General features: G+C 35.2%; 2 protein-coding genes across 2 annotated transcripts; both read left to right on the forward strand.

Annotated features, from left to right (window-relative positions):
* The first annotated feature begins 5,433 nt into the window (after nt 1–5,433).
* Nucleotides 5,434–9,067, forward strand: LOC142637208 (coniferyl alcohol acyltransferase-like). Its single transcript, XM_075811494.1, has 2 exons — nt 5,434–5,932; nt 7,740–9,067. Exons 1-2 carry the CDS (start codon nt 5,504–5,506, stop codon nt 8,712–8,714), a joined length of 1,404 nt encoding a protein of 467 aa, XP_075667609.1. The 5' UTR covers nt 5,434–5,503; the 3' UTR covers nt 8,715–9,067.
* Nucleotides 9,068–56,258: 47,191 nt separating this feature from the next.
* LOC142633273 (coniferyl alcohol acyltransferase-like) lies at nt 56,259–60,345 on the forward strand. Its single transcript, XM_075807487.1, has 2 exons — nt 56,259–56,793; nt 59,127–60,345. Exons 1-2 carry the CDS (start codon nt 56,350–56,352, stop codon nt 60,099–60,101), a joined length of 1,419 nt encoding a protein of 472 aa, XP_075663602.1. The 5' UTR covers nt 56,259–56,349; the 3' UTR covers nt 60,102–60,345.
* The last annotated feature ends 11,744 nt before the right edge of the window (nt 60,346–72,089 follow it).

Raw genomic sequence — 72,089 nt, forward strand, 5'->3', positions numbered from 1 at the left:
GATCCTCGGACAACCAGAAACGCGGCGCCTTTCGACGTATCTTTTCTGCTTCAACCTTGGCTTCGGGAAGAATGTCATTTTTAAGAAAAGATATGATCGAATCCATCCAACTAGGACCAGGCCTTATTAGATGGATGCGAGGTGCGTTAGCAGTTACAAGAGAAGGTTCTACCAAATCCTGAACGAGGATAACCCTTGGTAAACCTTGAGCCGAGGATGTTGCCAACGTAGCCAAGGAATCTGCATGAGTGTTTCCACTCCTAGAAACGTGAGCTAAGGCAAAGGAGTCAAATTCAGCCTGCCGGCGTTTGACCTGGGCCAAATATTCCTGCATTCTGGGGTCTCTAGCCTCCATGGTTCCCATGACCTGGCCGACCACTAACTGAGAGTCCGAGAACACGTGGATTTCCTTGCCACCCATCTTATGTACCATTTGCATGCCTACCAAGACTGCTTCATACTCGGCCTCATTATTAGTAGCCGAGAAGGCCAATCTCAAAGATTTTTCGAAGACAATTCCTTCAGAGGATATTAGAACAAGTCCAACACCAGACCCTCTTTGATTAGCGGCCCCATCCACATAAACTCTCCAAGCCGAGGGTGATACGGCTGTAATCACACCAACCGATTTTTCACCCATGTGTGCTTCTTTTGAAGCTTCTTCTAGCAATGGTTCAGTAAACTCTGCCACCAAATCAGCGAGGACCTGTCCCTTCTCCGAAGTGCGAGGCTTGTATTTAACATCGAAGGCTCCCAAAATGGTTCCCCATTTTGCCACCCTGCCAGAATAATCAGCACTACGCAGCACAGCCTTAAAAGGCAACTGGGTCAAAACAACCACAGTATGAGATTGGAAATAATGGGGAAGCTTGCGCGTGGCGTGGACTACAGCCAGAAGTGCTTTTTCCAAGGGCAGATAGCACACCTCGGCCTCATTCAAGGACTTACTAACGTAGTAGATCGGTCTCTGTACTCCACTTTCATTCCTTATAAGGACTAAGCTCACCGCGTGAATAGCCACGGCCAGATAAGCGAATAAAACCTCGTCCACCTCAGGGCGAGATAAAATAGGTGGCCGAGAAAGATATTGCTTAAGCTGTTGGAAAGCTAAATCGCAGTCCTCAGTCCATTGAAACCCTTTCCACTTGTGCAACAACTGAAAGAAAGGACGGCAGCGGTCAGCTGACCGAGAAATAAATCTATTCAACGCAGCCACCATTCCAGTCAATTTCTGAATCTCTTTTGGGTTCCTGGGCGGCTGTAAATTCTGAATAGCCTTAACCTGCACCGGGTTTACCTCTATGCCCCTATGAGTAATCATATATCCCAAGAACTTTCCAGATCCCACGCCAAAAGAACACTTGGAGGCGTTAAGGCGCAACTTATACTTCCTTAGCATCTGGAAGGTGTCGGCCAGATCTGTCATGTGCGATGGTACTGCCTTACTCTTCACCACCATATCATCCACGTATACTTCGATGGTTTTCCCCAGTTGCTGTTCAAACATTCGGGTCATCATTCTTTGATAAGTAGCCCCAGCGTTTTTTAATCCAAACGGCATGACCTTATAATGATAGTTCCCGGTTGGAGTAATGAAAGCAGTCTTCTCCTGATCCTCCAACGCCAAGGGAATTTGGTGGTAACCCTGGAAGGCGTCCAAGAAACTCATCCGAGGATGTCCAACAGTGGCATCTACCAGTTGATCAATCCGTGGCATTGGGAACGAATCTTTAGGACAGGCCTTGTTCAGATCAGTAAAGTTCACACATACTCTCCAATTACCGCTCTTCTTCTTAACAACAACAGTATGAGCCAACCAGTCAGGGTAAAAAACTTCTTTGATAGCCCCCGCCCTTTTGAGTTTAAGAACCTCTTCCTTCACAGCCTCAGAATGTTCTCGAGAAGACCGCCGTGGTGGCTGCCTCCTCGGAACAATGGCAGGATTGGCATTTAAATGATGACAAATAAAGTTCGGATCTACGCCCGGAGCCTCATAGGGGTCCCACGCAAAGACATCTAAATTGTCCTTCAGAAATTTTAACAACTCCATCTTCTCTAAGTGTGGCAAAAGTACACCAACTTGGAAGAACCTCTCTGGATCATCTGCTATTACAAACTTCTCTAACTCCTCACAAACAGCCTCGTCTCCTGTCATCGCTCCAGGTGCCTCCGGAGCTGTTAATTGCTATGACTCCTGGAGGGGCAAAGTTGATGACTCAATTTCCGACTGACGTAGCACCGCAGCCGATATGCATTGCCTAGCCACTACCTGGTTGCCGAGGATTTCCTCAACATGTTCCCCCGAGGGGAATTTCACCTTAACATGTAAGGTAGAGGAGACAGCTCCCAAAGCGTGCAGCCATGGCCTGGCGAGGATGGCTGTATATGGAGAGTACGCATCAACCACAATGAAATCTACCTCAACCGTTTCCGTGCCGGATTGAACGGGTAAACGGATCTGTCCCTTCGGCACAACGGCCCTTCCTTCGAAGCTTATAAGTGGAGAGTCGTAAGGGGTTAGATCTTCCAACTCCAACTTTAGCCCTTTAAATAGATCAGGGTACATGATATCTGCACCGCTGCCCTGATCTATCATCACCCTTCTGACATCATAGTTCCCAATCCTGAGGGTAACCACAAGAGCATCGTCATGGGGCTGAATAGTCCCTACTTTATCCTCCTCGGAGAAACCTAAGACAGGTAAAGTGCCCTTTAATCTCTTCGGCCTGCTACCCACATCCTCGGCCTGCGGATGGGAAACTGCCATCACCCTAGTGGGACCTGAGCCGGTCCTACCAGGTGCAGCGAAGATAACATTAATTATTCCCAATGCTGGCCGAGATGAACTGTTCCTCTGGTTGTTTGACCCAACTTGACTGACCTGCCCCGTGGGCTGACACAAGTGCTGCTTTAACTTTCCCTCATTGACGAGCTGTTCTAGATGGTTCCACAGGGTCCGACAGTTCTCGGTAGTGTGGCCCACATCCTGATGGTACTGACAGAAAATGTTTTGATTTCTTCTCGCAGGGTCTCCTGCCATTTTGCCGGGCCATCTGAAGAAGGGCTCTTTACGAACTTTTTCTAATAACTGATGCACTGGTTCTCGGAACACAGTATTTACAGCCTGGGGTGCTGCCGAGCCGGATTGTCCGAAGTAATCCCTCCTCGGCTTGTTGTTGTGATACCTATCCGACCTGAAATCCCTTCTCTCCTGCGGGATAACCTTCTCCTTTCCTTTCCCCTACTGCTGGTCTTCCTCTACCCTTTTATATTCATCAATACGATCCATAAGACGGCGTACGCTGCGGACGGGCTTTTTCGTCAAAGACTTTCTCAGGTCGTGATCAGTAGGGAGGCCCACCTTAAAGGTATTAAGCGTCACCTCATCGAAGTCGCCGTCTATTTCATTAAACATCTCCCAGTATCTGTCGGAGTATGCTTTCAGTGTCTCCCCTTCCTTCATGACCATGGATAGCAACGAGTCCAATGGCCGAGGGACTCTGCTACACGTAATGAACCGCGAAGCAAATGCCCTAGTTAGCTCCCCAAATGACCCTACAGATCCCGATTTGAGACCGTTAAACCATCTCATAGCCACAGGTCCCAAGCTGGAGGGGAAGACTTTACACATCAAAGTCTCATTGTGGGAGTGCACTGCCATCCTTTGGTTGAAGTGACTTACATGCTCCACCAGATCAGTCCGGCCATTATAGATAGTAAAGGTGGGCTGGGTGAACCTCCTGGGAAGCCTCCCCCTCTCAATCCTCCGTGAAAACGGAGATTTAGAGAGTTGGTGCAACGCCCTACTCATGGTATCGTTGCCTAAGCCCCTAGAACGAAGCTTCTTACGTCTGCGGATTGGCTGGTCGTCCTCCTCACCAGAGGATGTTGCGCTGGTGGGGGAACATGACCTTGAACTGTAGCCAGGTCCCCTATCTTTCTCTGAGGAAGAACTAGACGAGGACGGGGAAACCTTACGTTTAGCGCGGCGTAAGCTCCTCTTCAAACGATCGATTTCCTTCTGCATGGATTTAGAACCCTCAGCACGGGTAGTGCTACCCCCTCCATAAGTATGGCTAGCCGCTGGGTATTCTGTATGGACGCTTCCCTCACGATCCCTACGATGTTCAAGACGTTCGAAATGATCTTCCGGCTGTGATCCTTGTGACTCTGCATGGTGAGAGCCTAAGCCTGCCATAATATCCCTACCTCTTCTAGACTAGGTTTCCCACAGACGACGCCAATTGTAAGCGCACAATTGCATCTGGCCCCAAGAACAGTTATGGGCCCAGGCCCAATGAGCCTTAAACAATATGAATTTGTAGAGTGTGGGCTTGAAACTCAGGTTAGAAGTATGGGGGAGTTAAATAACAAACTAAGGATTGTAAATAATTGGAAACAACAAGGAATATTGCAAATTGGCCTCCTCGGACGTAAGCCAAGGGCTGTTCTTATATTATATCTTTCTCCTTGTCTGTTTTCTTTTTTTAGATTACAAAAAGTCCTCCCATTTCTGTTCTAGGTTCCTCCTTAAATACTCCTCTTTTTAATACTTTGTACACGTGTTGCCCCAATTCCTCCCTTAGCCTAGATATTTCTTTTCTTAGTGCCTTTGAACAGTAACTAGAAGTTTCCCTTCCACTGTTCAAGTGTCACTTCCTCATTAATGCGGCCAGGGTGGTAGGTGCAGGGTCTTTAATGTGGAGGTAGCAGCCTTTATCTTTGACATTTCTTCAACACCGGTGCTTCGGGGGCGTTCTAGGGTTCCCCCCTTTTAACCATTGGCCTTAACTGTGCCATCCCCTAACCTTTACTATGAAATCCCGAGTTCTTCGGTGCTCATCCGAGGGTAAGTTCACCCTCGGCTGGATCCTCGGATCCTCGGCGTATGGGCCGACTCATAGTACTAACAACTTCTAAACCCAGGGTCAGGTCGGCCTTCCTTAACACGGCCCAAAAGGCCCACGTTCCCATCAGGATCTTTTTACTCCCCACAGTACTGTAACAACATTATATTATTTTAATGTGTAAATATATTATTTTAATGACTAGAATAAGAAAATGAAAATTAAGATGTTGGATATATTATAAAATAGTATAAAATAATTGATAAAGTAATTTTTTGATAAAGTAATTTTTTGATATAATAAAATAAAATTGTATGAAAATAACGGATTTGAATACTCTAACAAGACAGGATGTAAAAAAGTTTACCAAAAAAAGAAAAAAAAAAAAAAAAAAAAGATGCATGTGCAAATTGATTTTGGGTAGTTGGCCTTGTGGCTGCATAGCTTTTTCCTGGGCGTAAGACATTTCTATTCTACAATAGCCTACCTTGACTAAATGATTAATTAAGTAAAGTCTCACACACAGTCGCACACAGGGGCCTCTAATCCTCTATATATCCACTCCCCTATCAAACCCCATCAACCATATTTCAAAACTATTCTCTTATAGTCTCTTACTGCTCTCTCTCTCTCTTAATTTCTCTCTGTAAATTAACATGGGTTCAGAAGGAGGAGGAGGAGAGTTGATTGTGAAAGTGAGCAAGAGGGAGGTTGTGGCTGCAGCGCTGCCATTGCAAGAGCATTGGCTACCACTATCCAACCTAGACTTGCTTCTACCCCCAGTTGATGTGGGTGTGTTTTTCTGTTACAGCTTATTGGGAAAGGACCTCTCTAATAATTTTCCCTCCATGGTTGGGGTTCTTAAGAAGGCCTTGGCCCAAGCTCTCGTGACATACTATGCTTTTGCTGGTGAGGTGGTGTCAAATCCTATTGGTGAACCTGAGATTCTTTGCAATAACCGTGGTGTGGACTTTGTCGAAGCTTTTGCTGAGGCAGAGCTTAAAGACCTCGACTTCTATAACCCTGATGCCACCGTTGAAGGCAAACTTGTGCCCAAGAAGAAGCATGGTGTTCTCGCTGTCCAGGTTCGTCACGTGGTTCTTATTCCCAATATATTCACGTACACCCGACACGCACACGCACATAGCGGTAGTATCTTAGGTTCCTGTTAGATCGAAAATTATCTTAGCATATGAAACGTCCCTATAACATTATAGCATTATACATCTCAAACGAACCCTTTAAAGGGAGAAAATCCTGGAAACTTTTTTTTGGAAGATGCTATCTAGCCACATAATTTTACATGCAAACAATCCAATTTTGATAGCCAGCAGAGTATTTTTCGATGAACTTAAAATCTGAAATAATAAGAAATGAGAATAGTTTTTGAAATTACTTTGAAAGAAACATTATGCCTTTTTTTTAAAATTTTATTTATGATTATCTATTTATAAATAAATAGATCAAAACCAAGAATAGATTTTATCTTAATTAAAACTACTTTTATTGAAGTAAAGTAGTATTACTCTCACTCTCGCATGATTGCATGTATTTAATAGTAGAAGAATTTTCAAAAGAATTTATGTTTACATGAAACTTATATGAAAAAGTTTGACGTACCGTCCCCACACAAGAAACTTATATGAAAAAGATGCGTTTTACTTTTTGGCTTCTTCAAATGCCAAACTGCTGGTTTTGAAACTTTGATCGTACGGATATTCGTAGTTTCGGTCTGCCTCAGTTTTTAAACCATACCGGCTGCCGCACCTTAATTTGCCGCATCAATAATTTGATCGTACGGATATTCTTATGTGTTCTATTTTTTTTTCAGTTTTTTAATTAAAATTAATTTTTTTTTAGGGTGAAAATTAAATTATATGGTTCGTGATATTGAACAATAACTCATAAATTGTTTTATTTTCTAATGGTCCTGGCTTGTATGGAAAACTTAACATTCAATACCATCGTATTTTGTCCACTTGCTTTTCTCTTTCCATAATTCAAAATTATATCTAAATTTGATCCACCAAAAGGAAAGAAAGAAAAATCCCTAAATAATGGAGCCAAGCAATAATAGAAGAAAATAAGAGGTAAACTGTATTGATAAGAAAATATCATATATGTGGGATATATGTATCGTCCCTAGTAATGTGTAGGTTCCATGTGACTATAAAGTCTACATACTACCAAAAAAAAAAAAAAAAAAAATTCACATATTTAATATATGAGATAATTATTGTTATTGAACTATGTTAAAAATGAAATTTAATATTATTCATTTTTTAAAAAGTAATTAAATTTCACGGTTAATATTTTTTGTTTTTAGTCGCTTTAATTGAATATGTCAAAAGTAAGGCATTATTTTCACACACGTTGCTAGAGTTAATTATTATTAACTATTTATAAAAACAAGTTGTAGAAAGATGTTGTTAATATATTTTTTTTTTTAGTCGCTTTAATTGAATTTGTCAAAAGTAAGGCATTATTTTCACACACGTGATATTGCTAGAGTTTATTATTATTAACTACTTAGAAAAACAAGCTGTTAAAAAATGGATTTTTTTACTTTTTTGGTAATAAAAAAATGGAATCTGTTATACATGTAGGACTAACAAACTTCATAAATTAATCAAATTTCAGAGAAAAAAAGAATAAAATTAATTAAAAAAGAAAGGCTAGCTACTTTTGATATTAATTAATTTACACCGAATGTCATAGCGTACTAACCCAATAACTTTGTCAAAATTAAAACAGTAACCAGTCCAAATAAACGCAAGAAGTACATGAATTTGGTGAGGACGAATTAGTCAAATATTAAATGTTTGACAAGGCACGTAGTAAAAAAAATAATACTAATACTGATATTTTTGGTTTTGTATTTGGAATATGCAGGCAACCGAGCTAAAGTGTGGTGGGTTGGTTGTGGCGTGTACGTTTGACCACAGAATTGCAGACGCCTACTCTGCCAACCTATTTCTTGTGTCATGGGCTGAGATGGCTCAGTCTAAACCCATCTCTACAGTACCATGTTTTCGTCGTTCTTTACTCAATCCTAGACGCCCTGGTTCAATTCATCCATCTTTGAACGACATGTATGTTCCAGTGACCTCGTTGCCTCCACCCAAAGACCCACAACCTGGTGATGATTATCTTATTAGCCGCATATACTACATTAAGGCTGACCAACTCAACCTGCTCCAATCACTTGCTACCACAACCAATGGTTGCAGGAGGACTAAACTGGAGTCCTTTAGTGCCTTCTTGTGGAAGATGGTTGCTAAACATGCTATTCTTAACAATGTGGACAAAAAGGTAACCAAAATGGGCATTGTTGTGGATGGTAGGACAAGGTTTAGTGATGGAGATATAGACAAAGCTTCACTCATGGGGTCTTACTTTGGAAATGTGCTATCCATACCTTATGGAGGCAAGGATGTAAATGAGATTGATGAAAATCCATTGAGTTATGTGGCAAATGAAGTTCATGAATTCTTGGACGGTGCAGTGACCAAGGAACATTTCTTGGGGCTCATAGATTGGGTGGAGTCTCATCGTCCAGTGCCAGGGTTGGCTAAGATATATTGTAGTGGGAGTGAAGATGGACCAGCTTTTGTGGTATCATCAGGGCAAAGGTTCCCGGAGTCAAAGGTGGATTTTGGATGGGGCAAGCCATTATTTGGGTCATACCATTTTCCATGGGGAGGTGACTCAGGATATGTGATGCCAATGCCAAGTCCAAGCTGCAACGGTGACTGGGTTGTGTACATGCACCTCTTGAAAGGCCAAGTGGAGTTGATAGAGACTGAAGCTGCTCATCTCTTTAGACCCTTGACTTTTGATTATCTCCAACATCCCAACAAAGAATAATTTGCCTTATATATAATTAAATTAAATTTTCCTGTGCTACAAAAGATAAGGTGTGCTATTTAATTTCTTTGTCGTGCTTTGTTCAATTTGGATGGCTTCAAACGGTGGTGATGGAAGCTTGGAAGTCATATGCGTACTTATGTATATATGTAACTAAGTGTGCTCAATGCCTAGTGGGAGTGGACAATCGTTCGCTTCGATCGCAACCTTTATCTTTTACTTTGTTGGATTATATTATGATGGTGATCTTTATCTACTGTTTGTAATTACTTAAAAACAAAAAAATCAATGTACCAACCCACCATCTCTTTATCATTAATAATATTAATTGACTACTCTCTCAACTCTTTCAATTCTTCTTCTTTTTCTTTATTTACTAATTTTAAATTCATAAATGAAATTTCGATGCGCCTTCCATTGTCTACCGTCTATAACAAGCAAAAATGATAACAGCTGCTATGGTTATATGATAAAATGATAAGGTGCAATTTTTGTGCTATACACATATATTATGATATATAAAGAGCATTATGATTAATTAAAATAATAGGAATTTTTTTTAAAGATACAAAATAATAGGAATTAAGAATATTACAAATAAAGAGTGATGTTATTAAAACTACAAATTTTACTAAATAAACCTTATATATATATATATATATCATTGTATCATTAATTATAAAAATAGTTATTCAAACATTAATTCATTTATTATATATATGTTGTTTAAGTGACACCATTATATTTTTGTTATATCAATTTATAAGTATTATGTAGATAAAATTTATAATAATTTAAACTATTTTCCTAAATAATTATTAATGCCTGTTTTTCAAAGTCTAAATCTCGTGTTATATAGCCCATAAAATTAGAAAAAAAAAAAAAAAAAAATCTATCTCGTGTTATAGATAAGTCTTTTCCTATTATTTTTTTAAGAAAAAACTTATGTACTTTTCGATTCCTTTTCCATTGTCTATATACATGTAGTCTATAGGTTCTATAGTCTATGCCAGGCAAAAAGAAACGTCTAGTATGATTTATGAACAAATGACGCCATGCATTGTTTTCAAGATCTATAATTTGTTCGACCATTACAACCTGAAGTATAATTATAGGGAGAAAAAGCAATTGTTTTTCTTTTCACATACAAAGTTTCTACAAATATTTCTTAAAACAATATTTTTAGGGTATTGGTTAACTTTTTCTTTATTTGTTATATAAATTTTTTAATATCATAATGTATTTTTTCATTAAAATTCATTCTTCTTGCATGTTGAGATTCAAAACTGCTAATAATTATTATTCTATTATTCTATATATCTCTCTCTCTTTTAAAAGAAACTTTATATCCATGTGCATATTTTCTAGTAAAAATTTATATTTATGAAACAAATGTACAAATAAAGAAATCTTATCTTAAATATCAAACTATAATGATTAAAATAAAATCACGCTTAGAGTTTACAAAACCAAGAATAGTTTTATATTAAAAATCATATGTTATGTTCAGGCATAAAATTTAAATAAAAAAGGTGTACTTATTTAATATATCAATAAATTTAGATATTATAAAATATTAATTTAGAGATTGAAGGATAAAAACTTCTCGATAATCGTTCATTGGTTAAGAAAGTATGGGTATAATTAAGAAACAAACAAAGTGCTTAAGAAATTAGAAGTGAGGTAATTAATTAGTGAACATATTTTTGGAAAAGTGAGCTGATGATGTTGAGATCGTCAGTCAAAATGATCGTCCAGAATGAGAGCCATCCAAAACTGCCAAAAGTCTCACAAGAGTAAATGAAGAATGGAAGGAATATAGATCACCGGTGTGGTGCTTGCTACAAAACTTCCGATGGTAAAGTCAGATAGCTAGGAGAGAAAAGAAGGCTCAATACCAAAATATGAGGGTATATTAGTTAGAAAATCAGTACCTCCTCAAGTCCTGGGATGCTAGTATATATACACTTGCTTCCTCCTCCTAGCCGTTGGAGGTGTTTTAATAGTAGTTTCAATGTGGTACTGTAACGTCTCTGTGAAGTGTTAATGATAAGATCTTTGTTTCTCCAACGATACGAAGTCTCATTACTGTTATGTAACGCTTCGCCATTTATTATGAGTGAATGACCTTTTTTTCATCCGATGGATACTATATTGGACGAAGACTGATGTTACCCTTGTCTCCTATCTCCTCTTCTGGACGAGGATATTGCCTGGCCTATCACGAACAATTAGAGAGTGTTTGACAAATTAGTTTAAACATATTTCCACGTATTTTAAATAACAGTACACATTTTTTCACACATTTTTTCACCCACATGTATATCAAAAACATCAAACAACATAATTTAAACTACTCTCTCAAACACCTCCTTATTATATTTTTTTCAAGTTGTTTCACATGTTCTTTAAGGCAAGAAAGAGGGATAGGAAGAGGAAGACGAAGACCTTGTGAAAGAGTGCATTTTCATTTTTGTTTTCAACACGTAATAATAACTCGCCTCACCTACGACACGTGTTTAACCAAAATTGATATCACCGTACACAGGACAACAACCTCTTTGATTGGACAGGAAATGGATATATACTATATAGTGCGAATCACATTGATTCCATTTCGTTGGGTGAGAGACGAAAATGAGAGGGGCTAGCTATCTATCCCTCTTTTGGTGTGTTATTTTATATGTCCCAAATGATCCTGTAAAATTCTCTTCTCAAATATATGTAAAAAGATCTACAATGCTACAATACTCAATAAATAAATAATAAATTTTTGATTTTTTTTAGTATATAATTATTTTAATATTTTTAAAATTTAGTCTACAAAAATAAGAGTTGACTTTTCCAAATATTTAATTTAGTCCAATGATGCTCTTAAAAAATTGGTTTAATAGCTATAGAGACATAATATTATTTTTCAGAATTCTATTTTTTATTGTAACATGTGTTCTTATATCTGTTAAATATTTAATAAAGTTTGGCACCAAACATATTTAAATCTATATCTTTTTCAACCCATTATGTGGCAATTAATAAGTCATTGACTCATTAAAAATTATTGTCTCTAAAACTACACATGAAATATTTCTTTAGTTGTAACATAATGGGTTAGAGCAGGATAGTTTCAAATATGTTTGGAGCTTAACTTTTTCCTCCAAGTATTAGGTCTTTTATGTTTTTGAAAATTTTGTTAGTTCAATTGAAAGATTTTTTTACTTACTTTAATATAAAATTTATAATTTGTATAAAAAAAATGAAATTTTTTAAGAATTTCACTACAAAAATAGTAAAAATGAAATTTATTTTTTGAAAGATCGCCATCAAACATAATTGTAATTAAAAATACTAAGTTTTTTTTTTTTTGGTGTGTGTATATATATAACTTATCAAATAAAAAAGTGTGTGTATATAATAAAAAAACATGTGTATATATGTGTGGAGGGTTGTCTTGATAAATATATTAATATTGCAACTTGGGCCTTCCAAAAAAAAATTCCTAACTCCGCCTCTGCCTACACTTTGTTATTGTTGGGGTTTCATAGACGAGTTTGTTGTTCTAGTTCGGAGTCACTGTGATGGTAGTGGCTTGGAATTTTGTTTGGGAGAAGAGAGGGTTGCTAAGGTTTGGGCATGAAGAAAGAGAGAGGGGTGAAGGGAGAATTTTTTTTATATATCCTTCCATTTGGATTGTAAGAAAGTGAAAGAAATGGCTTATTTAAATTTTTTTTTTTTTTGGTATGAATTTGAGTTGTTTGGGTAGTGAGATTGTGCAAGAAAGTGAAGAGTTTTTATTTTTTATTTCTTTTTGGAGGATTGAGTTATGTGGTTGGTGAGAAAGTGGGGGAAAGTGATTAAAAACTTGTTCAGTAATTTTATGGTTTTTTTTTTTGTTTAAATATAAAATTTTGTTAAGTTATTTAAAAGGTTATTTGTGGAAATTCATTGTAAAATTATAATGATTATGATGGGATATAATTAATAAACCAAAAAATGTAATTGTATATTCCTATAACAATGTAATGTTACAAAAATCTTACATTACACCAACCAAATCTAATATTTTGAACTTTGTGGGGTTAATCCTCATGGTATTATTATTATTATAACTCATTGATTTTTAAATAAAACCAAAATGACTACCACTATTAACCAATTCCATCAGCATGTATATCTTTCCTCAGGTAATATTTGTCGTTACTATCACACCATTGAATCTTTCTTGCGCGGAGAACATGAGTCCACATTGTTTTGTAAGGTAATGATTGTCATTGTTTCATTCTATAAATTAACTCAACACGGTTCACATTGTTATCTTTCTTTTTTATTTTTTTAACAAAAGTAATAAATATTTTTTTTCCCTTTTAAAAATCAAAAGTAACAAAGAGTCAAATTAAGACTAACAACAATTGATTAACTTTGTTAATATGGTCTCACTTTTATAGCCGACCTAATATTCCTTACACACATATTTTCCCTGTAGCTAAACCAGATAAACTGAAAAGAATAATTTTACTCAATACCTATGTAGAGTCTTGGGAGTATATATGTCTTAGATACCAGTACCACCCACAATAACAATACCAAAAACAATGAAGTCTTAGTATCAAAAAGTATCATTCTCAAACCCCGTACATGTACATTTGAAACTAACATTTGCAATCATATAGCTCCTAAACTCTCTCTCTTGGCATGTAATGTAAACTACAATTTATTAAGTTCAAAGGGGAATTCCCCCAGGACTACAATTTATCTTGGTCTAAAGGACTAACCAAAGTAACAAGTAGTCCCAAATACAACTAAACGACTTTAATTAAATTAAGGAAATACAACAGAAAACAAGACCTGGTAATTAAATAAGAAAAAGATCTAATAAGTTATACTCCTATAAAAATTCTGGAAAGTAAGTAATAATCATGGGTTATCTGTCTGAAGAATTTATTAGATTTAATAGACCTAAAATGCACCACCAGAATCGGGTATATTAGTTCACCATACAGAGAATCTCAGTTATTTTATTTAAGCATTGAAGTCACCATACGATCGTGATGAGTGCTACCGAATAAGTGGAATCAGTTAGTTCAGTTTAAACGATTTATTTTCCTCTCTGGGCCAATCTTTTTTAATTTGATTATGGTAGCTATTACTCATTTTGGTATTAACAGTCACAGCATCTCTTCTAATTTCAATTCTCCACCTACCAAACCCACTATATATAGTGGGCTTCCCATTTTTTATCTTAAATAACTAGAGCGTGAACCAATCGGCAATCGATCGCAAACCAATGACAATGAGTGACACTTCCATATCTATGTACATATAGACTTATTTTTAGGTCGGTAGTGGGGTTCTGGATATGGTCAATTTGGTCACTCATTTAGTTGATCAGGGAGGCCAATAGCGAGGACTTTAGGGACCGGGTCAACCTATAAGAACAAAAATAGTAGCTAGCATCAATGGATAATAACGATAACAATGATGATGACACCCAAGGGCGAGTGTATTTGGCATTAGTGTTTTTGTTCAGTTTTATTATGTATAAGTTTGGATAGCATTTTGCACATCTAGCGGTTTTTGGTAGGTCCAGCGGATAGCTTCTTAAAATTTTATTTAAAAAATATATAAATATATTTTAACATACTTTTAACAAAAGTGTGTGGTCACTCTATAAGTATAAGTGATTGTGGGGTGTAGGGGGCAAGGGTCTGGGTTCAAGTCTCCAGGAGGGAGCTTCACACAGATATACACTTAGATTAGGCTATAATAAAAATTCTATCTTGTATATTAAAAAAAAAAAAAGTTTTGGATAAAGGCCGGAGTTCAAGTCTCCAGGAGGGAGCTTCACACACATATACACTTAGATTAGGCTATAATAGAAATTTTATCTTGTATATTAAAAAAAAAGTTTTGAATAAAAAAAATTAAATATATAAGTTAATACCAGACCCACTAAAAAGGCTCATACGTACATAACATATACTAGTATTATTGATACCGTACCGTATCGACTAGTGCACCGATACAGGTATACTCTTATTTCGTACCGAAAAAATACAGGCCATACCGGCCGCGTACCAGCCGTACGAGCGAATTTTGGCCATACCATCCGGTAAATGAATACCGTACCGCCCGTACAAAATGCTGTGTTTTTTTTTTTTTTTTGTGTGTAATTGTGGTAGTTTTTTAAGGGCAGGATGGTAATTTCAAGTCCTAATCTAACCCTAAACACTACCCAAGCCGCACCCTAAACACTTCTGATATTATTTGTTTTCATTGTATGCAATGAACAATTAAGTTTTTTTTTTTTTTTTAATTTTATTGTGTTTTTTTTTTCTTTATATGTAATGAAAAATTGAAGTAATGTTTTATGGTAAACAGAGATTTTTGAGGTAATGTTTTATGGTAAATAGAGATTTTGTGTGTGTGTGTGTGTGTGTGTGTGTGTGTGTATTAAATATATAAAATAGCAGTAAACCCGAAACGGTACACCGGTATTGACCGATATCCGAAATATATCGTATCGGTGGCCAAACCGGTACAGCCTCCAGTACGGTATTGACTTTCTTGATATATACTGTTTAGTGTACTTTGAATAAGGAATAAAAATCGCAATGGAGGATCCAATAATTATTCATATTTTGAACAAGATTGCTCCACAACCATATAGCTTCATGTGGTTGTAGTTCTTTTGCAAAACTCCTGTGGCTCAGTGGTTCTGCTTATAACATGTCTTTATGCATGCCATTTGCTAAACCTGGAATGGTGCGTACGTAGGGTAGCTTTAGAGTCATTGGCCACTACATAGGGCCAAAGAAAAAATGAAAAGTGAGCCTTGAGGTTTATTTTTAATTTTTAAATATTTTTAATAAAAACAGTTGGGGTTTAAATTTGTCTTTCCTTAATTACCAAATTATAAACAAATAAATAAAAGAAAAATAGTAGTGATATGTTGCGATCAAATCCATAGTGCATACGTGGGGGGGGGGTCAAAAGAAGGCACGTTGTTATGAACCAGCTTGTTGAAGTAAATTTGGACAGCAGCTCAGATCAGATTGTGCAGCACAGTTCAGATTATACAGCAGATCAAATTATGCAGCATAGTTGTTACTATCTCTTGGCTGCTCTAGATGACTGTTATCTATTGCACAAGATTGGTTCTATCTTGTTGAAGTTATCTGATTGTTTATGATTTGTTTAGGAGTTAATAATGGTTATCTTATTTATGTTTATAGAGTTGCTTTTCGAATAAGGACTCTGCTTGGGTGTGTCCAACAGAGATAGAAGTTGGAAATAAGATAGGACTTGATGTTATTTTATCTTTATCATTAGGAATGCATTGTATGCTCAGTTGGAGGCTATTTATAGTCTACGTTTATTAATAAGAAAACATCTGAATATTTCACTAAAACAATCAAGCTTTTGCTTGTTAAGGAGGTCCCGGTTATCCCTCTAAGCATAACCAGAAATTTATCCTTCTTCTTTTCTGTTAATTTCCAGAATTTCCTCAATCTAACCATAGCCCCACGTGGGAAAAGAGGTGCAACACGCGGCCGAGGCGGGGGTCATATTAGCTTCGTATCAGAGCCGGATATGGCTGAGGATCGTGTGGGTAGATTGGGAGGTGAGGTTAACAACCTGACTTCCATGGTTTCAAAACAACAGAAGGTGCTGAAGGAGATACAAGAGATGTTTCTGCAATGCATACTCGTTCTGAAAGGCATATGAGTACTCATAGCAGCGAAAGGGCAGAGAATTCTCATCAGCATGGTGAGGGAGAAAGATTTTCTAGAGTCAACTCAGGATAGTGGGGCTCAAATGGTTCGGTGTAGACACCCTATTTCGTTCCTCAATTATAATGCATATCTTTGCGCATGCGTCTCCCCAATGATGAACTAATTAAATAGTATGTATAACTCCTTATTCTCTCTCATATTTGGCACATCTTTATTTTATTTTTTTACCTTTTTTAACTCCTATATTTGTTTATTCTTAGTTTTAACTGTCAATTCTTTATTTTAAGTGCATTTGAACCAACCATTTTTTATTTTAATTCATGCATGCCTCTCTCTTTTTCCTTTTTTTTTTTCACAAAATCCATAATTTTTGAAAGTTATATAAAAATAAAATAAAAAAATCAAGTTTTGTGTCTTAATCTCCCTCTCTGTTAATTTAACGTTAAAAAAATTGCATTTTATTTCAAAATATATTGGTATAAACCCAGCTTTAGGGGGAAAAAGAAAAGGACAAAAAACACAACAAAATGGTGAGAGGGTACACAGGACAGACACCTCCCACATAGGTCCGGCATACCCTCCTCTGGAAATTTTTTGTCCTGGCTGTCATACCACTGTTCCAGTGAGAGCAGGTGGTGGATTTTGAAATTTTGAAAAAAAAAACAGAGAGGAGTAGATGATATAAGGCCAAAAAAAAGAAAAAAGGGGGGGAGGATCAGAGAGTAAAAAAATAGAGAGGAAAACAAGGAGACCTAGGTTTTCCACCGGATTCTAAAAAGAGGATAGACCCATTTTTTCCTCCGGATTTCAAAAAAAAAAAAAACTCATTTTCATCACACCTCTTTGATTCTATTCTTCAAAAAAAAAAAAAAAAGCTTTCAAAAAACACAAAAAACATTGAGAGATTGAGATTTCTTGAGGGAAAATTTGGTCGTGAGGGGGGACAAATCCCACTGTACACAATTTTTTTTTTTTTCAGCACCTCTCCGTCAACCGTCGCCGGTGGAGCGTCCCGTGGTAGAGGGACCATCCATCAGAGAACGCCGTTGTCGCCGCCATTCATCTCAATGAAGTCACCGTCAAACCCGTCCAAGGGTGTTGGGTATGTCTTCAACCTTCCCACTCTTTATTCTTGCATTTCAGTTGTTTGAAGCTTGTTTGCTTTGCTTTGCTTTGTTGGGTATTTTCTTTTCTGTCTGAATGTCAAAGTTTGAAGCTTGGTTGTAATAAAAGAAAGCTAAAGTGAAAGGGTGGGCATAAAGTTTGTTTGCTTTGCTGGTTTTTTTCCCTCTTCAGTCTGAAAGTTAAAATTTGAATCTTGGCTGCCTTGAACAAATAGTAGAGATGCGATGTAATAAAAGAAAGCTAAAGTGAAAGGGTGGGCTTAAAGCATGTGATTTCTTAGAAGGGACCATGCATTGATGGCTTGACATAGGTTCTTTTCTTTTTCTTTTTTCTCTCACCGTAGCTCCCCTAGTCACCTAGACCCATGTTCTTCCCAACAACTCCCACTGTTTTCTTTTTCTTTTTCTTTTTTTTTCTCTCACCGTAGCTCCCCTTTGCCTAGACCCATGCTCTTCCCAACAAACCCCACTATTTCGGTTTCTACAAACAAAATATAAGAAAATATACTTTTATTTTACTTCAAGTCAAAAAACAAATGTTTGATTCCGATTTTCACAAACAAAATAAATATATATATATATATATATTTTTTTTTTTTTACTTCAAATCAAAAACAACTCCATGTTCCGGATCCCACAAACAAAAAACAAAAATATGCATTTTTTTTTTTACCAAGACCATGGTTTCGGTTTTCACAAGAAAAAAATAAGAAAAAAACTTTTTTTTTTTTTGAAAAGCCAGGCCAAATTACAAGCCAATCTGATTAAGCCCTCACTTTTTTCTTTAAAAAGATTACAACCCTTTTAGTCTCTTAAAATGAAATGTTCTCATATTAGTCACATCATATCTTGGAAGAGTTTAAGCTTACACATGCTTTTTTTTTTTTTTAGTAGTTGTTATGTCAATTTCTTAACATGCTTGTTAATTTCTTGGTCGTCATTTTGTTTTGTTATTAATTTGCCGCTCTTTATTTTATTTATCGTTATCTTGTGTTATGATCTAGCTCTAGGCCACCATGCCATGAAATCAACTACTCGCTTGATTTGGTGTAATGAATTTGGTTAATAATATTGTACCCATTGAACAATTAATCAAACATCAAATAGTCCTTACTTATTTAGTAGAGGCCGGTAGACATATCGGGCATACGTGGGTGCCTCATACCTTCCCACGGCGTAATTTGACCCCCGAACTTGTCCTTGGTGGACGTAGACCGTTTTCCTTATCCATTGAGTCAACCAAATAAAAAAGAAAGGGTTTTTATTTCTTGTTTTGTTTTCCCTTGCAAAAAAAAATAATAAAACAAGTGGCGACTCCTCAACTTTTTTTTTAGACTCATGATTTTCTTAGTAGTAAAAAATACTCCAAAAATCAAACTTTTTCTTTTTCTTTAAAAAAAAAAAAAACCATTCCCGAGAAGCGTCACGTGGCCGTGTCCACAAACTGGTGACTCCGCTGGGGACTAGTTAAGAGGGTCAAACTCGAACATGAGTAGGGGCAATTTTGTTTATTTTTAATTAATTGTTTGATGGGCGCAACTCTCACGTGCAATCTTTAAACTGAAAATACTGTGATTTGCTTGAATTGTCTTGCTTTATCATATACATTTACATGTTGGCTACTTTTGTCTTCTTTAAATATGTGTTAATCTTATGATGGTTGTGCGCATGCACGTGAGAGTAATGGCATGGTGGATTTTCGCGCTTGTGTGATTGCATGTGTGGCTAGTTTGTATCATTGGCATTACGAATGGTAGCAACTTGGTCGACCCCTTCCATGTAACAAGATTCAATGTAATTCAATTTTCCTTGTAATGGTTGTCTCTTTTGTAATTCATTGATATCGGATTGGCCGGATCACGGTCTTTGCGTGTACTCATGTTTGCATTTCGACCAAGCTTACCATTTGAGATCCAGTGATACATTCTGGTAGTATGTTTATTTCTCCGCTCGTGTGATTTTTTTTTTTCTTTCTTGCATGCGTTTGTGGGCTCGTTCATATCCCCATGGTTCCAAACAACCAAGCTTGGTCGCATTATGTAATTCGATCCTTTGGGCTTTGATGTAACATTTCAATGTCTATGTATTACATATTCGGGTTGTAATTAAATTAAGTGGCCGGGTTGAGGCCTTGATTGTATAATTTGTTTGTTTCTCGGCAAGATGGTTGTTTGGAACCTTGTCATTAGCTTGGGCTATATAGTTGTACCATGGAGATTTGAAAGACGGACCTTTGATATAAAAGAAGTACATTTGTTACGCAATGTGGAGGTTCTTTTATCGTTTTTTGGAGAGCGCTTTCTTAAATCACCTTTTGAGAAGACCTATATAGCCCTTCCTATGACACGGATGTTTACGAGCCCTATTTCTTGGTTGCAGCCTTTTCTTTTATATATTATTATTTTTATGGTTTGACAGGATGGGGGAATGCACCTACCTCACACACTGAGCACCCTAGAACGATATGCTTGAATGTATGGGGAGTCATAAGGTGCGTTAAACCAGCAGGTAACCTGAAACATAAGAACTTCCTTGGGTTGGCCAGGTAGCATCTTGATCCCGGAAGTGGATCCGGACTTGTCGTGTGGACGCCACCCACACCTCCTTGGAGGTGCGCAGAAGGTGTGTAAACACTGTATGCGGGGACACCTTTTACCCACCTTTAGAGCCTACCTTATCCTTTAAGAATGGACTTAGAACCATGGTTAGGGTGCCTGCCGTCACGTGGGTGCATTGTTGCGCAGCAGAAAATGTGAAGCTCCAGAAGTTCATCAACATTCTCTGTTCTTCGGCACAGCTTGTCTTCTCAGAGTTTTACATTAAATGATTTCTCCACGGTTGTTTGGATCACATTTGGTATTCAGCACATGGTTTTACTTTTTCGGAATTTCGCTAAGATGGATGCTCTCAGTTTTATGGTGTACTCGATAAGTTTTTATCTTGGATGCATTCGGATCATCTTGGGGCTCCCCTGAACAAATGACTTCGATTTAAAAATCAAACGCCAAAGTGGGTGCAAGTAATTCAAGTTAAATTTGGATGAACCATGCTTCACGCCATGGTTAAGAGTTTGCCTTTTCAACGTTTTACTAAAATACACATATATATGGTTTGGTATTATTTTTGGATGAATGATAAGGCAAATCCTTAGCTAGACATTCCTTTTAAAAAAATATTTTTCAAAACCACTCATCATTTGGCCTAAATATCTTGCATCCACAACCAAGTCAAATGCGTTTGTCATTTCGGTCTTGGCCCTTTGATTGAACATTCCCACATGCATGGGTACGTCCATATTATACATGAATGATGTGGATGTATTTATGACCTTTGGAAATGCCTTCTTATGAGCCAAGACTTCCTTGTCGCTTTAAGACAAAAGTCCAAATTTAATTCGAGTCATTCTTTCAGGGGTCAATACTAAATCTTCAGTAAAGCTTGGAAATTTGGGATCAGTTGTTGGTGAATTAGTGAAGAGGTTTGGCAATAGTGGAAGCAAGGTTCTTTGTTCGGGTTGGTGGTCTTTTCGCATTTGTTAGATATGGCAGAAGAGGGTAATGCTTCAGTAACTCTGACGGATATTCAGAAGATGTTGGCAAATTTGCTGGTACGAGTTGAGAACATGGAGACAACAGTGAATGAAAATGACAGCTCCCTCCTAACGATCCACAACCTGCACCTCAACCCCCACCATATGTTCCTGTACCCCCACCTGAGCATGTGCAACAACCACCTCCTGATGCCATGCCTTTCGTTTTGGCCCCACAAGTGAATCAAGGAGTCCCCATTCAGCCCGTTGCTTTTGATCATATTGTTGCTATCCCGAGTCCTATGGCTTCGTCTCCTGTAGTTGACTCTAAGTTCACTGAACATGATGCGAGATTTGTGAAACTTGAAGGGTATTTGAAGAAGTTTAGAGGAATGGATGATTTCTTATTTGACGTGGAAGACTCTGGGTCAGAGATTGCAACTAAGTTGCCGCCTAAGTTTAAGATGCCTGACATGGAGAAATATAATGGGATAGGTTCTCCAAAGATTCATTTAAGGCTATACCGAAGTTTGATGAGTTCCAAACAGTTGGATGAACAGTTGCTTGTTAAGCTTTTTCCTCTTTCTTTGACTGGGGCTGCCCAACGGTGGTATTATTCTATTAGTCCATCTAGGTTGAGAACGTGGGATGATTTGATGCATGAGTTTCTCTCACAGTACTCTTTTAACAATGATGTTGACTTGTCACGAAGAGAATTGGAGACCACAAAACAAGAGGATGGGGAAACTGTTAGTGCCTATATTAGCCGGTGGAGAGCTAAGGTAGCTCAGATGGTTGATAGACCTAAAGAGCAAGAACAGATTCAGATGATTTTACGGAACTTGAGACCCCAGTTTGCCAGGCAAATGGTTGGGAATAGCTATCCTGATTTTCGGGCTTTAGTCCAAGCTGGTATTGATGTTGAGGAGGGATTTTCTAGGGGACTATGGTCAGAGTCTACTTTGAATGATCAGAAAGGGAAAAGACAGGCAAGTGGTTTTGCTAGGCAACCCGAGGTTAATGTTGTTGAGACTCAGCAGTGGGGGCCTACTAGCCCAGCCTACTCACACCCAAAGGGGCACCGGTCTGCTCATTATAGGCCTAATCAATCTGCCTATCACCCGCCTACACCTACCCAATATAGTCATGTTCATCCTCAATACCCCCAACCTGCCTTTTGGTGTCCTTGAACCTCCCAACCACATGTCCATGCCATTCAGACTCCAGTACCTTTTAATTCACGACCTCCACAGGATAGAGCACCACGTGTATTTACAAACTTAGGGATGTCTCTCACTTGTGCTTTTGAAAAGCTTTTGGCTTCCAGAAAAATCACACCGCTTCCTCCTAAACAGTTGCCAAATCCTCTGCCTCCAAACTTTAGGCTCAACCAATATTGTTCTTACCACCAATCCGCTGGGCATCTTACTGATGATTGCTTTACTCTTCGCAATGCAATTGAAGATTTGTTGAGGAAGAGAGTCATTGTCCTTGAGCCGCCCCCTAATGTGACCACCAACCCTTTACCTTCACATATAGCTACACCACCTCCAGCCAACCTTAACCTCATCGACCTAGATGACCCACTTGAATCCTCCATCCAAATGATGTTATGGGACACACAGAAACCTAGACCTATAACCCTCATACCAAACACATAGTCATCCCAACCTCCCCAACTACCCATTGACCATGTCATGCATAGCTCCCTTGATGTTGAGCCTTATTTCCTCTCTCCTGAGTATACACAAGGTACACCTTTTGTCCTCACCCCTAGCCCTACTAAGTCAGGTCCTTTCCTCTTATCTTCAGGTGTGAACAACTTTTTGCATGTTGACCAGTATGGATCTATGGAAAGCACAAACTTTTGGAACGTTGGCTTGGTAACTCGTAGTGGTCGGGTAGTGCATCTATCAAATTTGTCGAATGATAAAGAAAAGACTCATGCAGAGATTATAGAGGAGGATAATGAGGTTATTAAGCAGTTGAAGAGGACGCAATCTAATGTGTCAGTATGGGGACTTTTAGCTTCATCTACTGCCCATCGGGATGCTTTGGTAAAAGCTTTGACTCAGATTCCTGTGCCTACATCTGCCTCTCCTGATGAGGTTGTTCACTTGCTTACAGCTGACCGGTCCACAGTTTTATCATTCTCAGATGTTGACCTTACTCCTGAAGGCCTGAACCATAATCGGCCTTTGATGATTGTTGTTAGTTGTGCATCTAGGCGGATCCCCTCAGTGCTTGTTGATAATGGTCAGCTTTGAACGTCTGTCCACTAGTTACTGTAGTTGCCCTTGGATTTGGGAAAGCTGATTTCGGTGAATCTTCCCAAGTGGTCAGAGCTTATGATAACACAAGCAGAAAAGTCGTTGGGACTCTTGAGTTAGGAATACAGCTGGGACCTGTCACATTCCCAACTCTTTTCCAAATTTTGGAGGTCCAGCCTTCCTTTAACCTTCTTTTAGGGCGACCATTCATTCATGCATGGAATGTTCTTCCGTCATCCCTCCACCAAAAGTTGAGATATAGGCATGGGAAGGATATCATCACTATAGATGCTGTTCCAGATCCCTTCCCACTTGATGAGCCAATATTGGAGATTAAGCATAGTGACTCCGATCCTATGTTGAGTGGCTTCCATTTCGAGCAAGTGCAAACTATTGAGCTATCTAATCATATGAGGGACTACTTGCCTTTGCCGTTCAATTCGCATAGTAATTTGGTCATATCAGAGATTATGCGGGATATGCGATTTATGCCTGGTTTTGGATTGGGTAGACGTCAACAGGGAGTGTCAAAGTTTGTTGAGGATATTGAGCCAAATCCTGTTTTTGGCCTAGGTTATGTTCCAAAAGAGGAAGATTGGGCTAGGGTGAGTGCCATACATCGAGGTCGAATCCTTGCAAGGCATTTGGGCATACCTTTTGATTATCCGATGGCTCTAATTTGAGGCTCTCTCATGGACTATTTTACTAAGTCAAAAACCCATCTAGCACACTCTCCGCCATCTCAAGTTTGGGTTGATGAGATCATTGGAGAGATTGTACCTGGTTTTGAGACTTTGTTTGGAGAGCTACATGTATCTGATGTTGGAGGTAGTGATACATTGGCTTCTGAGCTTGGTTCCACTAACCACATTGGAAGTTCTTCACGAGTTCTCGTTGCTCAGAAGTCCTCAGTCACTACTCATATATCTCGGTGCTCTAGTAGTAGCAGTATTTTATCTTTGCACTTCCCTGATTTTGTTACTGATGAATCTGAGTTTATGAATGGGGCCTTTGCTATTGATGACTACCAATGTGAGGTGGATGACATGACTCTAGGGCCTTTGGTTTCAGAAAAAGAGAAGGACATCACTTTGGATTTGATGATGATTTCTTCAGGGGAGTTTGAGGCCTGTGATTTTGGTCATGATTTGGTGCATGAAGCTCAAGGTGTCGTAGCTGAGGAGAATGCCTTGGAGTCCTTTGAACCTTTCCCTGTTTTGATGTCTAATGATTCTGTACTTGTCACCAATGTTGGTAGAGATGCTTTTGCTACATGTGTTAAGTCTGTTGTGGCTTCTGAGCCTATCTCGAATACTGAGTCTGTTGCTTTTGATGTATCTGTTTCTCAAGTTAATGAAATGAATGTTTCAGAGTACTCGTTTGTGTGTTGTGATAATGTGCTTTTAAATCCTAACACGTGTATGGACCCACCGGGTATTTTTGTTTGCAACTAGGATGAGTCAGATTCTTTAGATTCAGATGATGAGTCGATGTTAGACCAACCACCTCATGAACTTACTCGTACTATAGAATCCCATGAAAATCGAGCACAACCCATCATGGAGGACACTGAGACAATTGACTTAGGGACAAAAGAGCAATCTAAAGAAATCCAAATAGGGACTTCCTTGTCCCAAAGTGAAAGATCTGAATTAATTGAGTTGTTGGAATCTTACTTGGATGTTTTTGCTTGGTCCTATGAGGACATGCCTGGACTAGATCCAAATATTGTTCAGCATCACCTCCCCTTACTCCCTAATGCCAAACCAATCAAACAAAAGCTAAGGAGAATGAATTCAAAATGGAGTGTGCAAGTAAAAGAGGAAATTGAGAAGCAAGTAAAAGCGGGCTTTCTAAGAGTAATAGAATACTCAAATTGGTTGGCCAACATCGTACCGGTTGCTAAGAAGGATGGAAGGGTTCGAATGTGTGTTGATTATCGAGACTTAAATAAGGCTAGTCCAAAAGATGACTTCCCTTTGCCACATATAGACATGTTGGTCGATGCTACAGCTGGGCATGCCTTATTCTCATTCATGGACGGTTTTTCAGGATATAATCAAATTTTGATGGCACCAGAAGATATGGAGAAAACAACATTTATTACTGAATGGGGTGTTTATTGTTATCAGGTCATGCCTTTTGGTTTGAGGAATGCGGGTGCTACTTATCAAAGGGCAGCTACCACAATTCTCCATGATATGATGCATAAGGAGGTTGAGGTTTACGTTGATGATATGATTGTGAAGTCTAAGGAGAGAAGTGAACATTGTTCTAATTTGAGGAAGTTTTTTGAAAGGATTCGCAAATACAAATTGAGACTAAATCCGAAGAAATGTGCTTTTGGTGTGACTTCTGGCCGCCTATTGGGTTTCGTTGTTAGCCAAAAAGGTATAGAAGTAGATCCTACAAAAGCCAAGGCTATCTTGGACATGTCCCCTCCACGCACTGAGAAGGAGGTTAGGGGTTTCTTAGGCCGTTTGCAATATATCAGCCGTTTTATTTGTCAATTGACTGATGTTTGTGAACCCATCTTCAAGCTTTTAAGGAAGAGCCAACCAAAAGTTTGGAATGAACCATGCCAAGCTGCCTTTGAGAAGATAAAGGAATATTTGCAATCACCTCCGGTTTTAACTCCTCCTATTCCTGGACGCCCATTGTTGCTATACTTGTCAGTATTTGATGTTGCTTTAGGCTCTATGTTGGCCCAGTACGATGACCATGGTAAAGAAAGAGCGATCTACTATTTGAGTAAGAAAATGCTTGATTATGAATTGAAGTACACTGCTATCGAAAAGACTTGCCTAGCATTGGTTTGGGTTACTGAGAAGCTTAAGCATTATGTGTCAATTTACTCAGTTTGGCTAATTTCCCGCATGGATCCAATCAAATACTTGTTCGAAAAACCAGCATTGGTGGGGAAGATGTCACGATGGTCATTCTTGATAGCACCTTATGACATTAAATTTGTGGTCCAAAAGTCAGTTAAAGGTCAAGTTATTGCAGACCACCTCTCTGCTCATCCAATATTAGACAAGCAAGTTGTTGCTGATGAATTTTCGGATGAGGACATCGTCATGGTAGAAGAAGGGTCTTCAACGTGGAAGATGTATTTTGATGGTGCCTCAAATAGTTCAGGACACGGGATCGGTACTTTGTTGATCTCCCCAGATGGTGATGTCATCCCGAGGGCCATTAGACTTGTCTTTCCAACCAATTGGCCAGTGACTAATAATGTTTCAGAGTATGAGGCATGCATTATGGGGTTGGAGACTGCAATAGAGTTGGGGATAAAGAGACTTGCGGTCTTTGGTGATTCTAACTTGGTGTTACAACAAATCCAAGGTAAATGGAAAACTAGAGATCCAAAGTTGAGGCCATATCATGCTTACTTAGAGCTTTTAGTTGGAAAGTTTGAAAATATCACTTATCGTCATCTTCCTTGGGATGAGAACCATCTAGTTGATTCTTTGGCTTCTCTTGCTTCCATGTTGCATATTCCTAAAGGTGCAGTTATCCGCCCTTTTCTAGTTGAAAAAAGGACAGAACCCGCATACTTGCGCATCATGGAAATAATGGAACTATCCTCAGATGATAAACCATGGTACACTGACATTTATCAATTTTTGAGAAACAGTGAATATCCTGAGTGTGCTACAGAAAAGGATAAACGTACTTTGCGTCAGCTGGCCTCTAGATTTGTAATATGAGGGGACACTTTGTACAGGAAATCAACTGAGGGCATTTTGCTGTTGTGCTTAGATGAATTGTCTGCAAAAAAGGTGATAAATGAGGTGCATGGCGGGCAGTGTGGACCTCATATGAGTGGACATATGTTGGCAAGAAAGATAATGAGACTTGGCTATTTCTGGTTGACAATGGAAACAGATTGCTGTAAACATGTTAGAGGGTGTCATGAGTGCCAAATCCATGGGAATCTCAATCACATACCACCTTCTGAACTTCATTACCTGACTACACCTTGGCCTTTCTCAGTGTGGGGCATTGACATAATTGGGAAAATCACCCCTAAAGCATCAAATGGCCATGAATACATTCTAGTGGCAATTGATTACTTCACGAAATGGGTTGAAGACGCATCTTACGCCAAGTTGACATCCGTAGAAGTTTCCAAGTTTATCAAGTTGAACATTATTTGTAGGTATGGGGTGCCACATGAGTTGATATCTGATTGAGGCTCTCATTTCAAGAAAGAGGTTTTGACCCTCTTGACAAAATACAACATCCAACATCACAGGTCATCACCTTACAGACCCCAAACCAATGGAGCCGTGGAAGCAGCAAACAAGAACATGGTGAAGATATTAGAGAAGATGATTGAGTCACATCGTGATTGGTCAGAAAAATTACAATTCGCATTGTGGGCTTATCGAACATCTTTTAGGACAGCAACTGGAGCCACACCTTTCTCTCTAGTATATGGTATGGAGGCGGTATTGCCAGTTGAGATTGAAGTTCCTTCATTAAGAGTGTCATTAGAGCACCATGTATCAGAGGAAGATTGGATTAGATCCAGATTTGATGAACTGAATCTAATGGATGAGAAAAGGCTTCAAGCCGTAAATCACATGCAAGCTTATCAAAGGAAAATGGCTAGAGCATTCAGCAAAAGGGTGAAATCTCGTGGACTAAAAAAAGGGGATATGGTTGTAAAGATGATTAAATTCTTAGTGAAAGACCCAAGAGGCAAGTTTAGGCCTAATTGGAGTGGTCCGTTTATCATTAGAGAGCTATCCCCCGAAGGTGCGGCTTGGCTAATGGACTTAGATGGGAATCAATTCTTTGAGCCAACTAATCTTGACCAGCTTAAAAGATATCATGTTTGAAGTAATGACCAAATGATGGATGGTCTTCATTACTTAAGCCTATTCTTACATACCTAGCCTCATTGATCCTATGCTATTAACTTTGTTGTTACGATACCCACTTCCCCCTTGTTCACCTTGGGTAGGGCCTTCAAAGTGCGACATCTCTTGGAATTACTTTTTGGAGTCTATGGTAGACAATTCATCCCAAAAAAAAAAAAAAAAAAAGAAAAAGGAAAGAAAAAGAAAGTCATTTATTCCCCTGGAACTACGTCAGACCTGATTCCACTGGATACGTAGGAAACCTATTTAAAAGTAGGTTCGGTCTCATTTGTCATTAATCCCCAACTTTGCTCACGTGTTCATTTTCTCATATCACCATCCCTTTCCCCACTTGCTTATCATCAAACCTCGCCGTTGGTTCATGATTATCTTGCCATCAACCAATTGTTGTCATTTTGTCACACTTGACCTTGTCCTATTCCTTGAGATGCCCACACTAGGGGCATGGGTGTGTTATTGGATTTAGTTTCCTTTGTTTCTTTCACATTTTTCTGCATATGGCACCGCAACCCACAGGTCCACCCTAAGGTCATGGTCATTATTTCAAACTTTTTATCTTCTAGCAACATATTGGCTTAGAATTGATAACTTTGGAGTTTGGTGCCTCAAATCTCGCATTCAGTTTTGAATTAGTGTTATGGAGATCCATCATTCAAGTGACTTTCCAAAGTTTGAACACTTGGGGCTAAGACGTTCTCTTGGTTTGCGGTAATCGATTTGAGTTTCTTGCGACAAAAGCCTTTCATCCTAGGGGCATGGAAACCCCTTTATTTTGGATTTAATCAAGCTTAAGAAATGGCTGGAGGAGGGCACTAATGAGTTTTGGTGGTAAGGTTTGACCCCATTGGTGAATATTTTGAACTAGAGGCATGGACATTTATCAATATCCATCTATGGTCTAAGGCGAGATGACATACAAATTTGGCTTGGCTTTTCAAAAAAAAAAACTCAAGATGATCTAATGTGCTCCAAAAACTTTTTTTTTTTTTTTTCTTCTTGCCTTCACTTACCTTGCTTCTAAATATATACATGCACACATACACATACACTATCACTATTACTGTCACTATCACTATCACTATCACTTTTATTTTTTCTGTCAAGCCCGACATCTTTCCACCCGGCACATGGGCATCTTTCCACCCCTTGTTTTACTTTTTCTGTCAAGCCCGGCATCTTTCCACCCGGCACATGGGCATCTTTCTACCCCATGTTTTATTTTACTTTTTCTGTCAAGCCCGGCATCATTCCACCCGGCACATGGGCATCTTTCCACCCCATGTCTTACTTTTTCTATCAAGCCCGGCATCTTTCCACCCGGCACATGGGCATCTTTCCACCCCATGTTTTATTTTACTTTTTCTATCAAGCCCAGCATCATTCCACCCGGCACATGGGCATCTTTCCACCCATGTTTTACTTTTTTGTCAAGCCCGGCATCTTTCCACCCCATGTCTTACTTTTTCTATCAAGCCTGGCATCTTTCCACCTGGCACATGGGCATCTTTCCACCCCCTGTTTTACTTTTTTGTCAAGCCCGGCATCTTTCCACCCGGCACATGGGCATCTTTCCACCCCATGCCTTACTTTTTCTGTCAAGCCCGGCATCTTTCCACCCGGCACATGGGCATCTTTCCACCCTTTGTTTTACTTTTTCTGTCAAGCTCGGCATCATTCCACCCGGCACATGGGCATCTTTTCACCCCATGTTTTATTTTATTTTTTCTGTCAAGCCCGGCATCATTCCACCCGGCACATGGGCATCTTTCCACCCCTTGTTTGTGATTTATTTTTTATTTATTTATTTATTTTTTATTATTTTTATTTTTTCAAAGCTCTATACCAATGTTTGCATATTTTTCATGGAATCACATCGTTTCTTTCCTATCACATTGCATGTTTATATTGTTGACATCACACCACCTGCATGTTTATTTTGTGTTTATGGCCTTTCGTAAGGCTTGCATGGCTCAGTATATTAAAAAAAAAAAAAACACAAAAAAACAAGAAAAACATATAATAAATAAAAACTCTTTTATCTTCTATGACATTTAACATACTGTTATGTATATTTCGTTTCTTGTGTTCTAAATTTTGTTGTTTTAGCCATGCAAGCTAGCCGGCGAGAACGCATGCTCAGTGACCCGATGGCAAATGATTGTGCATTATAGTAAGAACGAAATTGGTTGCCTTCTTTCACTTCGACGTTCACTCATTCTTTTGCTCATGCACACATGCGTTCACTCACTCACGATCTCCGTCGAAGAGGGGCATATTTGTAGACACCCTATTTCGTTCCTCAATTATAATGCATATCTTTGCGCATGCATCTCCCCAATGATGAACTGATTAAATAGTATGTATAACTCCTTAATCTCTCTCTTATTTGGCACATCTTTATTTTATTTTTTTACTTTTTTTAACTCCTATATTTGTTTATTCTTAGTTTTAACTGTCAATTCTTTATTTTAAGTGCATTTGAACCAACCATTTTTTATTTTAATTCATGCATGCCTCTCTCTTTTTCCTTTTTTTTTCACAAAATCCATAATTTTTGAAAGTTATATAAAAATAAAAATAAAAAATCAAGTTTTGTGTCTCAATCTCCCTCTCTGTTAATTTAACGTTAAAAAAAATTGCATTTTATTTCAAAATATATTGGTATAAACCCAGCTTTAGGGGGAAAAAGAAAAGGACAAAAAACACAACAAAATGGTGAGAGGGTACACAGGACAGACACCTCCCACATAGGTCCGGCATACCCTCCTCTGGAAATTTTTTGTCCTGGCTGTCATACCACTGTTCCAGTGAGAGCAGGTGGTGGATTTTGAAATTTTGAAAAAAAAAAAAAAACAGAGAGGAGTAGATGATATAAGGCCAAAAAAAAGAAAAAAGGGGGGGAGGATCAGAGAGTAAAAAAATAGAGAGGAAAACAAGGAGACCTGGGTTTTCCACCGGATTCTAAAAAAAGGATAGACCCATTTTTTCCTCTGGATTTCAAAAAAAAAAAAACTCATTTTCATCACACCTCTTTGATTCTAATCTTCAAAAAAAAAAAAAGAAGCTTTCAAAAAACACAAAAAACATTGAGAGATTGAGATTTCTTAAGGGAAAATCTGGTCGTGAGGGGGGACAAATCCCACTGTACACAATTTTTTTTTTTTTTTCAGCACCTCTCCGTCAAACGTCGCCGGTGGAGCGTCGCGTGGTAGAGGGACCACCCATCAGAGAACGCCGTTGTTGCCGCCATTCATCTCAATGAAGTCACCGTCAAACCCGTCCAAGGGTGTTGGGTATGTCTTCAACCTTCCCACTCTTTATTCTTGCATTTCAGTTGTTTGAAGCTTGTTTGCTTTGCTTTGCTTTGCTAGGTATTTTCTTTTCTGTCTGAATGTCAAAGTTTGAAGCTTGGTTGTAATAAAAGAAAGCTAAAGTGAAAGGGTGGGCTTAAAGTTTGTTTGCTTTGCTGGTTTTTTTTCCTTTTCAGTCTGAAAGTTAAAATTTGAATCTTGGCTGCCTTGAACAAATAGTAGAGATGGGATGTAATAAAAGAAAGCTAAAGTGAAAGGGTGGGCTTAAAGCATGTGATTTCTTAGAAAGGACCATGCATTGATGGCTTGACATAGGTTCTTTTCTTTTTCTTTTTTCTCTCACCGTAGCTCCCCTAGTCACCTAGACCCATGTTCTTCCCAACAACTCCCACTGTTTTCTTTTTCTTTTTCTTTTTTTTTTCTCTCACCGTAGCTCCCCTTTGCCTAGACCCATGCTCTTCCCAACAAACCCCACTATTTCGGTTTCTACAAACAAAATATAAGAAAATATACTTTTATTTTACTTCAAGTCAAAAAACAAATGTTTGATTCCGATTTTCACAAACAAAATAAAAATATATATATATATATATATTTTTTTTTTTTACTTCAAATCAAAAACAACTCCATGTTCCGGATCCCACAAACAAAAAACAAAAATATGCATTTTTTTTTACCAAGACCATGGTTTCGGTTTTCACAAGAAAAAAATAAGAAAAAAACTTTTTTTTTTTTTTGAAAAGCTAGGCCAAATTACAAGCCAATCTGATTAAGCCCTCACTTTTTTCTTTAAAAAGATTACAACCCTTTTAGTCTCTTAAAATGAAATGTTCTCATATTAGTCACATCATATCTTGGAAGAGTTTAAGCTTACACATGCTTCTTTATTTTTTTTTAGTAGTTGTTATGTCAATTTCTTAACATGCTTGTTAATTTCTTGGTCGTCATTTTGTTTCGTTATTAACTTGCCGCTCTTTATTTTATTTATCGTTATCTTGTGTTATGATCTAGCTCTAGGCCACCATGCCATGAAATCAACTACTTGCTTGATTTGGTGTAATGAATTTGGTTAATAATATTATACCCATTGAATAATTAATCAAACATCAAATAGTCCTTACTTATTTAGTAGAGGCCGGTAGACATATCGGGCGTACGTGGGTGCCTCATACCTTCCCACGGCGTAATTTGACCCCTGAACTTGTCCTTGGTGGACGTAGACTGTTTTCCTTATCCATTGAGTCAACCAAATAAAAAAGAAAGGGTTTTTATTTCTTGTTTTGTTTTCCCTTGCAAAAAATAATAATAAAACAAGTGGCGACTCCTCAACTTTTTTTTTAGACTCATGATTTTCTTAGTAGTAAAAAATACTCCAAAAATCAAACCTTTTCTTTTTCTTTAAAAAAAAAAAAACCATGCCCGAGAAGCGTCACGTGGCCGTGTCCACATTCGGTTATCCCAAGGGTAACCAAACTTGACTTTCCACACTTTAACGGCATGGAAGATCCCACCAGTTGGGTGTGTAGAGCCGAAAAATTTTTTGAGTTTCAAAAAATTTCCATGGAAGAGCAGTTACCTTTGGCTGCTTACCACCTGGAGGGAGAAGCTCAGTTGTGGTATGAGTTACTTAAGGACGAAGGGCAGGAACTCACATGGGCTACACTCAAGGAAGGGTTGTACACAAGGTATGGGCCAACTTAATATGTAGATTTCTTTGGTGATTTGACTAAACTCAAGCAAACTGGAACAGAACGGGAGTATCATAGTCAATTTGAGAGACTACTTAGTAGAGTAGGCAAATTACCAGGACCTCAACAAGTTGGGTGTTTTATTAGTGGCCTTAAAGACTACCTAAGAGTTGACGTTCAAGCACTCAAGCCTACAACTCTCACATCTGCAGTGGGGTTGGCTCGGTTATATGAGGCCAAAAGGTAAAACTAGCAAAGGGTATTCAATACATCAGATAATAAGAAGCCAGTTGCAGCATCTAATTCAAGCCCACACCAATCACTGGCTGCTAACACGACCATCCGGAGGCTAAATCTGACGGAAATCAAGGAATGGCGAGACAAAGGTGTATGCTTTTATTGTGATGAGAAGTTTGGGCCCGGTCATCGTTGTAAACGTCTTTTTTCCATGGAAGCATGTTGGCCTGACGAAGAAACAGAAGTAGAGGATCAAGAAGATGAAGAGGAACAAACAAGGTCTACTATGGAAGCACTTGGCATTTCTCTACATGCCATAGCAGGGACACCTGCTTCTTAAACTATGTGGGTCAAGACTCTAATGAAGGGAAGGTTACTCACAATTTTGATAGATTCGGGGAGCACCCATAATTTCTTGAGTGAAGACATGGCAGATAGATTAAAGCTACAACCATGTAAAGTGGGCAGATTTGATGTGACAGTAGCAAATGGAGAGAAGTTGACGAGTGGGGGAAGATGTCAAGGGGTGCAGGTAGAAATGCAAGGCAATGCCTTTGTCTCTGATTTTTATTTATTACCATTGGAGGGGTTTGATGTAGTTCTGGGAGCATAGTGGTTAATCACTCTACGCCCTATACTATGGGATTTCTCAAGAATGAACATGAAGTTTAGGATGGAAGGAAAGACAATAGAGTTGCAGGGTCTAACAAAACCAACTAATAGATTGGTTAATGAAAAGGAAATTAACCAAGAGATCAAGAAAGAGAAACGGGGAATTTTGCTGCAATTGTTCTCTCTCTGTGCAAGTGCACCAACAACACAAGTTGGTAATTCTATAAATACAAGATCACTCTCACAACAAGTGCTGTCTTCATTCCAAGATCTCTTTGTCGAACCTAAGGGGCTTCCACCTTCAAGAACTCATGATCACTGGATTCCCTTGACACCAGGAAGTCAACCAGTTTCGGTGAGACCATATCATTATCCTCATTTTCAAAAAGCTGAAATTGAAAAATTGATTTAAGAGATGTTGGAATCGGGAGTAATCTGACTAAGCCACAGTCCTTACTCCTCTCCTGTCATTCTTGTGAAGAAACGTGATGGGTCTTGGAGGCTTTGCATTGATTATAGGGCCTTGAATCAAATCATGGTTAAGGATAAATTTCCAATACCAGTGATCGACGAGTTGCTTGACGAGTTGCATGGAGCTTGCTGCTTCTCCAAACTAGATTTGAGATCTGGATACCATCAAATCCGAATGCACTCGGAGGATATTCCAAAAACCGCATTTCGTACTCATCAAGGCCACTACGAGTTTCTAGTAATGCCACTCGGTCTCACCAATGCCCCATCCACATTCTAGTCCCTTATGAACGAAATTTTCAAGAAGTACTTACGGAAGTTCGTCTTAGTATTTTTCAATGATATTCTAATTTACAGCAAAAATTGGGATGAGCACTGGATTCATGTTGAGAAGGTACTGTCCATTTGAAGAGATCATAAGTTGTTTGTCAAGAAGTAAAAATGTCAGTTTGGCCAAGAATGTATTCATTACCTTGGTCATGTGATTTCAAGGGAAGGAGTAGCAGTAGACCCAGAGAAGGTGCAAGCCATGTTGAAATGGCCAAAGCCAAAGATACTTAAGGCTCTTAGAGGATTTCTGGGGTTAACTAGATACTATAGGAAATTTATTCAAGGCTATGGGAAGATTGCTGGACCTCTCATGTCCATGTTAAAAAAAGATTCATTTGCTTGGAACCAGGAGGCAGAAAAGGCTTTCGAACACCTCAAACTTGCTATGACTCAAGCACCAGTGCTAGCTCTTCCGGATTTCACTCAACCATTCATAGTTGAATGTGATGCATCAGGCACGGGTATTGGAGTGGTTCTTATGCAAAATAAGAAACCAATTGCATTTCTAAGTCAGGCTCTACATGGAAAGAATTTGGCATTATCAACTTATGACAAGGAAATGTTGGCCTTGGTGTTAGCAGTGAAGAAGTGGCGACCGCATCTCACGGGGCATCGGTTCATAGTAAGGACAGATCAAAAAAGCTTGAAATATCTCTGGGAGCAGAAAATCAACACAGCAGCATAGCAAAAATGGCTCACAAAATTGATGGGCTATGACTTTGTCTTTGAGTATAAGTGTGGAAGTGAAAATGTTGTCGCTGATGCTTTGTCACGTTGTGCAGAAAATGGAGAACTCATAGCAGTGTCTCAACCTAAGCCATCATGGTTGGAACCCATTAAGCAAGAGCTCCAATCACAACCACAGTTACAACGGTTAGTCAAGCTATGTGAAGAGGATGAGGTAGTGGGTCCATGGTTGTTTCAAGAAGGAATTCTTTTCTTCAAGAACTTAATCTATTTATGGGAGCAATCCCCATTAATAACATCCATAATTGAAGAAATTCATTCCAGCACTCATGAAGGTTATCTGAAAACATTACAGCGGGTCCGATCGATTTTTTATTGGAAGGGGATGAAGAAACATGTAAAAAAGTTTATTCAGCAATGTGATGTCTGCCAACGCAATAAGGTTGAGAATCTCTCTCCAGCCGGCCTACTTCAATCATTACCAATTCCCACTCAAGTTTTGTCAGATATATCCATGGATTTCATTATGGTCTTCCTATTTCACAAGGTAAGACTACTATATTTGTGGTTGTGGATAGACTATCAAAGTATGCACATTTTGTACCTATCTCTCACCCTTACACTGCAGTTGGTGTGGCACAAGTATTTTTTGAACAAATTTTTCGATTGCATGGCATGCCAAAATCTATTGTTTGTGATAGAGATGTAGCTTTCACCAGTGCCTTCTGGAAGGAATTATTTCGATTGCAAGGACCTCATTTTAATTTCAGCTCTTCATATCATCCATAAACTGATGGACAAACTGAGGTTGTCAATCGAACCTTGGAGATGTATTTGTGTTGTTTTACAGGTACAAGACCCAAAGAATGGGTACGATGGATCCCATGGGCTGAGTTTTGCTATAACTCAAGTGTTCATTCGTCAACAAAAATGACCCCATTCGAAGTAGTCTACGGAAGGAAGCCACCTACCCTACTGTCAAATGTTCTTGGTACAACAAAGATTGAAGTTGTGGAAAAAGAATTGCAAACTCAGGATGAAGTTTTGCAGGAGCTCCGTCAGAATATCAAGGCTGCCCAAGCACGGGTGAAGCAAAATGTAGACAAACATCGAAGAGAAAAGGAGTTCAAGGTTGGTGATTGGGTGTATTTAAGGCTTTAACCTTACGGGCAAAACTCTGTAGCTTTTCGTAAGAATCTCAAGTTGTCACCCCGCTATTATGGTCCTTTCAACATCATTGAACGGGTAGGAGCTGTGTCTTATAAACTTAAGTTACCTGAAGGGTTCAAAAATTCATCCGGTGTTTCATGTTTCAAACCTCAAGGAGAAGTTAGGTGAACAAGATAAAATGAATCCTGAGTTGCCTAACTTGGATGTCACTAACAGTATCAATCCCACTCCACAAGCAATTTTGGATAGGCGAACCAGGCGAAGGAAAGAAGAGGTTCTGGTACATTGGCAAGGGTTATCACCAGCAGATGCTACATGGGAAGAAGTTGAAGGTTTACGCATCCGGTTTCCCAATCTGTCCCTTGAGGACAAGGGAATTCTTTAAGGGGAAGGGAGTGTTACAAACCAGCTTTTTAAAGTAAATTTGGACAGCAGCTCAGATCAGATTATGCAGCACAGTTCAGATTATACAGTAGATCAAATTATGCAGCACAGTTGTTACTATCTCTTGGCTGCTCTGGATGAGTGTTATCTATTGCACAAGATTGGTTCTATCTTGTTGAAGTTATTTGATTGTTTAGGATTTGTTTAGGAGTTAATAATGGTTATCTTATTTATGTTTATAGAGTTGCTTTTCAAATAAGGACTCTGCTTAGGTGTGTCCAACAGAGATAGGAGTTGGAAATAAGATAGGACTTGATGTTATTTTATCTTTATCATTAGGAATGCATTGTATGCTCAGTTGGAGGCTATTTATAGTCTACATTTATTAATAAGAAAGCATCTGAATATTTCACTAAAACAATCAAGCTTTTGCTTGTTAAGGAGGTCCCTGTTATCCCTCGAAGCATAACCAGAATTTATCCTTCTTCTTTTCTGTTAATTTCCAGAATTTCCTCAATCTAACCATAGCCCCACGCAAGAAAAGAGGTGCAACACGCGGCCGAGGCGGGGTCGTATCACACGTGCTTTTGAAACAAAACATCAACCACATATTTTACATTTTTTATTATATATAATTAATGAAATGAGTATTGATTACAAACTCTTGATATTTAGACCCCAAATTAATTGTTACTTAGTTAATTTTATGTTAATCTAATAATTAGGTACTATTATATACAAGATTAACCAATTAACATATATATATATATATATAAGTATGCATGAAATAATATTAATAACAACACAACCACAAAAAGTTACAATCATATTTAATAACACGTGGATGTGTTATCAAAAAAGAAAACCTAAGTATCAAGCATAAAAATCTTTTAACGGTCTTAACATAAAAAATGATCAACTTAAAGAGATAGTTGCATATTTGCAATGCAGTTTACATACAGAACCCTCTAAGGTTCTGCTAGCAACTGACTCTGCGAGTCCTTTTTCCACTATAGCTTCAGATCCACAATTGAGCTCTAATTGTAATTTCCAAATCTCATTGGCTATTTTGTGGTGGCTCCAATTAACACAAACAACTCAGAGGTAGTGATGTGTGTGACCTCCTCTCTTGAATTGGCATTTGAGCGAGGGAGAAGATCTTCCAATGGGAATTCATAGATACGAATTCATGGGAAATGGGGCTTAAAGAGGAAGGCGAAAGGGCTGCAACTATAGGAAAAAAAAAACAAAACAAAACAAAACGTAACTAAATTGTCTCAGATTTAGTTAAGTTCATACAAAAAAGAGGCAAATTCAATGTCCAATTGGTTTTCAAATTTGAAGTTCGTACCATAGTTTGCCTCTTGCCTTTGCCATCGGTCATCTACACCACATGTGTGATATACATAATGCCTGACCAAATTGACTAGTTCTATTCTATCAAAAAACAAAAAAACAAAACAAAACAAAAAGACTAGTTCTAGTTACAAGCCAAAACCACCAATGGGTGTAGGTCGTAAGTGTGTGAGTGTGTGAGATGATCATATCATAATGTAGTGCATTTTTATGTATCTTCAACCACTCCTTAATTTCCTTTCATATTATCATTGTGTATTTTTTGCTAATGTATATTATATTAACCCTTAAGAAAGATACAAATCTTCAAAGAGGTTAAACATGAAATTTAAATGCTTCTTACATTTCCATGAATATATATTAAAATATAACAAATTAAAGGTTTTCAAGGTTGAATTATAACAAAGGTTTTAATGGAAAAGGTCATGATCCTCTCTTCCAAATTTCTAGATTTAAATAGCTATACTAACATGCGTTTAATTAAGATCCAAATTAAATCTCGTGTTATAGACAAATCTATGGCAGCTCGATGTGCAACTTTTAAAAAGACTATATATATGCTTTGTACACTGATGCGTGCTTTTAGCAAATTTGTATATTTTTAGATCCCTTAAAACACCAATTGATTAACCTAGTTATTTAGCCAAATGATTACTTAGATAAATTATTCAGATCTAGGTTAACACAAACAAATAATATCATGTAAAGAGTGCGGAAAAGTAAATAACATACAATATGATAACCCAGGAAAACCTATCCTCAAGGTAAAACAGGATATGAGACATAAAACATAAAACCCTACATCTCAAACGGGCTTAGACTGAGTTGGAAAATTCTGCAAAAAAAAACATTCTGCATGAGCTTCAATCGATCGAGCCTTGCAGAAATTGAATAATAATTTCTTGCAATTACCTGATTCCAACTTTACATAAACACATACTTTGAGCAGCCTAAATCCAGACTAAATATTTTGATCATGGTTTGCCAACATATACATATTGAAGTTCTAATACATTAGTTCCTAATTTCTTAGAACCTAACAAAATTAACAGGGTTGCGCTCAAGAGGAAGATGATGTTGAAATTTTCCACCTCTAGCTAGCCTCTAGGGTTTGGAAGTCTCCTTTTGTTAAATTACGTTCTCTTGTGTCTTTATAGTTCTATTATTGTACTCTTTCTTGTTTGAAATTAAAATAAAACAATTGCTAATAATGTCAACAATTAGGTAAATTGTGCAATTTGCAAGTGTCACAACCTTTTGTCTTGGAGTCACCAATAGATATAATATATGGGTTTGGTTAATACATGTCCTTAAAGCACACATTAATCATCAATTTTATGAATTTTTTTATAAAAAATTAAAATAAATAAAAAAACTGTTTAAAAGGTTAGTTATTTTTTCATCTTTTCATAAAAAGTTTTCTAAAATGGTTTACAATGTATGTCTAAGGGTGCATATATATGTGTGTGTGTGTGGAAAAGAATTAGGTAATAAATATGAAGTTGAATATATAGTAATTTACGAATATGTCGGGCAAATTGGCTATGGCGTGAGATATCATATAATTGCTAGTTTTTGACATTGCTTCTGTGCGTGCTGAGATATCATAATTGGGAAGATGATGATTTAGAACACCTGAGATGAGTTGTGAAGTAAAAATAGTGCATTGCGCATATAGTACTACTGCACCCCATCACACAAAAAGACTTTTGGACTTTAGGAGTCTATCATTTCCATGTATCTAGCTAATCTCTCTCATCAAATTATTTACCTTAAACTTCAACAACAACCATTTTTTTTTTTGGAAAATTAAAGATTCATGGTGGGAAATGATTATTATTACGCGCCACGTGAATCACAATCCATTTGATAAGCTACCCCATATCATATTTGATGAATCATCCATGTTTGGTAGTGTTTATTCGCTCATATTTAATATCCACTTATTTTTATTAAAAAGATAGGCCGTACTCTTGTTTCTTTGCTTTTTTGTTGATTAGAAATATCTTGGAAAAATTCTTTGTATCATATACATATCACTGTAATTTCACCGACAAAGTCACCCCAAAATATTTCAATTTACTCCTATACCATATCAATATAATCCTATTAAATGAATTTTTCCCTAATTTACTTGATAATTTTGAATGACAATGAGATGTCTCGATCGGATGATTTTGCACAAAATAATTACTTTTTCTATTTTACACACTAATTTTTACAAAACACTCACATTAGTCTATTTATTCTACACATCTATTCAATAAAATATTCATTCTTTTACAATTTTTATTATTTCCTCACTGGTTACCCCTCTCTCTCACATACCCAACACTACCAAAAAAATACTATAATATTAAATGCACAAGTTACAGTAACCGTGCATATATGCACGGTTACTGTAGTACTTGTGCATTTATGCACAATTTTACACCCATTGATGTAGGTGATTTTGTGTTCAAAATGTATAAAATTGACTACTTTTGGTATTTTGCGATATAGCATGAACTGATGTAGTTGTTCTAAGACTAACAATTTATTCCTATTGAATCAATAGGTCTCCGCTTGCTTTGCCCAGTCCCAATAATATTTACATAAATGCCATTAACAATTTATTTTATTTTTTACACCTTTATATAAGTAAGTATGTCTGGTCTCTTGTGTGTGTATATACATACATAATTCTGCACTTATTTACTGTGCCTTATATATAAGAACAATCCTCGAGTCAAGTTTATTAGATTATTCGACAATTAATAAGCCTACTCACATAGTAAAGTTCATAATTTTTTTTATTGACAAATTGTAATTGTTATACATTAAATTAATGGTTGTTGTAGTGGAGAAAAAAAGTTTTTAAACTTTTTGTGAATGTTTTTTTTTTTTTTTTTTTTGAAATTATAGAAAAACTAGTGTTAGGTGGGCAGTGCAGGAGAGTTTTTTAGGCTGGTATTCAAGGCCATGGCAGGGGTGTCCCTTCCTGGCTCCACCTGTTGTTATTCCTATTTTCACGTATTTAACGTGTTGCATGTTTTAAATGAAGAAATAGGGAATAGCAGATAGGTCTCTCTCTCCCTCTCTCTCTCTCTCTCTCTCTCTCTCTCTCTCTCGTATCCCCTACGCCAAAATCTAAGATTAATTGTTAAAAAAAAATACAGTACGTAGTAAAAAATAAAGAGTGGAAAGTCATGGCCCTGTAAAGGTAAAAATGGACATGTCTTTCTAAAATAAATAAATAAATAACAACAGTACTCAATCCTAGCTTGTTAATTAGTGTATATTCTTAGTCTATCCAACAGTTTTACATTATTTAATTTATTTGTCCCAAAAACATGCCTATACATATATAGAAAGACAGTCTCTTGTACATCGATTGACATATATTAAAATATACAGATTGTTCTTTTTTTGGTAAGAAATTATTCTCTCACGTACTCACGTAACTTTCACTCTCTCTTTTATTTGTGGCCTTTTATTTTATCATAACCCTGTTCCTGTCTCCTCCCATTACATCTCTAGTTTGAGCTATTTAACATGACTGATCAATTTCAGGAAACAAAAAACAAAAAATATATATATAATGAAGGAAAGTGATAGCCTGTTAAGGTGCAAAACGGACGGCCTTAAAAATAATAATAATAATAATAATCTGTTCCCCACCCCCCCCCCCCCCCCCAACTGTTGGTCATAATGAATAGTTTGACCATTAGGCTTTGTATTTTATGGTACTTCTCACATTTTTTTCGTTCTGTCTCTCTGGTGCTGGAACATGCACGCACCCACCATTTGGGAGGTAATTAATACAAACCACAAATATATATGGCATTAATCTGCACGTGATTCAGGACCTCAGGTCCCGAGTGTCGGCTAAGACTAAGATCCGAACGAGAGTAGGACCGTTGCTGTGAAAATTAATGGAAAGGTTGCATCAGCCAATGTGATCAGACTATATCAGATCGAGAGAGAGAGAGAGAGGGAGGGAGGGAGAGACATCATGTATATGCGATTATCAATCGGTCTGGTCTGAAATATCTCGATGTCGAGTAAAAGCTAGCTAGCTAGCTACATCAATCATATTCATAGCTGTACGTTGCACTATGGACAGCAAAAAATATATATCTTCATTTTTTACAGCAACCTCTCATTGACCTTTGTTAGTCAATCCATGCACGCACCATTAATTTGTTAGTTTATAATTACCGTGCGTTTAATGTTGACTTAAAAAGTCTTCTTTTTTTTTTTTTTTTTTTTCGTAAACTTATTTTTACTATTATTTATAAATTTTATTGTACTTTTAGGTATTATTTTTTGGGTTTTAGTATATTATTTCTACTATTTTTAACTTTATTGATAGTACTTTTAGCAAAATAATTTCAATTTCAATTTCAACTAAGAATCTGTTTGAATACCGTTTATTTTGCTGAAAATTAAAAACAATAAAAAAATAATAAAAAGTTATTGTTTACAAATTTTTACTATTCACATACCTAAATACATTATTCATGAGTAGAAAATGCAAAACGTAAGCTTATCCAAACGCTCACTAAATTTTGAAAGATATTCGTATTCCTACAATCGAATACAATGGTAATAATATTGTATATTAATTTAGACTACATTTTAAACTTTGGCATTAATTTTGCCACCATACTGAGCATACCCTAGCCCCTAAACTTATATTACAAATGCACTGACATGGGCGCCATCCAGGCGTTCCATAAGAAATACATGCCATTTGTCTTTGTCTACTTGGATAGAGGAATAGCCAAAGTATAATAGCCCTAATTAAATGGCAGTCTGGCTTAGTTGATGATTAAAATATTTATATTTTTGTACATATGTGGTAAATAAGTCTAGGGAGCAGTTGTTCGTTTCTCTTTTTCAGTTATGTTACTTTTACATTTTTTAGAGCATTCACGTCTCGGTATATTAGACTATTACTCAATTTTAGGTTGCTTTTGGTATTAGCTTAAAAATTCAGATTTTTTCACTATATAGCTTATTTTGCTACTATTCAATTTTTTTACTATTCATAAATCTCATTGTACTTTTTAGTATTATTCATGAATTTCAATGTACTATTTCAGCTATTTTTTAGCTCCATTTATAATACTTTAAACAAAAAAAATTTCAGTTTCAGCTAAATAAGTTGTTCCCAAACGGACTCTTAATATAAAAATCCTGTTTTTTTTAAAAAAATTTACCTGACCACCTGTCAAAAACTCACATCAAATTATATATTTGGATACTTATTTCATTAAAATACTAATTTTCTCCTAAGTCCTAAGGTTCCTAAATCAAATTGCTGCATAAGAAGATAACTAAAAAATTTACTCAAAAAAAAAAAAAAAAAAAAAAAAAAAGATAGCTGAACAATATTATAAGAAGATAATGTTGCTTGTATTACACAGGTCATAGGAGATTATATCAAAGGTGACAGCCAAAATTATACATTAAAAAAAATGTGAAACAGCCAAACACATTTCACTGAAATTCACACACTCCAAAAGATGAAAAGAACGGTATTATGGTAACATTGATGTCAAATGGATAGGATCCAATGACAAAGTTGGTGGATTTATTCCCTACAACATTACCAATTATAAAATTTAAGAATGTGATGATGTGTATAACATTAGAATGCATGAACTCAAACATCATTCATCATGAACAATAAATTTAAGCTCAGGGCTAGATACTTATGAGGTCGACAGGGGTCACTCAAGGCCTAAGCCACTTAAGCTTAGGCCTTAGACCCCCTATATGTCCCAATTTTTTAAAAGGGTTTTAAGACTCCCGTCAAATAAATAAACTGTCAAAATTGTACAATAAACCCCAAATTTGTAATTGATTTTTTTTTAAAGAAAAAAAAAAGAATTTTGCATTCTTTCCTCATCGTCAAAAAGCCCCTAAAATATTTAGCCAATAGAAATCCAACACAATTGAAATCCTAAATTACTTTAACAAAACAAAAGTTATGAGTTTGTCATAATCATTCCAAACAATCATTGATAATCAATTTCCTAACAACTAGTAAAAGAGATATTAGTAAAACTTAAATACAAAAACTATATTAGCAATTTTACATCTAAAAAAGTCAAAAAATATAAAAAGATGAATAAATAATATTTAAATATTAAAAAGCCTACTAAAATTTTTTTCTAACTGGAGTTGCTTTCTCCTCCACCCACTATTTGACAACTCATAAAACCATCCATACATATTATTTAAAAAAAAATTATATGACTTATTAAATAGGTCATGTACTTAGAAATACATTTACATTGTTTTATTAATTGCTACACAGTGGGTTGGAGGAAATTCCCTCCAAAAGTTGGGAGGTAAAATTTTCCTCTCCATCCCTAGAGTTTTCAATTACTTATCAAATCATCCCGTGAGTGACTGATATTTTTAAAATTGCTTTATTTGTTATGGTTTCATGCCTATAAGAGATAGTCTTTATAAATATGAGATGCACATATAAAAACTTATGGATGATATAGTGTTCTTGAAGAACTAGTTTCATATATTATGTTGTCTTGTAATTCCTCTAACTTTTATTGCCATTTCATTTATTTTACAACAAAAACTCATTGATGTGAAGATTTGTTGAGAATAAAAGAAACTTTATATTTATTAAAAATATTATTTTAAAAAAAACCATTTTAATTGACTTAAAATTCCCTTATTGCTGTTTGTTATGGTTTCAAACTTCGAATAACTAAAGGATAAATAAAAGAATTTATTTCCTGGCTAAATATATATCATTTGGAAAAAGAAAAGAGAGAGAGAGAGAGAGAGAGAGAGAGAGAGAGAGAGGCCCAATCCATTTCCCTTAATAACTCCCAAAAAAATTGTAGACACAGAAGAGAATGATGGGCTCTTCCACAATACAAGAATCAGCCTAGTGGGCCAAAACGTGGATTGCAAAATAAAAGCTTAGGGTTCGTTTGGATACAGCTGAAAATTGAAAACTGAAAATACTGTAGCAAAATAATTTTTAAATGTGTGAATAGTATTACGGGACCCATTTTTAATAAAAAGTTGCTGAAAAGTGCACGCACAGTACATGGACAATGCACGCACACAGTGCGTTGTCCCTTAATAACTCCTAACAAAATTGTAGACACAGAAGAGAATGATGGGCTCTTCCACAATACAAGAATCAGCCTAGTGGGCCTAAACGTGGATTGCAAAATAAAAGCTTAGGGTTCGTTTGGATACAGCTGAAAATTAAAAACTGAAAATACTGTAGCAAAATAATTTTTAAATGTGTGAATAGTATTACGGGACCCATTTTTAATAAAAAATTGCTGAAAAGTGCACGCACAGTACATGGACAATGCACACACACAGTGCGTTGTCCCTTAATAACTCCCAACAAAATTGTAGACACAGAAGAGAATGATGGGCTCTTCCACAATACAAGAATTAGCCTAGTGGGCCAAAACATGGATTGCAAAATAAAAGCTTAGGGTTCGTTTGAATACAGCTGAAAATTGAAAACTGAAAATACTGTAGCAAAATAATTTTTAAATGTGTGAATAGTATTACGGGACCCATTTTTAATAAAAAGTTGCTGAAAAGTGCACGCACAATACATGGACAATGCACGCACAGTACGCACACAGTGCGTTGTCCCCTGAAAGTCTGAAACACACACAAAAAAAAAAAAACAAAAAAAACAAAAAAAAAAAAAGAAAAAGAGGAAAGCAGGTTCAACGCAATCCAAACCCACCCTTAATGCGTAGAAAAAGATATATTGCGCTTACTGTTTGCTCTATATGTTGCCATGTTGCCAGGAAGGAAGTTGTGGTCAGCTCAGCTCTACCAAGTTCTTTTTACCACACACATATATTTAAGCCAAACTAGTGATAATGCTATGTGAAGATATATACATTCTGATTTGCAATTCTTGATCCATAACATTATGGGAACTTCCTCGGATTCAAGCTTCCTAAAACCGAAGATTGTATTTGTATTGTATGTTTCGACAAGGCCGGAGATGTCATAGCCATACTACCATATTTATTGATCAGCATCGACCGGCTAAAACCATATGTCTTTTTTATTATGTGTTAGATTTTACCAATTGAAAATTTGAGCCACATAATTAAACTGGACTTTAAATTGCCAATACTAATTCCATTTGAGGTCTAATTTGATGCAAAGGGTTTATTTAGCATTGCTCTGTCAAACATCAAGAAGACAAATTTCCTTGTAATTACGTTCTCATGCATGGTTGTAAAACTATGCTTTGTTGTTGATAGCTAATTAACCAAGCTTGGCCACTTGAGAATATTTTTAGAAAACCATACCAAGCGCGGCCACCAACAAACTTTGAGGCTTTGTAGCTCTAATTGCTCAAGCTCCGATGATTCCGAACCACCCTCACTCTATCCTCACCACCAAGTCGCATTTCACGCAACTTGCTCTCAACTTTTACTCTAGTTTATCAGACCTTGCTGGAGGCCACAGCCAATGGCCTTCAACATTTATGTACTTAGACAATCTGTTAGTGGAGCAATTAGCAGCATTATACATTATTCTATTGCCTAAAGGCCCATCATCTTCACGCCTTACAAAGATATTCTTTCAATTACCCAATGGGCTTCAATAAAAGCCTTGTTAATTACACCGATCAACATTGAACATTGAACCCAAGCTATCCATATAGAGCCCAAATTAAATAGCAGACGGTCTTATTCCATTCCACAATATATGTTATGTTTCGTGTGATTACTTTTCATTTCTATGAATCAATCTTATGCATGGGATGATGAAGGAGAACATCCAATTGAACAGAAAAGTTATAACTAGTAACAACTCAAGGAATGCTACACTCCAAGAGGACTACTCTAGTCACAATTTAGGTTTCTTGAAGTTGTTTATAAAGCCTGGATAAGCTCAATATATGTTTCATGTAGAACTCCACACATGCCCACACAACATACCTAACAAATATAACATCAGTCTGGGACCTCCTAAAAGTTTTGTGAGAGCTGTCTATGCATGAACCATATGTTGTTGATCCAGCCAACGTGATAGCCTATACAATGGGCTTGCATCAAGAATTCTACTTCAAGTAGAATTAGAGCATCAATATCCAACATGCTATATGGTATAATATGATATATTTTAACATCAAAGCACAAAAAAAGCTCATTACTTGGTCTTCCAATTGTAAAAAATTTTATAATTGTGCTACAATATCATCCTAAATATACGATGGTACTGTAGCAAGTTTCTATAATGTTTTATTATATTTTATTCTCTCTCTCTCTCTCTCTCTCTCTCTCTCTCTCTCTCTATATATATATATATATATATTTATATATTTATTACTTTTCTTTCTCTCTCTTCCATTTCTCTCCATCTTCCTTCTCTTCTCTCTCACTCTTGTTCTTGTACTACTCTCTCCTCTACTTAAACTCAAAACCCCCTTTTCTTAAAACGGAAATTCATGTGGTGGTGGTAGTGGCAAATGTATGGTTGATTTGGGTTGCAGGGTGGTCTATGATGTGGTTTTGTGGTATGGGTTTAGGGTTTTGGTTTGTGTGGGAGTGGGTTTTGGGTCAATGGGTGGCAGTGCCCTGGTGCATCTAGATCGTGGTGGGTTGTGTGGTTATAAGTTGTGGTGGCATGGGGGTTTTGGTGGTGGAAGTGCAATGGTGGCATGGGGTTGAGGTTATGGCTAAGTTCAGATGGGTTTGGAATGGCAAAAAATAAAAAATAAAAAAGAATATTTAAATAAAATGGCAAAAAAATAGAATTTTGGATGTTGGGTGTATTGTAAAATAGTATAGTATACTAAATAAAGTAACTTGTAAGATGGTAGATAAGATAATTTATAGATACCGGATGCTAATGCTCTTAGGAGTCAGTAAATTCCTAGGAAAGCAAAAGAACTAAACCTATTTGAAATAGAAGGCCATGGTTAATGGTTTGAAAGACTCCTTATTTGACTTATAATGGGATTATGGCGTGCGGCTAGGTTTTTATGGTTTTGAGGTGTGTTGCATATGGAATAGAAAATAGAGGAAGAGGAAGCTGCACAAGAGAAAAGAGAGAGCAGCCGCAAGAGGGAGTTGCTTAGAAAAACAGAAGATAGCCAAAAGAGAGTTATGTGTGAAGAAGAAAATAGAAATGAGAGAGCAAAGTGTTGCCGTATTTGAGAGAGATATTTAGTGTGTGTGAAAGTAAAGAAAACAAGATAAATTTTTCTTTAGTTGTAAGACATACATAAAAATTATTATAATAGATTTGATAATAGTGAATTGATTCGGAGTTTCTCTCATAGTTTTTTCCTTTCAAGGAGAAAGGAAGGTCTTTCATTGTGTAATTCGTCATTAAGATTAGTTAACCTTCTCAATCAAAACGTACGTTAGTTAGTGGAATTACTGATATTTGATTGTGATTGATTGCAATGCAGTTGAGAATTTGTCAAAAGCTGAAGTTTAAAGTTTAAACTGCAGAAATGGTCATCGTGTTATCCTAATTAACCAAACGTAGGTTGCACGAAAGACATATGGTGTATAACCCAATTACTTATTAGAAAAAAAAAAGGCTGTATAACCCAATGACACATTTATTCAATTTGAAAAAATGGGCATTAAGTCAGTCTACTATCGATAGGTGAGATAGCATTTTTTAGACACAGTTGCAGACAATTCTTCATTAAGTGGAATTAAGCATCATTTAGCCCCAAGGACATAAAGCATGATAACGATTATCATGTGGTTTGACTCTTGCATCATAGGACTACCTTTATGTTTGTTTCAGTGTTAATAGACTGGTTGTTTCAGTTTTAATAATTTGTCATCTTTGGGGTCATAAGGGTCCTATTTCTCTACTTCAAGTTGATAAGACATTAGAATCTCAACATTTCCTTTATATGCTGGTCTATTTTCTTCATTGTGAATCTAACTAAACTTCTTGAATTTGTAGCTGAGGTTGATTCTTTTCCAGATTTTTGTTATTCCTTTCTCCAATGAGTTCCTTATGTGTATGTCTATGTTCACAGGACATAAGACAATACCATCTCCTCGTTATGAAGGGAGTAAACACGAAATTACCAGATTTGTGATATTCAAAAATAGAGAAAAATATGCGTCAAAGTAAAACAATCACACAAGACAATATTTATGTAGTTCAACAATTTACTTATATCCACAAAGTTGCAGAGATTTCACTTTTCACAAGAAAAAATACAAGATATGACAATACAGTTCTTTCTCTCAAAAAACAACACAAAACTCTAATCTCCAAAACCAATATTTTTTCTTTCCTACGCACAAGATTCATAATGGGCTATAGATGAGCCAAAAACATTTTCAGGTGTTGTCCTCAGACCCTCAAGGAGGCTTCTCTATGAGCGCTCTGGCTTTGGTCTATTGGCCCAAGTCTCCGCTCCATGAACTAAGCCTCAGAAAAACTCTCATTAAAAACTGTAGCAACTTTATTTTGAATTGGATTATAATCTAAAATCCTAGATCAAAACCCAACACGTTAGAGACGCAGCTTGGTGTAGCCTGCAACTAGAGCTGCCAAAGAAACGATTAGTAAGAATAAGGATCTCCAGTGGTTATACAAAATAAGGATGTGAGGAATGAATTGAAGGAGTTCCTGAATGGCCCCTGTTTCTAATCCAAATGGAAATCCTTGAAGGTCAAAGTAGTTGTGAATAGTCAATATATATTTACCATTTATTGGTTGAACCTTACCTAGGCCTTGAATCATGTTAATGTTTGTAATTTGGGGCACTACTGATGTAGTACTGCATTTCACATTGGCCTCTATTCCTGTTTTTTTCTTTAATAGTTTTTTTATTTATTGTTGAATCCCTTCTTCCAAATTGTTAATTGTACCACAAATCTTTTCTAATTAATGATTGAAGGTTTTTCTCATATAACTTTGAATAAAATATGGGTCTAGTTAATAGGTGCTTTTAGAGTAATTGTTAATAAGCCATTTGACACAACTTTAGTGGAAAATTTAAAAATTCATTAAAAAACAAATAGTTTTTTCCCCATAGAATATTGATGTGGAATATTCATAATTCAAATGAAACATTCCTTTGTTCCTCTGAAATGAGGTGGTATTACCATGTATCAGATACATGTTTCTTCTCTTCATCTCTATGTGAGAGAGAGGAAACATGCATCTAATGCATATTATATTTTCTCCTTTGAAAGAGTAGGGTGGAACTGGAAGCTAATGTCATGATTTGAAATTCAATGTTATCAATAAATTAAAGAAGAAGAAGAAGATAGAAATTATAAAAGAACTTTGCTATATATAAAAATTGTAATTAGGCGCTAATTCTCTTCTGGTGGCGGTAGATAGCTAAATTGGGTAGAAAATAGCTAGGCCATTTTAATAAATAAATAAAAAATCATATTGGCTTTTGTATTTCAGTACCAGTTGGGAATTTTATTATTCGGTTGTTAGATGAAGAGTACTTAATTTAATTTAATTTTTTTTAATTAATTTATGAATGATCAGTTAGAACTTATAATAAGTCAAGTGCCGGCAATACATGCACAGCACTGGCACTAACTAAGGGGCCCGAGTTTCTCAAAAAAAAAAAAAAAAGACTAAGGGGCCCGTAATATATAAAGCTAGCTAGCTAGTTTTATAGATTAGGATAAGCTTATATTATAATATTAACTGCTACGTGCGGTCATACCAAATATTTCTATATATATAAAAAAAAAGTCATATAAATTACGCAAATATTTTCTTCTAAAAAAAAGAAAAAAGAAAAACGCAAATATTTAATAAAGATAAAGAAGAAGTGTACGTTTTTTTTTTTTTTTTTTTTTTGAGAAGAAGAAGAAGTGTACCTTTATGGCGTAGACATGCATATATCTATCTCTAATACCATTCACATCCAAAATTTTTATTTTATTATTTCAAAAAGTTACTTTATTAATTATACCATATCATTTTACAATACACTAAACGTCTAAACATCTCAACTTTTTTTTTTTTTATACTAACATCCCAACTTTTATTTTCTTATTTTATTCATTAAAATAATATATACTACCCAATAAAATTATATTTTTTTATTGGGTAGTATATATTATTTTAATAAGTAGAATAGGAAAATAAAAGTTGTATACTACCCATAAATTATATTATTTTATTGGGTAATATATATTATTTTAATGAGTAGTATATATAATTCAATCTCTCTCTCTCTTCTCCCATCACAACATAAAAAAATATTATTTTTTTTTACAATTGTGCTAAAGTACCATTACAAATTTGTAATGATATTGTAACACAACTCTAAATTTTTTTAGGATACTAGACCAATACAATGCCAAATGCTGAGGACTTTTAGTACTTTAATGCTAAAATTTGCTTACATATACCATTTGCATAGCCAATTGTGAATGCGCTAAGAAAACAAAAGTTGCATATTACTTTATGCTATATAGCTGCAATATATATATATATAGTAGAACATTTTTAATGATCGAATCATGAACTAAAGTTTCAAAAATGGATGAAAAGAAAGAGATTGGGTCAGAGCCAGACACGAAAAGTGGTGCCGGCAAGGAAATTATGGAAGCGCTGTCCTAATTTGACCAACTTATGGTGCTATTAGACTGTTCACGTTTAGTTCTTTCTTTTATGTAAAATGCCAAGAAGAAACGAACATGCTTTATTGCTTTTGTGATTTGTATGAATTCGAAAAGGTAGCGAAGAATAGTAGAATACCAACCTCTTTTTTTTTTTTTTTTCTTACCTAATTATTTATGTCATGGATATGACTAGTAGCATTTGCCAATTTCGTCTGCACCACTTTTGTAACGTTGTTGCGCTACTTGTTGGCTATGGCCATGTAAGTTTATTATAATGGTAAGTTTGGATTAGGATGAAAAATTAAAATTATTTTACTATTTAATTTATTTTTACTATTATTTATGAGTTTTACTATACTTTTTTATATTATTTATAAGTCTTATTATATTATTTTAATTAATTTTTATTTTTATTTATCATAATTTTAACAATAAAATTTTAATTTTAAAAAATTAGCGGTATTTAAATATACACTAAAAGTAAAAGCAGCATGAGGGACATCCAAACAATCTTCCAAGATGACAGTAGTCCTGTCATGTGGCTGTGACTTCCAGTTCAACGGCATATAATTAATGTCCTATGACTATTCGGATATATATCTATAGCTTTACTCCGCCATTCCTTTTCCACTGGAGTATGTTCATTGCGCAATAATTCATTAATATAAACTTTTTACTCAGAGACTTTGTTGTATTTGTAGAATAGTGGGAAATGGAAATGAGAGAGGTAAAAGTAAGGAGAAAATAGGGAAGGAGTGAGTCTTTGATGGTAAAGTACCCATCTATTTCTCTCTTTAGTTTGGTTGGGTGAAAAGGGGGAAATGGAAATGAGAGAGGTAAAAGTAAGGAGAAACTAGGGAAGAAGGGGGTCTTTGATGGTAAAGTACCCATCTATTTCTCTCTTCCATCTACATATCTAGAAGTTTTTATTTGTTTATTTATTTATTTTATTTTATAGAAATATGAGAGTAAATTTATATAAATTATATTTTTTATATTTTTATTTTTCAACCATGAAAAAGATATTTTTATCCCCACTTTTTTATTCTTCCAACTAAATACATATGATTGAAAATTAGAATTTTTTTTCCAACCATTACTTTTCTAATGTCCCGCGATTGAAATAACATAAAATTAAAAAAATATTTTACAATTATCTATGTGACAAAATATTAATGGTGGATAATAAAGTAATGATGGACCTTTATAAAAACCAACGATCAAGTTTATTGAGAAAAATATTGTCTATAGAATATAGATTACTCATTCAATATAATATTGTAAATTACTCATTCAAGATAAACAACTTATAGCATTTGGATATATATTCGCTTTACTTCTTTCTTAAGAAAAGAAAAATAGTACTAACTGATCATTAATTAGTACTAGTTCATCAACATAAAAACCAAATAGGAAGTACGTTAAGTATATTATGATTCAGATTTTTTTTTTTTTTAGAGATAATTACAATATGCTGCTAACCCCGTAACTTAAACCATTCCTTTTCTGGACCATTAGGCACCTTATGTATAGGGAATGTCAATTTAGCTACAAAACCTTTGGCCGGACTTCTTCTTCTTCTTCTTTTAATTTTTTATTTTTCTCACGTTGCAATAGTTACTTATATTATTCGAGTTATATCATATGATAGACTTTAGTTGCACCACTGAGTCATTTTAATTTTATACAAATGCATCGTCGTCGTCAACATCATCACTTGAACATATGTCTCTTTGGCTATAAAAAAAAGCCAAAGAGACATATATTGAAGTGAGATGATGCATTCGTATAAAATTATTGAAGTGATGATGATGCATTTGGCTATGTTCATCAAAATAAATATCCCTTTGGCTATATTCGAAATGTACCATTTCTATGATCTATTTCTGCATTTTTGTCGGAAGCATGGTTGTTAAAAGTCTAGGCAGCGGAATTTGACCGTTTCAGCGTCTCTATCGGACCCAAGTAAAAAGCCACCATAGGACGTTTGCAGCGCAAATTGAGGATGTGACAAGAACGACCAGTTCTGACTTCTGAGTCAAAAAAAAGAGGAGAAAATAAAAAATTACAGTATATTATAATAATGAGCCCATTTCACTTGCTCCCTCGAATGCAATCCAAAGGACCAAATAAGTTTGTATGTACCTTTGGCATACAGCAGGCATATCTAGCTGTTATATATAAATATAATTTTATATATATGAATTTTTTTATTTTTTATAGCTATATCAAAATTATCAATTTTGTTTTGTGAACATTCCAATTTCCTTATTGTAACATAATATTTTAAAATTGATTTATTTTGGTAACATATTCAGTAATGTAACATTGTTTAAAGTTACCTAAGGTGTAACTTGAATCAAACTCTATTATTATTATTATTATTATTATTATTATATAACACAAAAAAATAATTAACTTTTTATCACATTGTGTTATACAATTTTTAGTATCTTTCAATTCAAAATCAAATTTTTTTAAAAAAACCAAATTTTAATGGAAAAAAAAATCTCATATGTAGGCAAAATAACAAATTTTCAAATAGTTGAAAGAAAATATCAAACTTTTATCGGACTTAACAAAATTTCCCTTCCTTGATTCGATAACTCCACCAATGCCTTCAAGTTAGGTTAGAGATTTTTCGATTTAAGAAAGTTGGGTCGGGTTGGAAAATATCCCAAACCTAACCTCACCTCTAACTGTGAGGATGAGCCATCTATATAACTTTCCTAAACATGATTTGGTTACATGTAGACTACTCTTCAGTCTTCAAACCTTTTTATTTTTTCTTTAGAAAAAATTTAAATCACTATAAATTTTATTATAAATGATTTACAAATTAACATGAAAATAAATGTGATTGGTGATTTTTGTATAATGTTAAAGTTGACATATTAGTTTGTAAAATTTACATAATGAAATTTGTAATATTCCTACAGAGTTACTTCTTGGATGTAATATCCCCGTAGTATCAATTTTTTGAAGTTGATTTACACAATTGATGATGTGGCTTGATGTGGCTTTTATTTTTAGTATTCACCAACATTACTTAACTGAATAACAATTACCGCCTATCATGAAGACATTAGGGAATATTTTTTAAAAAAATTTATTGCATATCTAGACTTATTGTGTTATAAAAAAATTGGGATTGGTTGATTCATATAAAAGCGATTTAGTCTAATAAAAACTTGGCATGTTAGCAAGTAATTTGTTTTTTTGTGTCCCTAACATTTTTCCTAGAGTTTTTATTGTTTCTATGGACAACAAAATAACAATAATAAAATAGACAGTGCAAGTATTGTCATGCAATTTCTTTGTTGTGAAAAAGGAAATTTGGCAAACAATATGAAAGCAATAAACAATTACTTATAATTTATCACATCAAAGTTATGACAAAAGTTAAAAATTGCAACTCAAAATTTATTATAAGTCTAAGTGTAGCTAGAGTTTGAATTACCTCTAGTACTTTTTTAATTAAAATCTCCTTTTGTTTTAATAAAAAACTGTTACATCGCCCACTAAATAAATAAAAGATTGAGATTAAAGTCCACTCTCACTTGTTATTGTGTATTTAAATCAAAATGAGACATCCAATTAAAAAAATACTAAAAATAAGCAAAACCTGTGTAACTGATAGTGAGATCCTCCAAAGTTTGGATTAAATATGGCGATCAAGTGGTTGTAAGTGGAGTAAGTCTATTTTTTTTTTTTGGGTTGATGAGAGTGAGTCCTTGTTAAGCTAGGTATATAAAATTATACAAATACACAGAAAGGGTCCAAATTAAATTATACACCCTTTGCTTTCTTTGTTTATATTATTGATTTTTTAAACAGGGCAGTTACTTCGTGTGTACCTTTTTCTTTTATTTATACGAACTGTCTTGTATTTCATATTTCTATTTTCTAGCTGTACTAGCTAAAAGATTCCCGTATTTACCAAAAGAAAAAATGTTTATAAGAAAAAAAGACGTAAAAAAGTTTACCCAAAAAAAGAAAAAGAAAAAAGATGCTCGTGCGAATTGATTTTGGGTAGTTGGCTTAGTAGCTGCATAGCTCTTTCCTAGGTGTAATACTTTTCTATTCTACAAATGCCTACCTTGACTAAATGATTAATGAAGGAAAGTCTCACACACAGTCCCACACAGGGGCCTCTATATATCCACTCCTCTATCAAACCCCATCAACTATATTTCAAAACTATTCTCTTATAGTCTCTTACTGCTCTATCTCTTAATTTCTCTCTGTAAACATGGGTTCAGAAGGAGGAGGAGGAGGAGAGTTGATTGTGAAAGTGAACAAGAGGGAGGTTGTGGCTGCAGTGTTGCCATTGCAAGAGCATTGGCTACCACTATCCAACCTAGACTTGCTTCTACCCCCAGTTGATGTGAGTGTGTTTTTCTGTTACAAGAAGAACACCAGCTTATTGGGAAAGGACCTCTCCAATAACTTTGGCTCCATGGTTGGGGTTCTTAAGAAGGCCTTGGCCCAAGCTCTCGTGACATACTATGCTTTTGCTGGTGAGGTGGTGTCAAACCCTGTTGGTGAACCTGAGATTCTTTGCAATAACCGTGGTGTGGACTTTGTCGAAGCTTTTGCTGAGGCAGAGCTTAAAGACCTCGACTTTTATAACCCCGATGACACCATTGAAGGCAAACTTGTGCCCAAGAAGAAGCATGGTGTGCTCGCTGTCCAGGTTCGTCACGTGTTTCTTATTTCCAATATATTCACACGCGCACGCGCACGCACACCCACACGCACAGAGCGGTAATATTTTTGGCTCCTGCTAGAACGAAAATTATCTTAGCATATGAAATCTCCCAATCACTTTATGACGTCAATCTTTCTCCAACCCCTAATACATCTCAAACGAACCCTCTTTTTTTTTCTTTTTTTTTCTTTTTCCTTTAAAGGGAGAAAATCCTGGAAACTTTTTTGGATATATATTTTTTCTCTCCCTAAAATGTGTTTTTGGAAGATGCTATAGCCACATAATTTTACATGCAAACAATTCAATTTTAATAGCCAGTAGAGTATTTTTCGATGAACTAAAAATCTGAAATAATAAGATATGAGAATAGTTTTTGAAACTACTTTGAAAGAAACATTATGCCTTTTTTATTTTAAATTTTATTTATGATTATCTATTTATAAATAAATGGATCAAAACCAAGAATAGATTTTATCTTAATTAAAACCACTTTTAATGAAGTAGTATTACTTGGTTTTTAAATCAGAATATTCCTTGTCTTTGTTTAGACATCTCGTGAGGGGTGTATTATTACTCTCAGTCTCGCATGATTGCATGTATTTAATAGTAGAATATTTTTCAAAAGAATCTATCTTTACATATAATGCGAAATTAGGCGGCTGATCAAAGTTTGACGTACGGTCCCCACACAAGAATCTATCTCACTGTTTGTTTTTTTTTTTTTTTTTTTTGAGAAGCCAGATCAAAGACCTGGGCAATTTATTCCAAAAAACCAAAACTCAATGAACATCACGCAATACTATAGGGGCAATATCAGATGAAAAATCATGCTACTATACTGTTTGGATATAACTTATTATTAAAAAATAAAAATATTGTAGTAAAATAATTTTTAAATATATAAATAATATCGTAGACTCAATTTTAAAATTACTTTTACGGAAAAAAAATATTTATGAGCCGTGTAAACAGGACTACTAAAAAATATGCGGCTGAAAACCGCGCAAAATGTAGTACCGTAAGACAAAAAAATTCGAATAAAGGTACAACCCACTGAAATTCAGTTTCAGCTCTATTGCTAATATGAAAAAGATACGTTTTACTTTTTGGGTTCTTCACAAATGCCAAACTGCTGTTTACTTTTTGGCTTCTTCACAAATGCACAAATGCCAAACTGCTGTTTACTTTTTGGCTTCTTCACAAATGCCAAACTGCTGGTTTGAAACTTTGAATGATATCTTGAATTTGGATCGTACGGATATTCATAGTTTCAGTCTGCCTCTGTTTCTAAACCTTGCCGGCCGCCGCACCTTAATTTACCGCTTCAACTATATTATGATCAATAATTGCTTTCAACAAAACCTAGCTACTATTTCTTATGTGTTCTATTTTCAGTTTTTTAATTAAAATTAAATTTTTTTTTTTAAGTGAAAATTAAATTATATGGTTCGTGATACTGAACAATAAATCATAAATTGTTTTATTTTCTAATGGTCCTGGCTTGTATGGAAAACTTAACATACAATACCATCGTATTTTGTCCACTTGCTTTTCTCTAAGATTATATTTAAATTTGATCCACCAAAAGGAAAGAAAGAATAATCCCTAAATAATGGAGCCAAGCAATAGAAGAAAATAAGAGGTAAACTCTTATTGATAAGAAAATATCACATATGTGGGATATATTTATCCTCCCTAGTAATATGTAGGTTCCATGTGACTATAAAGTCTACACACTATGAAACAAAATATGCACATATTTAATATATAAGATGGTTATTGTTATTGAACTATGTTAAAGATGAAATTTAATATTATTCTTTTTTTTTGTAAAAGAAATTAAATTTCACGTTATTGTTAATATTTTTTGTTTTTACTCGCTTTAATTAAATTTGTCAAAAGTAAGGCATTATGTTCACACACGTGATATTGCTAGAGTTAATTATTATTAACTATTTAGAAAAACAAGCTGTAAAAAAATGGATTTTTTTTTTTGGTAATAAAAAAAAAATGGAATCTATTATACATGTAGGACTAACAAACTTCATAAATTAATCAAATTTCAGAGAAAAAAAAAAGAATAAAATTAATTAAAAAAGAAAGGCTCCTTTTGATATTAATTATTATACACCGAAAGTCTTTAGCCTACTAACCCAATAACTTTGTTAAAATTAGAACAGCAACCAGTCCAAATAAACGCAACAAGTACATGGATTTGGTGACGACGAATTAGTCAAATATTAAATGTTTGACAAGGCACGTAGTAAAAAAATAAATACTAATAGTGACATTTTTGGTTTTGTGCTTGGAATATGCAGGCAACCGAGCTCAAGTGTGGTGGGTTGGTTGTGGCGTGCACGTTTGACCATAGAATTGCAGACGCCTACTCGGCCAACCTATTTCTTGTGTCATGGGCTGAGATGGCTCAGTCTAAACCCATCTCTACGGTGCCATGTTTTCGTCGTTCTTTACTCAATCCCAGACGCCCTGGTTCAATTCATCCATCTTTGAACGACATGTATGTTCCAGTGACCTCATTGCCTCCACCCAAAGACCCACAACCTGGTGATGATTATCTTATTAGCCGCATATACTACATTAAGGCTGACCAACTCAACCTGCTCCAATCACTAGCTACCACAACCAATGGTTGCAGGAGGACTAAACTAGAGTCCTTTAGTGCCTTCTTGTGGAAGATGGTTGCTAAACATGCTATTCTTAACAATGTGGACAAAAAGGTAACCAAAATGGGCATTGTTGTGGATGGTAGGACAAGGTTAAGTGATGGAGATATAGGCAAAGCTTCACTCATGGGGTCTTACTTTGGAAATGTGCTTTCCATACCTTATGGAGGCAAGGATGTAAATGAGATTGATGAAAATCCATTGAGTTATGTGGCAAATGAAGTTCATGAATTCTTGGATGGTGCAGTGACCAAGGAACATTTCTTGGGGCTCATAGATTGGGTGGAGTCTCATCGTCCAGTGCCAGGGTTGGCTAAGATATATTGTAGTGGGAGTGAAGATGGACCAGCTTTTGTGGTATCATCAGGGCAAAGGTTCCCAGAGTCAAAGGTAGATTTCGGATGGGGCAAGCCATTATTTGGGTCATACCATTTTCCATGGGGAGGTGATTCAGGGTATGTGATGCCAATGCCGAGTCCAAGTTGCAACGGTGACTGGGTTGTGTACATGCACCTCTTGAAAGGCCAAGTAGAGTTGATAGAGACTGAAGCTGCTCATCTCTTTAGACCCTTGACTTTTGATTATCTCCAACGTTCCCGCAAAGAATAATTTGCCTTATATATAATTAAATTATATTTTCCTGTGCTACAAAAGATAAGGTGTGCTATTTAATTTCTTTGTTTGTTCAATTTGGACGGCTTCAAATGGTGGGATGGAACTTGGAAGTCATATCCGTACTTATGTATGTAACTAAGTGTGCTCAATGCCTAGTGAGAGTGAACAATTGTTCGCTTCGATCGTAACCTTTATCTTTTAATTTGTTGTATTATATCATGATAATAATCTTTATCTACTATTTGTAATTACATTTTTTTTTTATTCAATGTACCAGCCCGCCATCTCTTTATCATTAATTAATAATGTTAATTGATGACTCTCTCAAGCCAACTCTTTCGATTCTTCTTCTTTTTCTTTATTGATTAATTTTACATTCATAAATGAATTTTCGAGGTGCCTTCCATTGTCTACCGTCTATTACAAGCAAAAATGGTAACAGCTACAATGGTTATATGATATAATATAGCCACGTTTTTAAGGTGCAATTTTTGTGCTATACACATATATTATGATATATAAAGAGCATTATGATTCATTAAAATAATAGGAATTTTTTTTAAGATATAAAATAATAAGAATTAGGAATATTGCAAATAAAGAGTGATGTTATTGAAACTACAAATTTTACTAAGTAAATCTTATATATCATTGTATCATTAATTATAAAAATATTTATTCAAACATTAATTTAGGGCTGTTTGGTAACGATTTTTTAGTAATGTAGATTGCATTTTTTGGAAATATATATAAGTGAAAAAGTGTATGAAAATACATGTAATATTGTTTAAAAACTGAAAAGTATTACTTAAAATGTCATACCAGATAGCCCCTCATTTATTATATGTTGCTTAAGTGACACTATTATATTTTTGTCATATCAATTTATAAGTATTATGTAGTTAAAATTTATAATTATTTTAACTATTTTCCTAAATACATAATTATTAATTAATGCCTGTTTTTCAAAGTCTAACTCTCGTGTTATATAGCCCATAAAAATAAAATCTATCTCGTGTTATAGACAAGTCTATTTCTTTTACTTTTTTAATAACAAAGTTATGTACTTTTCGATTCCTGTTTTTCAAAGTCTAACTCTCATGTTATAGATAAATTTTTGTCCAAGAATAGACACGTTTTCGAATCCGAACACGTGCAGTGAAAACTTTTAGTGGACAGAAGCCTTACCATCCTTTTCCAGTGTCTATATATATGTAGATCTATAGGTTCTATAGCATATGCCATGGGTTGATGACGTCTTTTGCTGTTTAGTTAAGGCGTTTATGGCCTGGTAATTAAAAACTTATGCTCACTTTTTCTGCTCACTTTATATTTTATTAATAAAAATTTATCACGTGTTTATTTAATTAATTAAATATTATTATTATTGACTTATTAAATGCTATCGTTATTAATTAATAGTAGTATTTAATTAATTAGATGAACGTGTAACAAATTTTTATTGGTGAAGTATAAAATGTAATAAAAAAGTGAAACAGAAAATTTAAACCCACTGTATAGTATATACCACTGTACTAGTCTCTGTTTTGGCCACATAATTTGTTTATAGCTTAGTGTACCAATCCGGTCTCTTTCTTTTCACTTCCAAAAAAAAAATACTCTTTCTTTTAATTTAATTTATCATATTTTGTTTTTTGCTTGGTTGATACTTGATATAAGTGTATTACAGTACCGCTGTACCATTACTGCCACACTACGCAGTAGCTTTAAGAGTTTCAGGCTTCATCAAGTCTCCTTTTTAATGTTTTAATAATAATATTTTATATTATATTTAAATTTGGAAACAGTGGTTTTCTATTTAGTTTTTTTTTTTTGAATTATCCTTTTTTTTTATTTAGTTACCTCACTAATAATCTTAGTAAATTATATATATATAATAATAGGTAAAGTAGAGAAAAAATTTAATTAAATTTAAAATTGAAATATAATTAAAGTCTAATTTTACGTCATGTGTTTCATCTAATCTAAATTTTAAAATTTTGATCCAAGTGATTTCAATTAAAATTTAATTTTGCGCCACATGTCCCATCTAATCTAAATTTTTAAATTTTTGTACCAAATTAGTTAATTTAGTATAGAAAACGAGGACTCAAATATAATAAACCATAAAAAACATAATCATATAACTAAAAAAAATTCAAATTTATAAGTCATCTATATATATATATATATATTAATAGGTAAAACTTAGAGAAAATTAAAATGGTGATGACAATAAGAACTTAGACAGCATAATTCAACAGAATAATTACACTAATATCTATCTAAAATCAATTGGTCAAAAGCTACAAGATATAGAAGACAAAATCACACCCCCTGCCACCACTATAAAAAAGGAAAATGAGTCTAAAACCCCTTTATTTATTCCTCATGAAATACCTCCTCACCTTAGATCACCTTTAAAGAGATCCATGATAGAAAAGACGGATAATCTACTCGATGAAATAAATAAGAAGTTAGATTTAATGAAATTGGAATCCCAAAAAGACATAACTTCACTAAAAAACAAAGATATGAAGTTAAATAAAATAGGAAGAACTGAGTCTTCGGATGATGAAGAATCAGAAGATAATCGATTGACAGTCTTGACAAAATTATTAATAAATTAACTTTAGCATCTTCATCACAAGATCGTAAAAAAAGGAGAATTGAGGAAATATACCCCAAAAATAATTGGTATCCTAAACCCACTCCCCCTGATTTACAGTTTGAAGAAATGCATACTTTTGTTAATTCATCTTATTCACCAAATTTAATATATGAATGGAATATTGATGGAATGTCAGAATATGAAATAATAAACCTTTTACATGAAATGACTTTACTCACTAATGTTTATAAGAATCATGGAAAACATGATCATCAGATAGCTCATTTAATTGTCACTAGTTTCACTGGCCAACTGAAAAGCTGGTGGGATCATTATTTAAATAATGATGACAGTAATGAAATATTGACAGCTGCTAAAAGAGAAACGGATGGAAGTGTTATAATGACAGGTAGACAGCCTTCACAAGATACTGTTAATACTTTAATTTGCACCATAACTAAACATTTTGTTGGAGATCCTAATCAATATAAAGAAAGATTTTCAGATGTTTTAATTAATTTAAGATGCCCACAACTTTCAGATTTTAAGTGGTGTAAAGATGTTTTTATTTCAAAAGTCTTGAGTAGAAATGATTGTCAACAATTCTATTGGAACGAAAAATTTATTGCTGGCTTACCTTATTTTTTTGCGCAAAAAGTTAGACAGGATATAGCCAATAATGATGGCACAATAGACTATATATCCTAACTTGACTTATGGTGATATAATATCTTCTATCAATAAAACAGGTCTATGGTTATGTAATGATCTAAGACTAAAAAATCAGATAGAGAAAGAAAAGAAATATGCTAAAAAGGAGCTAGGAACTTTTTGTGAACAATAAGGCTTTGATTAGTTGATTGCTCCCTGGCCTCTAGGAAAAGAAGAAAAGAAAAGAAAGATGTTGATACATATCAATACAATAATAGAAGATATAATAAAGATGTAACTAAAGAAAAAAAAGAAGACTAAAAGAAAGAAACATGATAGACGTAGGGAAAGTGACATTACTTGCTTCAAATGTGGGAAAAAGAGACATATTAGTAAATGTAACCTTCAAAGAAAGATAAACAAACTTGAGATATTAGGAAAGCTAAAGGATAAATTCATGAGTATAATAGAACTGATAGATAGTGATGAATTATTAAATTAATTAAAAGAAATCTTCTAGTATTTGTTAACTTTTCCTTTATTTGTTATATAAAAATTTTAATATCATAATGTATTTTTTTCATTAAAATTCATCCTTCTTGCATGTTGAGATTCAAAACTGCTAATAATTATTAATCTATTATTCTTTATATATCTCTCTCTCTTATAAAAGAATTTTTATATTCATGTGCATATTTTCTAGTAAACATTTATATTTATGAAACAAATGTACAAATAAAAGAAATCTTGTCTTAAATATCAGATTATTATAATGATTAAAATAAAATCAAGCTTAGAGTTAACAAAACCAAGAATAGTTTTATATTAAAAATCAAATATTATGTTCAGGCATAAAATTTAAATAAAAAAGGTGTACTTATTTAATATATCAATATATTTAGAGATTATAAAATATAACTTTAGAGTTTGAAGGATAAAATCTTCTTGATAATTTTATCGTTCATTGATTAAGAAAGTATGAGTATAATTAAGAAACAAACAAACAATAAAAATTATACACAGTGCTTAAGATGAATTAGAAGTGTGGTAATTAATTAGCGAACATATCTTTGGAAAAGCGAACAATTATTATATTTTATTCCAGTTGTTTCACGTGTTCTTTAAGGCAAAGAAGAGGAATAGGAAGACGAAGATGAAGGCGAAGGCGAAGACCTTGTGAAAGAGGGCATTTCCACTTTCGTTTTCAACACGTAATAAATACATGCCTCACCTACAACACGCGTTTAACCAAAATTGATATCATCGTACACAGGACAACAACCTTTTTGATTGGACAGGAAATGGATATAGAGTGTGAATCACATTGATTCCATTTCATTGGGTGAGAAACGAAAATGAGAGGGGCTAGCTATCTATCTCTCTTTTTGTGTGATATTTTAGATGTCCCAAATGATCCTATAAAATTCTCTTCTCAAATATACGTAAAAAGATCTACAAGCTAGTAAGGCTACAATACTCAATAAATAATTAATAAATTTTAGAATTTTGCACTTGATGCATATTTATTAATTTAGATTGGAACTTGATCTGATATAGTATCTGCATATTTAGAATCCCACAGTTTTTGGTAGCTTATTAGTTAAAAATAAGACAAAAAATATAATATTTAATAGCTTTTATTCTAATTTTTTGTCAAAAAAATAATAAAATTAGCTTATTTTCAAAAAATAATTAATATTGTTATTTTTTTTTATAAAAATAAACTAAAACAAAAGGTAAAAATGTTTTGCCGAATGAACATTTAGACTTTGGTCATTGATTCAGTTAAAATTTAGATTAAAAATTGGGAATATTTTACATATTAATAGATCACATCCTTTAACAGTTTTTTTACAATTCTTTTTTAATGATAACATCCTTAAGGTATAGTATATGAATATAAATAATATGTAAATAAATACCTAGATAATAAGTTATAATAGAATATTGATTTAACTTATGAAGAAAATATATAAAGTTGGGCCAAACCGAATCTAAGTTGTGGCCAAGAATAATTTTAGGTGGTATCACACATTTTCACACACATTTCATCACAATTATCTTATTTGGCAGGCTATGATTGACTACCTCTCACTATCAAATAAATTTACCAATATTTCTCTATCGTTCAGTTTGCCACTTAAAACAGTTATGATAAAGCGTATAGTATTAGAATTATTTGTGAACCAATCCAAAACTCAAGTTTAGTCATTCCGTTGAACCAAAAATGGAGTAGGCTAATTTGCTCCAAATTATGTCGTTTGTCTTCGGTAAAACTTCACGAGATGTAGTTTTGCAACCTATAGTGAACACAATTATGAATGACACATAGTTTAGTGAAATGACATGCTGAATTGGATTCGATTGTATATGTCATTTAGGTAGCAATATTTGAATTGTCCTTAATGACACACAATTTAGTGAAATGACATGTAGGTTAGTAAATTTGTATTAATTCAATAATATATATATTTTTTTTTATTGTATGCACATTCCTTCTTCATCTTAAGGGGGTATTTGGTTTGCTTTATGTTCATTTATTACATTGTGGCCACATTACCAGAATGTGAAAATTATGGTATTTTGTTCATTTTTTGTGTGCATATATAGGATTAAGATAATATAAGACTACAAAAAAGCTCACATTACCAAAATCTACATTACCTATTTATGGGAATGTTATAATTTATTTAATTGAAGAGATTGACATTTCCAATACATTTTACTTATAAAATTGTCCTTATTTATTTTTAACCCCTAGCCCTCTCTCTCTCTCTCTCTCTCTCTCTCTCTCTCAAGATCAAACTCCATTAACGTCTCTCTGTGGTGAAGACTTGTAAGATTAGGGGAGCTTCGTGATTACAGTAATCGATGAAAGCTCAACGATTTTCGTAGAGACTGTCCATGGGTGCATTGTAGAAGGAGGCCTAAGAGTCTGTGTCCACTTGACTCACTCTCGTCGTAGCATTCTTCTTCCACATCTGGTTTCTCACTAAAAATGAAGGCTTTGTCTAAGAAATTCCTACACTTTGTTATTGTTGGGGTTTCATAGATGAGTTTGTTGTTCTAATTTGGAGTCACTGTGATGGTAGTGGCTTGGAATTTTATTTGGGAGAAGAGAGGGTTGCTAAGGTTTGGGCATGAAGAAAGAGAGAGGGGTGAAGGGAGAATTTCTTTTATATTCTTCCATTTGGATGGTAAGAAAATGAAAGAAATTTGTCTTATTTAATTTCTTTTTTATGAATTTGAGTTGTTTGGTTAATTAGTGAGATTGTGCAAGAAAGTGAAGAGTTTTTATTTCTTATTTGTTTTTGGAGGATTGAGTTATGTGGTTGGTGAGAAAGTGGGGGGAAAGTGATTAAAAACTTGTTTAGTAATTTTATGGTTTTTTTGTTTAACTATAAAATTTTGTTAAGTTATTTAAAAGGTTATTTGTGGAAATTCATTGTAAAATTATAATGATTATGATGGGATATAATTAATAAGCCGAAAAATGTAATTTTATATTCCTATAACAATGTAATGTTACAAAAATCTTACATTACACAAACCAAATCTAATATTTTGAACTTTTGTGGGGTTAATCCTCATGGTATTATTATTATAACTCATTGATTTTTAAATAAAACCAAAATGACTACTACTACCAACCAATTCCATCAGCATGTCTTTCCTCAGGTAATATTTGTCGTTACTATCACACTAAGTAATCTTTCTTGAGTGGAGAACATGAGTCCACTTTGTTTTGTAAGGTAATGATTGTCATTGTTTCATTCTATAAATTAACTCAACACGGTTCACATTGTTGTCTTTCTTTTTTTTCTTTTTTTAACAAAAGTAATAAATATTTTTTCTCCTTTTAAAATCAAAAGTAACAAAGAGTCAAATTAAGACTAACAACAATTGATTAACTTTGTTAATATGGTCTCACTTTTATAGCCGACCTAGTATTCCTACACACATTTTCCCTGTAGTTAAACCAGATATAAACAGATAAGAATAATTTTACTCAATACCTAAGTAGAGTCTTGGGAGTATATATGTCTTAGATACCGGTACCACCCACAATAACAATACCAAAAAAAAATATCATTCTCAAACCCCGTACTTGTACATTTGAAACTAACATTTGCAATTATATAGCTCCTAAACTCTCTCTTTTGGTATGTAATGTAAACTACTTATGTTACAAAACAAGAAAACTATTATTAAGTTCACAGGGTAATTCCCCCAGACCTACAATTTATTTTGGTCTAGATCGAGGACTAACCAAGGTAACAAGTAGTCCCAAATTAATACAACTAAACGACTTTAATTAAATTAAGGAAATACAACAGAAAACAAAGCCTGGTAAAAGGAAAATGACCGAATAAATATATGAATTCATTCTGGAAAGTAAGTAATAATCGTGGGTTATCTGTTTGAAGAATTGATTAGATTTAATAGACCTAAAAGGCACCACCAGAATCGGGCACATTAGTTCACCATACAGAGAATCTCAATTATTTTATTTGAGGAAGAAATTGAAGTCACCATAGGATCGTGATGAGTGCTACCCAATAAGTGGAATCAATTAGTTCAGTTCAAACGATTTTTTTTTCTCTATTTTTCTGGGCTGGGGCCAATCATTTTTAATTTGATTATGGTAGCAATTACTACTTATTTTGGTATTAACGTCACAGCATCTCTTCTAATTTCAATTCTCTACCTACCAAACCCACTATATATAGTGGGCTCCCTATTTTTTGTCAATCGGCAATCGATCGCAAGTCAATGACAATGAGTGACACTTCCATATATATACATATAGACTTATTTTTAGGTCTGTAGTGGGGTTCTGGATATGATCAGTTTGGTCACTCATTTAGTTGATCAGGGAGGCAAACAACGAGGACTTTAGGGGCCGGGGTCAACCTATAAGAACAAAAATAGTAGCTAGCATCAAGCATAATAACGATAACAATGATGATGACACCCGAGGCGTACACGTGTATTTGGCAATAGTGTTTTTGTTCAGCTTTATTTGGCTTTAGGGTGCGTTTGTTTTGACAGTAAACCAATTCCGGAAAATATTTTCAGGAAATGAGAATATTTTCGGGAAAGGAAAATATTTTTAGGTGTTTGGTGGCATTTTAAAAAAAACTTTGGAAAATATTTTCAAGTGTTTGGTAACATTATGAAAATACAAATTTTTCACATTTTCTCAACCATTTTCTCACATTCCAAACAAATTTTATAATAAAACATTAAAATCCATGATCTTCTAAACAAACAAAAATCAAATCACCGGCCAAATCAAATTGAGAGAGGGAGGTGAGACAGGGAGGAGGAAGAGTGAGATCGGTGGGGAGGGTTTCTCGCCGGCGCGGCGAGCTCGACGGCGCGAGATCGACGAGATCGAGGCGCGATCTGGGCGAGATCGAGGCGCGATCTCGCGCCGTCGATCTCGCCCGCCACGAGCTCGACGGCGCGAGATCGCGCCTCGATCTCGCCCGCCGCGAGCTCGACGGCGCGAGATCGCACGTCGATCTCGCCCGGCGCGAGCTTGACCGCGCGAGATCGCGCCTCGATCTCGCCCTGCGCGAGCTCGACGGCGCGAGATCGCGCCTCGATCTCGCCCGGCGCGAGCTCGCCGGCGAGCCTTTGGGTTGAGGACGGCGTGATCTTGGCTTCCCGGCGATCTCCCTCTAGCTCTCTCTCTCTTTTCTGGTGTGGTTGTTGCTCTCTCCCTCTCCTTCTCTTTCTCTGTGTTTTCCAACGGAAAACTCAATTTGAAGGTAAAATACACATGGAAATTATTTTCCGGGTGGGGAGGGCCTGTTTTACGGTCAACGCTTCCTCTTTTCCGTTTGACCAAAATTTCCGGTGTTGCCAAACACCCGCAAATGCTGAAAACATTTTCCGGAATTGGTTTACTGTCAAAACAAACGCACCCTTAGTGTTTTTGTTTCTCATAGGAACTTTTCCAAAATAGACTTTTAATATATATTTTAAAGGCACACATTAATCGGACTCTTATTATTTATATATACATTTTTCAAAATTTTTTAAAATATAAATATCTTTTAGTGCACTTCTAACAAAAAAAAATTAATAAAAAAAAAATTAAATATATTGCTAGTGCAAACACAATGATAATGAAAATAACACGAAGAGAAACTGAATAATACTTCTGAATTTTTATTATTTTAAAGAAAGACATTACACAACACTATTTCGAATGATGCGCAGCACTCGCTCTCTTTAAGAAGATTCAAGTCCTTGGTTGGCTAAACTTTGTAACTGGTGCAGACCGTCTCTAACTTGTCTCCCCCAGGATACAACAGCCCAACAAGTGTCGTATGGTTTGAGCAACCTCTGCACAAAGTGTTCAAGCCCAAAACTCCACCAGAAAAAACACCCTTCCTTGCCAAGAATCTTTTTTTTTTTTTTTTTTTTTAGTGTATATTACAGTAACTTGGATTGTGTCTGAATGGGTCTATTTATAGGCTCAATGGGCCTCACGAAATTACTACCCAAATTAATCTGATTAATTAGGTGCATTATTCTAATATAGTGGATGTTATAAGATTAATTGTTGGATATTATTCTGATGGGCTGGAGTTACACAATTAATGGTGAGATAATGAGTTTTCTGAATAATGAAAAGGTCCAAACGAATAGTCCATTAAGTAGGTTAATAGCTCATTATTTTCCACAATAAAAATGGAATATTAATTCGGGTCATTTACTCACCAACGGATATGGTAATTACTCTGAATAAACTATCAAGTAGGAAGATCCAAGGTGCTGATTCATTTTCAAATTTGACACTTCCACCCTTCACCTCCCCCTTGCGCACGTATCTGACCCAATATTTGAGACAATTCATGTTAGCCCATTAATCACCACAATTAAAAAGAACAAAATAGTCTCTCTCTTTTTCAATGTGGAATTAACCATTTTCAGTAACTCCTCATCTTCCACATTCACTCCCACATCTTTACATTTATGTTATCACATTTATTCATTTTAATTATTTAATATTAAAATACTCCAACATAAGTTAATACCGGATACACTAAGGGTTTGTTTGGATACCAATTATTGCTAAAAACTGAAAACATTATAACAAAATAATTCTTAAATGTATGAATAGTGCTGTAGGACCCAAATTTATATTAAAATCTGTGTTTTGATGACTTTTGTGGTCTATGAAGAGTGCCGTTAGACCCACATTTTTTCGGCAAAACGCACTCTCTCCATTTGAGTGCAATCCCAACACTCACTAAAAAGACTCATGCATACTTAATAATAACTATTTTACGTACTTTGAATAAGGAATAAAAATCGCAAAGGAGGATCCAGTAATCATTCATATTTTGAACAAGAGATTGCTCCACAACCATATAGCTTCCTGTGGTTGTAGTTCTTTTGCAAAACTCCTGTGGCTCAGTAGTTCTGCTTATATCATGTATTTATATATGCCTGCTATTTGCTAAACCTGCAATGGTGCGTACGGTAGCTTCAGAGTCATTGGCCGCTGCATAGGGCCAAAGAAAAAAAAATGTAAAGTGAGCCATGAGGTTTAATTTTTAATTTTTAAATACTTTTAATAGACACGTTCGGGGATTAAATTTGTCTTTCCTTAATTACCAAATTATAAATAAAGAAAAAGAAATAGTAGTGATATGTTGCAATGAAATCCATAATGGGTACGTGAGGGAATTAAAAGAGGGCACATACTTTTGAAACAAAACATCAACCACATAATTTACCTTTTTTTATTATATATAATTAATGAAATGAGTATTGATTACAAACTCTTGATATTTAGACCCCAAAAGAATTAGAACTTAGTTAATTTTATGCTAATTTAATAATTGGTCCAATTATATACATGATTAACCAATTAACATATATATATATATATATATATATATAAAAAGTATGCATGAAATAATATTAATAACAACACAACCACAAAAAGTTACAATCATATTTAATAACACGTGGATGTGTTATCAAAAATGAAAACCTAAGTATCATGTGTAAAAATCTTTCAATGGCCTTAACATAAAAAATGATCCACTTAAAGAGATAGTTGCAAACTTGCAATATAGTTTACATACAAAACCCTCTAAGCTTCTGCTAGCAACTAACTTTGCGAGTTCTTTTTCCACTATAGCTTCAGTTCCACAATTAAGCTCTAATTGTAATCTCCAAATCTCATTGGCTATTCTGTAGTGGCTCCAATTAACACAAACAACTTAGTGATGTGTGTGACCTCCTCTCTTGAATTGGCATTTGAGCGAGGGAGAAGATACAAAGATAGCTGAGGGTTTTGCTCTAGGATTTATCGGTTCTCACCAAATCTTCCCATGGGAATTCATTGGAAATGGGGCTTAAATAGGAAGGCGAAAGGGAAAAAAACGTAACTAAATTGTCTTAGATTTAGTTAAGTTCATACAAAAAAGAGGCAAATTCAATGTCCAATTGGTTTTCAAATTTGAAGTTCGTATCATAGTTTGCCTCTTGCCTTTGCCATCGATCATCTACACCACATGTATGATATACATAATGCCTGACCAAATTGACTAGTTCTATTCTATCAAAAAAAAAAAAAAAATTGACTAGTTCTAGTTACTAGCCTGATTCTCAAAAAAAAAAAACAAAAAAAAAAAAGTTATTACCCAAAACCACCAATGGGTGTAGGTCGTAAGTGTGTGAGATGATCATAT

This window comes from Castanea sativa, chromosome 5 (assembly GCF_040712315.1).
Source record: "Castanea sativa cultivar Marrone di Chiusa Pesio chromosome 5, ASM4071231v1".
NCBI lineage: Eukaryota > Viridiplantae > Streptophyta > Magnoliopsida > Fagales > Fagaceae > Castanea > Castanea sativa.

Coding starts and splice junctions, on each gene's coding strand:
- LOC142633273 (XM_075807487.1), top strand. CDS start 56,350: ATGGGTTCAGAAGGAGGAGGAGGAGGAGAGTTGATTGTGAAAGTGAAC. Junction 56,794..59,126: donor ATGGTGTGCTCGCTGTCCAG/GTTCGTCACGTG, acceptor TGGAATATGCAG/GCAACCGAGCTCAAGTGTGG.
- LOC142637208 (XM_075811494.1), top strand. CDS start 5,504: ATGGGTTCAGAAGGAGGAGGAGGAGAGTTGATTGTGAAAGTGAGCAAG. Junction 5,933..7,739: donor ATGGTGTTCTCGCTGTCCAG/GTTCGTCACGTG, acceptor TGGAATATGCAG/GCAACCGAGCTAAAGTGTGG.